Raw genomic sequence first — 72,089 nt, 5'->3', positions numbered from 1 at the left:
TCGTCTCAGGATGTGGGTCTGTCTTGGAACCTTTGAGTACATTTGTGGACAACTTCCTTCAGCTGCTATGCATGCAAACTAGCACATATCTGAGAGACACCACTCACACCATCACAATTTTTGAGGAGCTACCCTTTGACCCTCTTACCCAGATCCTCGTCACTATGGATATTAAGTCTCTTTATTCCAACATCTCTCAAGAATCAGCGATAGAATGCATCCGAGAGTGGCTCACTAGAAACCCACTACAAGACCGGGTTCCCAGTAACTTCATCATAGAACTAATGATGATAGCCCTCCAAAAGAATTTATTTACATTTGACAAACAAATGTACCTCCAGACAAAGAGAACAGCGATGGGGGCTGCATTTGCCCCGAGTTTGGCCATACAATACATGGCCAAATATGAGGAAGACTATGTGTTATCCACAATCAATCATTGGAGGCAACAAGTGGGATATTGGTATAGGTATATAGATGATGTCATTTTCATCTGGACAGGTGAATTGAGTCACCTCTTACTTTTTTGGGAATGGTTGCATTCCTGCAATGCGGATATACAATTTACCATTGAACATAGCAAATCCAAGGTCCCCTTTCTGGACCTGACCATCCAACATCTCAATGGCAAACTAGTATGCGATCTTCATCGCAAATCTATGGAAAGAAATATGCTATTACATCATACAAGCAACCACCCTGTTAATACTAAACAGAATTTGCCCTATGGGCAATTCTTGCGGATACAGAGAAACTGCACTTTGAAACAGGATTTCCTCAAACACTCCAAAATGTTGTCACATAGATTGCAGAAAAGAGGTTATCCTAAGAAACTTCTGGATTACTCTGCCAGAAGAGGACTCAACACCAACAGAGAATCTCTCCTGCAGCCAAGAACCACACTGACTGATCCCGAGGATGACCGCCTCATTTGTGTGGTCACACATGGCCAAGAAACAGCGAAAATTAAGACAATTATTCAGAAGTACTGGCACATTGCCAAACAGAACCTACCAGAGGACCTACCGCCTAAATTTGCATACAAGAGGGCTAAAAACCTTAAAGATCATCTAGTAGAATCCCTCTTCCAAGCAGAATCTTTTCATGCAGGACAAAGAACGTTACGCCAAATACAAGGGCACCACCCCTGTTCCAATTGCGTGGCATGTCCATTCACTAAGAAAATGCAAACCTTAAAGATTGGCCAGAGGGAATGGACACTTAAAGACTTTACCAATTGCAAGAGTTCCCACGTTATCTATTGCATTGAATGCCCATGCGGTTTAAGATACGTAGGACAAACAATGAGATCGGTACATCTAACGATCTCTGAACACAGATCCAAGATCCGGTGCAAAACACTGACAGCACCTTTGGTGGCACACTTTGTTGAGGCTAAACACTCCCCCAATGATATCATGTGGTGGGTATTAGAGAAGTTGAAGGGTGGAGCCGATCTAACACACAGCTTGCTACACAAGGAATCCAGATGGATTCATTGATTAGACTCTTACCACCAGGGACTGAATGAAATTTTTCAACCAGTGGTACACTGAGTCAGCATCAGGTGACCCACATGTATACAGCATGGGCACCACAGCCCAGCACACCACTCGATTACTTGCCTAACAGATTACGCGGTACAACACCCTCTTTCAGTACCACCCAGAGATTGTACACACAAACATGGGATCTCCTCCCCCCTTTCCTCTCATAGCCCCCATCTAGGCTAAACCACCCTCTCCGGTAGTTTGTTTGGAACCATCACCATGCCAGGAGAGTAATTTCCATTGCAATTTCCAGTGCACGGTCAATAGGCACCCACACTGGAGCCCATCATGTTTGGGACACAGTGGGTATAATGACAGCGAGGGCATAAAAACGGCACCTCCCCTCGACATACCGGCTAAATGAGGGAGGCAGTTTTTCATTTTTTTGCTTGAGTTATTGTTCATGCCGCCCTGGTCCTGCACAACATACAGCAGGCCACACACATCCTATTAGACAAACAGAATCACTTTTTATGTATACAAATTATATACACCAGGCACCACGGTGGGATGCCATACAAACATACATGCCATTTTCCTGGATAACCGACTTGGATCCGCAGTTATGATCGAGGACCTCCTCCTAATAGGAAAGCAGCCTCGTCCCCTTGACAACCACTCAAAACAACGCACGCAGCTTGCGCCGCTACGCGACTTCCGGGGTCACGTGGACCTACCACAAAGTAGATCAAAGTTTACATCTCCTTCACTACCAGATTGCCCCTTGCTTGCACTGACGTGGTTTTCTGCAGTATCCAGACACATTCGTGCTGTGACTCGCAGCAATCATCTGCGCCACGCAGAGGACCTGCTTTTTGGATTGCCCTCAACAGTGAAGGTAAGCCCAAGAATCGCAGGGCCCAGCTAAGGATTCCCTGCATGCGCAATGCCCTCACCATTAAGTCCCTCACAATGAGCCCACCGCCATGGACTTTTTCCATATGGCCCCAAGTACCCACTGACACCAGCCAGTACTAATCACCACTTTGCCTAAATCACGTGGGTCTCCTGTCAGGAATTAACATACCAGTCCTGCAGCCCCCAGCACAAATAGCTTCACACTGCTACAATACAGATGGTAACTATCCCTTTACCCATTACAGGGACAGAGACCGTAGGGGACGCAACCAGACCCACCACATCGAATCTGGAGCTCCCACCTCGCATGCCAGCCTATACAGGTAGCTATGCCGGACCAGAATCCACATTTCTACATTCAGTGAATTCACTACCAGATGTTTTAGTAGGTACACAGTTCTGTATTATGTTTTTCAGTTGAAACTAGGAAATATAGAGGCTTCCCACAGCCTCACCACCTCCTGGCACACCTACTAGCATTCTCTGCATTTCTCCATGAAACAAGAATCCCGGAGTAAGACCGAGATAATAATTGGGGCCCCTTCGAGTTTCAATATGGCGCCCCTTTTTTTCTGAGCATGTGCATTACACAACCTGTCCTCACTAAATTGAGGTCTCCACCATTTTGTATTGTACTTACAGGAAGCTCGACCATACATCAAGGGGGACTCACAGGAAGGGCTCTACCCGCAAGTGTACCTCAACTGTTGCAATTAAGAAACGCAGAAGCCACCACACTTCAGTCTAGGGATTACCCTGTGCTCTAGAATGGACACAACCCAAGACTTGGGATTACAGTATCGTCAGGTAAATCCAAAGCCGATGAATCTGAGGCTAGATTTAGATTAGACTGTCAGACATAGCCTGACCAACATTGAGATGGGGAATTATAATGTTTGTTTTTTGCATATTTATACAGGGTCTTCAAACAAGACGCCCTGATGAAGGCGGACAAAAAGGTGTCTCATGACCGCCGAAACGTGAAGAGCTTGGTTGGAGACTGAGCCCCATGTAGGCAAAGAATTCTTTAACCCTTAAGACCCAGATACAGGCTTCATTGGAGCCTCAGGACATTTATTAATCCTTACAAATTCATGCCTTTTCACCAAACAGAATAACTGTCGGGGAGAGACACAGGGATTGTCTCAGGACACCCTTAACTGGGTGCAAACTAGGGAATTGAATTTTAGTTTTCCTATTTTAAATCCACTTTCAATGTGACATATTTAGAAACTTTATCTTTTGTGTTTTATGTTGATCAATGCTTTTGTCATGATGTACCAAGATGAAGTTTGTTTATCACAATGTGTATATTTTTGTATTTTGGAAAGATGTTATTGTTGAGTTAAAACACACTTTATTAAAACACACTTTATTAATGTAAATTAAAGAGCACATGTTGAAAAATGTCTTCTCTCTCCAATATGCTCAATGATCCTAAGACTTCCATAAATAATTGATTTGGAGGATTGAGGTAACACAAGTGTCACCCGTAGAGTAATCACCGAGTGATGACTAGAATTCTTTTTTAGATTTTTTCTTTTCAGGGTGTGATGCATCTATACTTGCAACTTCTATCTTCAGGCCATCCCGTTTCAACAACTAACCTTTTAAAGGTCGCTATATACGATAGCAAGTCTTGGTTTCCTTGACGGAGGGACAAAAGCTCATTATCCAATGCTTGTCCTTGGGTATGTCGAGCAAACAGTTTCTCAATTTCCTGCTGAAAACCTCAGTGGTAGTAGCAGTGCTCAGTAGCAGTGGATCATCCTGACTTACTAATGGTACAGACCAATCTGCAGCACTGCCACTCAGATATGATAAGATATGATAAAACTAAGGCATCCCGTGACTGGGCGTTAGGAAAAGCCCCAGGTCTACAAAGGAAATGAAGACTACATTGGTTCATGAACGTTGCGTACTTCTTTAGATCCCTGCAAACTGTTCTGGTGGAGCTAAAGGAATTGTCCCAGATAGAGTTATTTGTACCGGAATAGAATTATTTGTACTGGCGGAATGCTCCCAGGTAAGGGGGCCTGTCCTGCCTGTGATTGGAGTAATTGTCTACTCAATTCCTCAGTACAATCTTTAGTAACTATAATTTCTCTCCTAAGGGCGTTGGTTTCTTGCCTGGCTGAATGTACTTCGGCACGTAGCTGCCCCAATAACTGAGCTAATTGGTCGGTTTCTGATGTTTCCATGACATCCAGGTGGATAGTTATATGAGACTTCACGTTGTGTTACGCTGACCTGATATCCACGGGGATGCCACTCAGCCCTGCTTTGAAAATTAGCACTCTTGAACCCTCTCCCTTGATAGTGTGTTGGACGTGGATAGCGGCTGCAATACAGGAGAACTGGATATAAGGCTTAAAGGTCTCCCTTGGATTGATTCCCACCTCCCTCAGCCTCGAATTCCTCCCTTAAGTCTAGACTCTCTCCTCACCTTAATATTAGGTATGGTGTGCTCTCTGTCCTGCGTCTCTGTGCAGGGGCGCGTTGGAGGTGTGGGCGTTCAGCGACCTAGTTGCTTCACTGGTGCATTGCCCCGTGTTCGGCCTGCTGTAACTCTGATTTGCTTGATGAGGTAGGTACTACTATTTTACAGTCTTATCTTCCCCTTTTCCTCTTTTGCCTTTTTGTTGTTATTAATGTCTCTTGTTTCTTTCCCTCAGATGAGTTGGAGAGTTTTGGCGTTACCGTGCTGTATAAGTTGAGAATCCCAGCATAGTAAGTGAATGTGCGGTGCGCGGCTATTTCTTGCCTTTTCTTTTGCTAAGCTGCGCCTGCGCCGCTTTCTTTGCAGGTCGTTATGATGTTTCGGGCCACTGTGATGTTCTGAGATCAAGGAGAGACTGCACCTGGTAAGTGGTTTTCGGTGTCCTTGCGTGGCTGTGAGAGAGCGCTCACTAATAATGTCTCTCTTTGTCTTTTTCAGGTTGCTGCAGCGTTCTGAAGATGGATGCGGTGCGGGATGAAGAATCCCCGGATCGCGTGTATTCAGGTGAGCAGCTGGTGGTAGTTTGAAGATGGAAGATTCAAGACCAAAGACAGGCTGCCACTTACAGGTAAGCGCTGAATAATCGTGTTCTTCTTCTTCCAGATACAGGATTCAGCATGTGGCAGGATGCAAGAAACACTGGAGATCAGAACTGGACACGGTGAGCGTTACACTGCTAACTGCAGACTAACGTGAAGCATGTGCTGCTGTTTGGGTTTGGCTTATATAGCCCAGGTAAAGTAGTTCCAGGTAGTTCCAGGTAAAGTAGTTCCAGGCCCGGCCACACCCGAAACGCTAGACCGCATAGCTCAATTCTTTGGAACTGAGCAATGTGAGTGCTTCCATGTTAACTGAAGTCCCAATCCAAATGTTGTCCTTCACATAACAGTATGAGCCTGGCGCCAGAGAGTCCCTGATGGTGTTTTGTGGCCCTTGAGGCCACAATGGAAGCCTGTAACCTTGCCCCAGCCGAAAGGCTGGTTTCGCCATGATGACCAGGGGCTTGAATCATGACAATTTAACTTACACTGATCCAGAATATAAATGTGATTATTGATACTTGGATTTAACCCTGAATAATGTATATTTTCTCTTTATGTCGCCCCCCGTTTTTATCCACTTTCTGGTTACAATTTATCAATTCTTATTGTTACAGGTATATGAATTTTAGCAGCACTGGAGAAGATCAAATAATTGGTGTTGAATATGACAATCAATGGGCGAAAATTGTGTAGGTTTGGTTTAAGAGAAGCTGTGTTGATCATAAACATGTGATCTAATGATTTGAGAATTGTTACTTGTATTACTAAGGTATTTGACCAGAATGACCCATACATTTTCTGATGCATATGAAATAAGAACCAGTGTTCACTGAATAGACAATACCGATGGGAATATTTCTCTTTTTCATACTTATTAATATCATCCAAGGTAGCCTATAATTCTTGTTGACTCAACATCAATGACAGCTTCTGTTTCAAAGAAATTATCTCTGTATCTAATTTCTATACTGTGCTTACTAGTTCCTCAATAGATAATATAATTAGATCTAAAGAGCACTTGTTCAATATCTGTCTAAAGAAATGAACTGTAAACATCAGGAGTTGGAAAATAAATAATTGAATATGCATTATAAAGAGATTGATTCATTACATTCATCAGACAAATGGCAAATACCACATGCTCAAAGTTGTTTCAAAAAGATCATTTGTAGAAATCACCAACATTACCAGATATTCAGAACAGACTAAGCACATTCAGCAGAATGAAATAAAGAACTGGAAAATTGTTGAGATTAACCTAAACGTATGTAACTGTTCAGAGGTAACAACAGAACAGAAATACATTGGGGGTATTATACAGAGGGGCACAGCTGTAGCACATGGCGGGTAGGAGGGGGCGGGTGGTGTCTAGCGAGTCAAATGGCATGTGGAGCGACATGATGTTCTTGATGTTGAAAAGGAGAGACTCCTAGAAGAAATTAGTTTTGAGTTATTTTCTGAGTTGTAGGAGAGTGGGGGTGTGTCTGGTGCTGATGGGGAGGAGGTTCCATAGTCTTGGGACATTGGCAGAGAAGGCTTGTTTTCTGGTCCTTTCCTTTTTGCAGCAATGGATTTCTAGTCTGCATGTTTCATTGGCTTCTGGTGGTGCGCTGTACACTGGAAATGCTGAGTTTCTCTGCAAGGTATCTGGGTGACTTGAGGGCGACTGCCTTATAGATGATGCAGCAAGACTTGAAGGTGATTCGTGTGTGCAGTGGGAACCAGTGAAGGTTGTTGAGGGTCAGGTGATGTGGCCGCATCTGCATAGACCCTTGATGATGCATGTGGCCGTGTGTAGTACACTTCTCAGGGGCACAAGGGAGGATGACGGGAGTTCTTCGAGGAGTGCATTGCCCCCATACAGGTGGGGTAGGACCAGTGCTTGAACGGTGGATCTAAAGCTGCCCAGAGGGAGGAAGGGCTTGAATTTCCACAGGCGGGAAAGTTGATACCAACCTGTCTGGTAGCATTCTTAACTATGTGTGTCTTGAAGGAGAGGTGGTTGTCAATGTGGAACCCCAGGGACTTGGTGCAGGAGGCGAGCTTGGGTGTGAAGACCTCAGAGTTCATGGTTGATGACTCGGTCTGTATGTCTGGGTGTTCAGTGTTGGTGGTGAGGAATAGCAATTTGGTCTTGGAGGGGTTGAGCTTCAAGTATTCACTGGACATTCAAGACTGGATCAGCGAGAGGAAGGTTTTGAGCCTATGGATGCCCTTGATGGAGTTGATCTTGAGGTATAGCTGTCTGTCGTCAGCATATTGGTGGATGTTGTGTGTGTCTAGGAGGGCTCCCAGTGACTCCATGTATGGATTGAGGATTGCTAGGAGAGGATGGAACCCTGAGGGACTCCATAGGTGATGGGTAGCATTGGCGATCTAAAGGAGTCCATCTGAACAAACGTCTGGTTGTTGACGAGGTAGGACTTGAACCAGCATCAATTATTAGAAAAACACATAGGGCCTCATTACGAGATGCCCACTAAAAACAGAGGGCCTCATTACACGGAAGGCGGTAATGGTTAACGGCCACCGTTAATGGTAACGGTGGCCGTTGACCATTACCGCCTTACAACGAGGTCCCTTAGCGGGTTGGTGTTTTAACGCCTGCTTTTTGCAGGCGTTAAAAACCAACCCGCTAAGGGACCTCGGAGCTAATTACGGCACCGCAAAATTGCGGTGCCGTAATTAGCGCCTTCCCCATTCCCATAGAGCCCTATGGGGCAGAAATGGGAATGGGGAAGGGCAATGGCAGAAGGGGGATTTACCGCCCCACCAACCTTGGAATGGGGCGGTAAATCCCCTTTCCGCCAAGGCGGTGCCGGTAATTTACCGGCATGGTCCAAGGTGCTAATAGCACCCTGGACCACCACCTTCCGTGTAATGAGGCCAAGAGTCATTAACGGCATGGCGGTATTAGCGCGTGCGTGCACCCTTGACGCCACTAATAGCTGATTACGAGTGCGCGAGTACATGCAAACCCCCATGCCGGTGATGGCTACACTACCATGCCGCTATAGGCCCTCCAACCCCCCGATAGCGACATCACGGGACCCGCCGATACCGCCTCCACCAAGGAGCAACCTCTTAATAACGACCCGGTAATAACAACATGCTAATACCGGGCTCGTAATACCGGACTCGGAAGTAACCTCTTTGCATCGGAACGGGAAATGCGCCAGAGGCCATCTTTAAAAACACAATCCATTGCAATCCTCTCAATCCAGCAGTGCTACAGAGGAGAGAGCGGGGCCATAGCATCCTGCATGTCGAAGGCTACCCGCAAAACTACCCCCCCCGCCTGCTCAAGAAGCAATTCTCTGATGAGGAGCTAAACATGCTGGCTGATACCCTTGCAGCCCATGCAGATGAGGTTTTTATAATAACCTCAAAAGGGAGGTCCAGCTGAGGAAGAAAGAAATCTGGGAGGAGGTTGGCGCAAGGTGTCAGCGGTTGGCACCCCCCCGCCCGCACAGTCAAATACTGTAAAAAAAGGTGGGACGACCTCCGTCACAGGGTCCGGAACATCCTGTCCAGCAATCGCAGGGAGGCCAGTGAAACTGATGCGCTGGGAGGAAACCTGCAGCACGACCATCCAAATGGAGTCCATAGAGGGCTTTGGCGAAATGGAGACGGGTGCTGCGACATCGGGAGATGGAGGTGAGTGACCCTGGAAAACCCAGTAGGCCAAACCATGACGTAGTACAACTGATGTGAAAGTGAGCCAAGCCAAGCCAATGCATGGCCCATCATACACACATATACAGAATCATGTCCAGATGGAGGCCCAAACCCTGCCACAATGAAATGCATGCTGTGTGCCAATCCCATTACCAACAGACACCCAAAACACAGGGACGATTTGCATGTCATTCATCACACAAACTTCAATACAATGGCATGCCACCTGGTATGCATCAGTGCTGAATGGAGACACCACAGCTTATGCCAATATGCCCCCCCTTGAAACTACCCTGTGTGACACACCTATAAGATTGCAATGCATGAGAAATGAAATACTGTACAGCACCAACTCATGCATCTTGCATGTAACACCATCACTGATGCCCTGCATCTCTTCTTCCCCTACAGGCACTGATGCAGAAGGTGAAAGTTAGGACCCTGCCCCAAGGCCATCTACATCCAGGGCCAGACCACATGGCACTGGCCATTCCATCTCCGGGCCAGCACTGCGACCCACAGTGCAACCCAGGGCATGTGCACAGGCCAGGTAGGCTCATTAGGAAACCACAGCAGCGGGTGAGACTGCGACTACTGAGCTGCCAACAACAGCTGAAGGGGAGGCTGATGGCACCCAGTCCACTGCCACACATTCAGTGGTGAGGCAGCAGCCACAGCCCCACTCAGCGATGTGGACGTTGAAGTGGAGGAGTATGAGGACCTTGATGGCACAATCCATGTGGAATGTCCCCACACCCAAAGCCCCCTGTCTACCCCCCAACACACCACTGAGGGCACATTGTCCAGCCTCATGCTGGATTCTGCGGTTCAACTGCGCAGTCCAGATCTCACAACCACCCCAGAGGCCAGCCCTGCAATGGCCCACCCAGCCGTAGCACCCTCTACCTCCACAGCCCCCACTGACATGGAGGCATGCCTGTCAAGGGTTGAGGCCCGGCAGTACTCGATGATCGAGCTGGTGCGCGAATATGTGGCTGAAGGCGAGGAAACACACCGAGAAATATATGAGGCCAATGCTGTGACCATTGCCGACATAGATTCAAGTGCAATCATGATCCGTGACAGTTTGGGAGCCGTCACACAGGTCCCTAACCAGCATGCTCCAACAAATGCAGTGCCAACAACCTGCACCGGCGGTGCAAATCCCATCCGAATCCACCCCATCGTCCACACCTGCAAACTCCGCTCCATCAAGCCCTCCAGAAATTCTGCCCCGGGACACAAAAAATGTCTGGAAATAGTGTGGGATGACAATGGGTGAGAGGGGAGGTGGTGTTGGTGGTGTCGAGGGTATTAAGGGGGTGTTTATTGGGGGGTACGGTTGTTTATTGGGAGTATGGGGTGTTTGGGTGTTTTAGGGGGAGGTGGGAGGGCGTGCGAGTGGTTGAGGAAGGAAGCACTCTGTTGTAATTTTCATTAATACACCAGTTGTGTTCTAAATCATTTAATGCCTGGACATTGTTCATTTAGTGTGTATTCATACTATTCATGACAGTGCACAGTGCCCAACTCCCCACACACCCTGTGTCCATGTCCACACGGTCCCAGTTCTCAGTGTAGTACTGACACATAACCATCAACATCCCTGTGGTTCAGAAGTAATCGTCAATCAGTGATTGCCGTACAGCTTGGCCATCTTGTGCATCACGTACTGGCAGGGGTGCTGCATCTCCTCTATCATCATCCTCATCATCCTCACCCGGTGCATGCATGTCAATGTCAGGTGGCAGTGGTACATTTCTCCGGATGCACATGTGCAGCATGACACAGACCATGGTGATCTTTGCCACCTTCTCAGGGCCATAAAGGAGTGCTCCACCAGACCTGCTTAGGCAGCAGAACCGTGCCTTCAACAGGCCAAAGGTCTGCTAAATCACACCACGTGTACGGGTATGAACCTGATTGTACTCCTCTTTGTGCCTGTTATGCGGGTTCTGCACAGGTTAAGTAGCCACGGCTTCAAAGGATAGCCTCCATCACCTGCATGGGAGCACAAAGATGTATATGTGAGTCAATCTGAGATGACACCTTTCAGATTAACGCATGCAAATCTGTACCTAATCACACTAGCGGCTTTGGCACAGTTGTAATCATGATTCCTCATGCATCGGTTGACATAACCATGGCGGCCTGCTTGTGCGTCTGGCATGTTGTCATTGATGTGCGGCATTGGTCTTATGTATGGCATTGTTGTGTCATGTTCCGTTGGGACGTTCAGGACAACAGTGTTTAGCTCTGAGTGCATTGTCCACTCACCCCCCACTCCCACCCAGGTGGAGTATGCATCCCCCCATCCCACCCAGGTGGAGTATGCATCCCCCCACCTCACAACCTCAGTGCACTGCCATGGCCCAGTCAGGCAATTTACCAAGCAGCCAGGCACGTCGTCCAGCATGTCGCTCCATGTTGCAGGCTAGAGTGGAGTTCCGCATCCCCCCATCCCACCCAGGTGGAGTATGCATTCCCCCCAATCCCACCCAGGTGGAGTATGCATCCTCCCACCTCACAACCCTAATGCACTGCCAGGGCCCAGTCAGGCAATTTACCAAGCAGCCAGGCATGTCGTCCAGCATGTCGCTCCATGTAGAAGGGTAGCGTGGAGTTCCGCAACACCATGGCATCATGTGTGGATCCGGGATATCGGGCACAACAATGTGTGATGATCTTGCTGGAGTCACATACTTTCTGCACATTGATGGAGTGGTATTGCTTGCGATTGCGGTACACTGCCTCTATGGCATGAGGAACAACCAGTTCAACATGGGTGCAGTCGAGGGCACTGATGCAATAGGGCATGCCTGCCAGTGTGTGGAAGCCTACTTTCGTGTCTGCAAGCTCCTGGGCAGTCCATGGTAGGGATATGTGGGTGATAGTGTGCTTCAGGAGGGCATCCAGCACTTGGGTCAGCATGCGTGAAAAGAGAGGTTGTGATATGCCATGCAGCTGGCCCACTGTGTGCTGGTAGGTGCCTGTGGCCAGGAAGTGGAGCACAGTCACTACCTTCAGTAGAGGGGGGATGGCAGTGCGGATTTCTATCAGGCTGACGATGTCGTCATGTATCATGTCCACTATGTGGGTGATGGTATTCTGGTCCAACCGGTACAGTGTGTGGATCTGCTCACGGGTTAGATTGAACAGACGGTTCTGATGCGTGGGATTGGTGGCTGCCTACGCGGTACCACTGGCGGCACTGGTGGGACTTGCTGGGCCTGTCTCACCCTCCTTCTCCTCCTGCGTCTCTATGGGGTTGTATTTTTGGACGAGGGGAAAAACTATTGGATAGAAACGATAAAAGGAACAATTCTGAGAATCCTATTAGGAGGAGTGGAAGCACTAGAAGAGGAACTGGGGGTTTTAGCACTCAGATCTCTGTGGCTTATCGCCAGGTATAAACTATGGTACACTATTACGCTAGCAGGGGCGGACACTCTTCTGTCCCTGATTGCTAAAAAACCCTCCGCTGAGAAAAACTACTTTATGGCAAGACTTTGGGATACTGTTGAGGAGCATTTGGTTGTGATTGACATGCCTTGGGAAGATCTGTTGCATGACCCACAAGCCTTGCCTGGCCTGAAAAGGAAAATAACAATTTGGAATGTTGACAAGAGTCTATCTAGCTTACACTTGAAAAAGATGTATAAGGACTATGCTGGTCAGAGTTTTACCACAAATCTCCTTTGCTCATACCTGCTTAAGCCCATTAATGTTCACTTCAGGCACTTTATTAGCTATATCCGATTTGATATCCTTCCCACTAATGAGCATCTGGGCAGATAGAGAGGGACCTCACCGGCTGAAAGGTTATGTAGGATGCGTAAGGAAATAACATTGTCCTCACTAGCTGCCCCGAGCTGGCTAGGCACTACTATAAAGAGTAGGCATTGAAGGGTAAGAAGTCTTTGGGCCTCATTACAAGTAGCCCGGTAAAAACGGGTTCATTACCGGCATGCCGGTAAGAGCGGGTCCGTGCTCGCATGAACCGGCCAATAGCGGGTGATTACGAGTGCGCGAGCACGCGCAAACCCCCATGCCAGTAATGGCAATACCGGCATGCTGCTAAAGGCCCTCAAACCCCCTATAGCGGCATCGTGGGACCAGCCGATACCGGCACTGCCTCGGAGCACCCCCTAAATACCGGCACAGTAATACCACCATGCTAATACCGGGTTCACAAAACCGGACCCGGAAATTACGTCATCACGCAGGAACTGTAAATGGGCCGGCGGCCATCTTTAAAAACACAATCCATTGCCATCCTCCCTAACCACCAGTCCTTTCGTGTCGTGCTGCAACAGAAAAGCCTGAGGATGTCCAAGGCCACCTGGAAGACAAACCCCCGGAAGCGGAAACAGCGTTTCTCTGACGCTGAGCTCAACATGCTGGTGGACACTCTGGCCCAGCATGCAGACATTATCAAGTCAAATGACATGAAGCATGCTGCCCAGATGAGGAAAAAGCCAATTTGGCAGGAGGTTGCCCAGAGTGTGTCGGCCGTGGGGACCACCCCACGTACAGTGCGGGACTGCCGCAAGAGGTGGGACGACCTCCGCTTGAGGGTGAGGAACATCCTGGCAGCCAACAGGAGGGCGGCCATGGCGACAGGCAGGGGGCCACACTCACCAGCAAAGTTGATGCCCTGGGAGGAGACTGCCAGCTCATTCATTGATCCTGAGTCCATAGAGGGATTCGGAGGGATGGAGATATGCGCCGCATCATCCCCAGAAGGAGGTGAGTGACCCTGCACATCCCTGTAGGGGAAACCATGACAAAGCACAAGTGACGTGGAAGTGAGACTAGGCAAGCCAATGCATGTCCCAGAACCACATCAACATATCCAGTCAAGAATGCGTGCCACACCCTGCCACACACAAATGCATGCTGAGTGCCAATCACAATACCAACACACAGGCAACATAACACGACCGTGCCCATGTAACCCAACACACAGACCCCATATCAATGGCATGCCACCTGCCATGCATTGATAGCCTACATGCCCCCTCAGAACACCAATTGCCACATCCCTGTAATAAATGGATGCATGAATGTATGAATATATCGCAGCGCAATAGTATGTCGCTGGCATGTGACACCATCACTGATAACCTGCATCTCTTCTAACCCCAGGCACTGATGAGGAAGATGCCAGTCCGGAGAGGAGCACAAGGGCATCAACATCACGCCATGGGACAAGGGCCACCGCCACCACCACCCCCCAGCCAGAGAAAGAGGCCAGACCAACAGGCAATGTGCCAGACCGGGTTGAAACCCAGGCAAAAAGCACCTGCTGCCAGTGTGGGCCACACACATCAAGACCAGCAGCAGCCACCCACAACAGTGGGAGGGGTTTCCGTTCCTGCACCACCAACCACCGCGGACGTTGTGGATGCAAATGTGCACACCGAGGGCATCACAGTTGTGTCCACTACACCCACCTCAAGCCCCCCGACCATCCCCCCACCCCATATGGAAGCCGATAGCAGTGACAATCCCTGCCTCCACGACTCCGACCTCACAGATTCCGACATGTGCCTCTTCAAGGAGGACAGCACCCTGGATGTGGGCCCCACGCATGCACCATCCACCACTCTGGATACCACCACCCCAGCCACCACCACCTCGGCTACCACCACCCCGGTCACCACCACTCCAGCCACCAGTACTCCAGCTACCACCAACACCTTTGAGGCTCGCCTGTCGAGGGTGGAGGCACGACAGGAGTCAATGCTTGATCTCATGCAGCAGTTTATTGCCGATGGGGAGGACACCAGGAGGGCCATTGCTACTGCCATTGGGGAGCCCACTGTTAAGCGGATACCTGTGCAATTCCCTCTGGGACCACTGCAAAAGATTTAGGCCTACAGGTGTTTGGCAGTAAACCCACTTGGTAGCAGTCTGTACCACACAGATTCACTTGGTAGCTGTGGCTGAGCAGTCAGACTTCCCTCAAGAAGAGTTAGGCAGTATGTGGAGTAAACAAAATAGGGCAATCTACACAGTAGAACAAGCAGACACGGAACAGAGCTTGAGTGTAAAGATATATAGTTATTTATTTTTAAAAACACATCTATGAAAAACACACTGGCACTAATACGGCAAACAACTTCAATTACAATTACTATAAGTATCTCACTCCTCTAACAGTATTTCGACAAGTCTAGGTTCAACGGCACAACTTATTTGCAGAAAGAGGTGAATGCTTTAACCTAGATGGCACTCTAATATTCGTTAGAACGGGAGAGACATGGCAGGGTATGAAACCAACTCGGTACCAACTCTTTTACGAAGCAAATGCAAGGCAAGTAAGGCAGGGTCTACTGTGGATCACAAAGTTCAGAGGCCAGGCCCACTCGGAGAGAGGCAAGGCGATATGTCCCAAAAAGTATCACAGTGGAAATGCACTTCGAGTCTTTGTAGCAAATTGTCACCGCAAGGTTGGACCAGTTTAGAACAAAAAGTTAAGAAGGTCTGAAGGCGACCCAATGGAAATTCAAGGATTAAGACACCTCACGCTAACCGTCACAAGGGAAGCCAGGCAGACACGGTACCTTGTATGTGGAGAGACAGCTCCGGCGGGGGCAGTTGTTCCTGGTGGTGGATGCAAGTCAGGGCTTTGCCAAGAGATGAGATGGTCTCGTCGTCGAAGGAAAGTTGAAGATCATTGCACCACCAGGGAAGAGACCACCCGCGGAGTGCTCCGTCACAAGGCACCACCTTTTGGTCACGGTACGGGCTAGTGGCTATCCGGTTGCCGGGGTGCTCAGCACAGGCAATTCGACCACTACGCCCTGGAAGCGAAGAAAAAGCAAAGGGACTGGTTGTTCCCACCAGTCAGGGGAAGAAGACTCTCCAGCCGGGAGATCTCCTCTGTCGTTGGGAAGTGGTGAGACGGTTCAGCAGGGCTCCACCGGAGGTGTCCTCGTTGCAGGTCGGCTCAGCTTTACCCTCGTCGGATTCTTAGGTCCTGTGGCGACTTCTGAAGATCCAGTCCCAAAAGCCCTGCTTTTATGCAGGAAACCCCCATTCATTCATCCTAGCTGTCAATCAAAACACGCTAAGTGGTGAGCGGGGTGGCTTACCACTTGGGCCAATCACACCAGAGTGCGACTTGAGTTGGCAAGGCAATTCAGTCCAGGGTGCCTAAACCCCCTCCCACATCCCCTGTGGTACCCAGACAGAATGGCACCACTTTGCAGGGCTTCTGTGCAGAAGCCCGCCAAAAGTAGAACAAAGGGCTCAACCTTTGGTTCGGACTTACAGAGGCGAACACAGACGCCATTTTAAAAACCGAGTTCTGGCAGAAAATACCAACCGGTAGATTTATTTAAGACAAATAAACCGGCGGTATGTTAGAGACTAACAGGAAAAAGTATGAGCCTCCAACAATGGGAAGAATCCCATAGAATTATATTCGGGGTCGAATATAACAAGTAGTTTACACTGCAACCAGCCAAAACTTGACGAGGGGGGGCGGGACAGTGCCCCCTCGAATAACAGACCCCGGGGTAATCGAATTACCCCTATTAGTATGTCCACAATAGGATGGTTTGTACTAGTTCTGTTAGTAAATTTAGGTCTAGTAAAGCCAATGGTGACTTTACATGCCCTGGGAGACAGTATTCAGTCCCAGGGTATGGAGTCTATGGTGGGGATCCTCTAGGACGCCCCAGTGTTACGGCACGGAGGGTGCAGTGTAACATACATAGTAAAACACGAGACCCTATGCAGTAAAAGACCCCATAGCCCATAGAACACATTGACATTCAAAGGAATTAACCACATTCATGTCCAAGAGCGGGAGAGAAAAGAGTCTCACTCTTGGCAGGATGGACAAAAACAAACTCCAGAAATCCAGCAAAGCTGCTGGGGGACTCGCTAGGTTCGGAAATTCAGCCTAAACAGAGAATTCTCCCTAACACCCACAGCGGCCATTGCTGCAAACACTGCTTCCGTTAACGCATCTGCACTCCTCATGAGGGACTGTCTGGGGGCAGTAACGCAAGTGCTAACGTCCACCCTGCTCCATATGCAGCCGCCACGCCTTGGAGCAGGCGTGGAACCTGCCTCGGACACGTCCTCTGCTACAACACCTTCAGCCTCAGCCCCCACAAGCCCTGTGCGGATGACCCGGAGGAGTGCACGGCACTCGGAGATACCCCGGATAACAAAAAGGCCAAGAAGTAGTGTGGCCAGACAATGGGCGTTGGACACATGGTTGTTGGTGAATGGAACAATCATTAGAGTACATTTGGGGACATTTGGGGTTTGTAGGGTGGGTTAGGGAGTTCACTGGGGGTTATTGGGGTTTGTAAGGTGGGTTAGGGAGTTCACTTGGGGTTATTGAGGTTTGTAGGGTGGGATAGGGAGTTCACTGGGGGTTATTGGGGTTTATAGGGTGGGTTAGGGAGTTCACTGAGGGTTGGGGGGGAGTGTTCACATTGTTGACTGTTTGAAAAATACATCCTTTGTGTGCCAAAAATTCAATGGCTGGACATTTTTCATTTTGTGCATGTTCATTTAATGTGTGATGGTGTTCAGTGGCCAACTCCCAACTATACAAGTGTGCATGTCCACATTGAGCCAGTGTGTCACTGACACATGTCTATCATAGTCCCTGGCCCTCATTACGATACCGGCGCTAAACCATGGCGCTATTAGCACCATGGTTGGTGCCGGTATCGTAACGTGTCCGCCATGGTGAAATGGGGAAATACCGCCCGATTCCAAGGTTGCCGGGGCAGTATTTCCCCATTTCCCCATGGCCCTTCCCCATTCCCATTTTTGCCCCGTAGGGCATAATGGGAATGGTGAAGGCGCTAAGTACGGTAACTGAAATTGCGGTATCATACTTACCGCGAAGGTCCCTTTGCGGGTCCCTACTTTAACAGCTGGTCTAGACCAGCCGTTAAGGGCGGGTCCCGCAAAGGGACCTCGTAATTAGGCGCTAATGGGTTAACGGCGTCGCAGCCTTTTACGGCGCCGTTAACCCATTAGCGCCAGGGTCGTAATGAGGCCCCCTGTGTTTCAGAAGTATTCGTGAATTAGTGCTTGGCGTACAGCATGGCCATCCCGTGCATCACGTACTGGCAGAGGACCTACTTCACCTCCGTCTCCATCCTCATCATCCTCACCCGGGCCATGCATGTCAATGTCAGGTGGCAGTGGTACATTTCTCCGGACGCACATGTTGTGCAGAATGACACAGGCCATGGTGATCTTTGCCACCTTCTCAGTCCTATATAGGAGTGCCCCCTCAGACATGCTGAGGTAGCGGAACCGCACCTTCAACAGGCCAAAGGTCTGCTCAATCACAACACGGGTACGGGTGTGCACACGATTGTACTCCTCTTCATGGCTGTTCAGCGGGTTCCGCACAGGGTTAAGTAGCCACGGCCTCAAGGGATATCCTCCATCACCTGCAAGCAGATACAAATAGGTGTGTGTCACTCTGAACTGCCACCTTCAAGGAGCACAGTCATGGCGGCAGCTATTTGGTGTGGGCATGCACATGTCCCTGTACGCATGCAAAAATGTGGTCAGGAGTGTTTAGCTCTGCATGCATTCTCCAATCACCGGCAATTGCCACCCAGGTGGAGTATGCCCCCCCTTTCCCACCCAGGTGGAGTATGCGCCCCCTTTCCCACCCAGGTGGAGTATGCCCCCCCTTATGCATCCCTACACATCAGTACCCCGAAGCACTGCCATGGGACAGTTGTGCAACTCACCAAGCAGCCAGGCACATGGTCCAGCATGTCGCTCCATGTGACGGGGTAGCGTGGTGTTGCGCAGTACCATGGCATCATGTGTTTATCCGGGAAATCGGGCGCAGCAATGTGTGATGATCTTGCTGGAGTCACATACCATTTGCACATTGATGGAGGCGGTATTGCTTGCGATTGCGGTACACCACCTCTATGGCATGGGGGACTACCAATTCCACATGGGTGCAGTCGAGGACACCAACACAATTGGGCATGCCTGCCAGTGCATGGAAGCCTACTTTGGTGTCGGCTATCTCCTGGGCAGTCCGTGGTAGGGATATGTGGCTGCTTGTGTGCTCCAGGAGGGCATCCAACACTTTGTTCAACATGCGTGAAAATAGTGGCTGTGAAATGCCATGCAGCTGGCCCACTGTGTGTTGGTAGGTGCCTGTGGCCAGGAAGTGGAGCACAGACACCACCTTTAGTAGCGGGGGGATGGTGTCCCCACATCCCCAACCACATGCATGGCCCCTGAGCATGGGTGGGAAAAGGGCACATGGTGAGGCATAATTCTTAACCTAGAATCCAAACCCTGAAGAGTGCAAACAGGCGTGGCACATTCCAGGTGACAATTGATGATGACAAAGGGACAATCATCTATCCCAACGTTACCATCCTGAGACTGTCTTTGGAAGTGCTACTTTGTGTGCATCCCTTAAAACTTAACCCAACGCATCCTGGTGTGCCCAAAAGACACACATGGAAGATGCAGTATGTCAACAACCCCATGCAAATATACACAACCAAATGCCGGCATGTCACCTGAACTCTCCCAAACTCCATGTCACCCGGTTGACACACCATGCCAAGCAACGTAAAAAGTGACACATAAATGGCCAATACAGTACTGTTTGAAAGCGCTCAACCAGAAATGAAACTAGTACAGAAATAACTCACTCTCACACATCAAAACATTCATGTACACAGGAACATCAATTGGCCAGTAAAACATGCCACAAAGAATTCAACAGTGAATATGCCTGATAGTCAGCAGTCAGAATACCAGAAGAGCCTCAATGTGCCCTAACTACCCGTAGCATCCTCCTATTAGTAGTGTGGCCATGGCAACTAAAGGGGACAGGGCAGCGCACACAGCAGGAAGGCCAACAATTTAGACTGGCAAGCCAATACATGAAGATGAAACATGAAGTAATGATGGATCACAATTCTGACGAAAATAAGGAATGCCAACCATGTACTGGGCAAACAATCATGAATCCCACTAGGGGTGCATACACAGGTCTGACTTGAGACTGTCCACAGATGAAACAGAACCCCAATGCCTCTGTGTAAGATACTTACATTCGCTGCACTCCTTGCAAGCCCATGGAAAGGAGAAGCAGGAGTCGCATGTGTGTCTGGACCCTAAGGCACAAACAAGGAGTGTGTAAAAACTAGGCACCTTGAAAAAACAAGGTACAACCAAGGGCACACACAATAACTAATCAGTTTTAAATTTCAATTGACCAAATAAGTCAGCAATGTTTACCAAGTTTTTTGTTTATATTGATTTCACATATTAAACAAATTTACACGGTATACAATGTCTGTCAACAAAAAATAATAATACCATATGACTTCACATAAATATATTTATGTCATCTTATTATGTATCTCTACAAGACTTTCAAAAGAAAAAGGAAAAACTTTAGAAAGACCACAAAATATTTGTTTCACTATTCACTTTCACAAGTAAATTCAAATTCATGGGTGATGATCCTCTTCCCCATTTGCTGTCCAAACAATCTGATAGGTTGATGTCTTATGTACCTATCTTTTACTACACGTTTCGGGCTTGAAGTTGCCCTTCTTCAGTTAAGGATTATTTGGGTTGTCTTTTAAAGTTTATAAAGTGTTCAAACTCTTATTACTTAGTAAAGAAATTCATCAATCTTCATCCACACTCCCTTAGTTCTGAAAAACTCCTGGCCAGTACATCACCCGTATCTGAGTGCAAACCTGTGGCTAAGTAAGGCCACTCTTTATTCTTATGTGTTGCTCCGTTCTCTTCAGAGACCTGAAAAGAGACGTATCTTAGTTATCACTCTGCTGGGTTTCTTTAGCTTATAGAGCATGGAGTTTGTGTAGGAACAGGCACAAATATATGTGCTGGGTCCCACTACAAACTCCTCCATTAGAATCGTTCTGATTTTTCACTTCTTGCAATTCTATACTCACTTGGAATTATGCCTGTGTCAGCTCTAAGCATATTAATATGAGCAGGATCCTGTTTAACGTTGGAATCTGAAATGAGATACATAGTTCTCATTTAGTATGCAATTGGGTGTTTATCCAATATATATTTGTAGTCACCTTACAATTGTTTATGTCATACCTGGAAAATCCGATTGAGTGTGGACCCCTCCAGGACGACTTTTTCGTTCGTAGTGCATCAACTGTTGTGATTCCCGTGTTGTCTGAACTGGAGCTACTTTATGAGACTTTCCCCACCACGGGACTCCATCTAGCAAGAAATGGTAAATGCGTAACTTAGCTTTAGTGGTTAGAGTATGTAACTATTCTCTGACTGCAAAATAGGTCTGCCCATATCCCCTTACCTTTCATTCACTGCGTGGCTCGTAATGTCTCGCAAAGGTTCCAATTTGAAAACCGCTTTGAATTCGACTTGTGTTAACCACTATGTCAGTGCTCCTCTGTCGCCTCTAATCTACGTACTTAGAGAACTCCTCTCTCATACACGATCTGCTCTTACGGTCGCGCATAACTGCCGGTATTCACTAGGTGCATATACAATGAGTTTCCCCATAGAAGTAATGTGCCCGACAGCCCTGTTCTCTAAGTACGTAGACATTTACGAGCTGCGCAGTGAATGAAAGGTAAGGGGATATGGGCGGACGTATTTTGCAGTCAGAGAATAGTTACATACTCTAACCACTAAAGCTAAATTACGCATTTACCATTCACCACTCACCGGACATCACCTCATAATTTGGCAGGTCTCCCACGACTTGGGTCTGCTCCACATCAATCAGATCACTGACGATCTCCTCATGTGGAGTGAGTTCATCGTCCTCTGGCTGTGTCCCACCTCCAGTCATGGAGCAGATGTATAGGCGGCACCCAGCATATCCTTTGCTCTGCGTCAGAGGTCATTCCAACGCTTCACTACATCAGGAGCATTTATTTGATCTGTGACGCGCTGCCAGTGGGCCATACGCTGAGAAGGCGTATGTGTGCTCCTTGGCCATACAAGCATGTCACGTTCATGCTCCAACACGTAGTCCACGTGGATTTTGAGTTCCTCATCACAGAAGCTCCTCTTCCTCGACATGTGGGTCTCCTGTGCTGTGCCTCGGGTTTGAGCCAGTCCTGCTACTGCACTCTTTTGCTTCTTACAAGGTCGTGCAGAGCTGGAGTGGCTGGGACCACTTGGGTCAGTAGGGGCTGGAGTGCTGGTGGACTGGGCCATGGCATCAGCCACTGATGGTATGACAGTAGGCTGGCTTGCAGGTATCTGTACCTGTGTGCTGATGCCAGTACCTTGCACCGCACATCTCTTGGCCTTAGGGCCAAGGACATCTGCCCCTGAGTCCCTCCGGGCAGGGACCACTACATTCCTGGCTGGGTGACCCTGAGCCTGGGTGGGGTAGCCAAAGCTGCCCCTGGAGCTGCCACACCCTGGCTGCTGTGGACGGTAGATGACACTGCTGGTCCAGGACCCCTGGCGCTGGTGCCACTACCTTGCACCGCATGTCTCTTGGTTTTAGGGAGATGGAAATCTGCCCCTGAGTCACTCTGGTCCTGGGCATGGACCACTACAGTCCTGGCTGGGTGACCACAAGCCTGGGTGGTGGTAGCCACACCTGCCGCTGCAGCTTCCACACCCTGGCTGCTGTAGACGGCAGATGACACTGATGGTCCAGGACCCCGAGTGCTGGGGACATCAGCAATAGCTGCATCTCCCTGACCCTGTTGGGTGGGAGGCATAGCTCTCCCTGCACCGGCCTGGGCACCTCAGACACCTGTGAGGCCTCTCCCACCTCGCCCAACTTGGCCACCTCGGCCAGCTGCCCTACCTCTACCACCTTGGCCCACTCAGTCACCTCTGCCACCTGGGCCAGCTCAGCCACCTTTGCCTCCCTTCCCACTTGTTGCCCTCCCAGACACGACACTGATGTATTTTATTGTCATGATGCCTACCCCCAGGCATCCGGACCAAGCCCATCAGCCCCAGGAGCAGGCATCTAGACATTTAATAAAACCTCAGCAGAACCCCCGGCTAGGGGCTATCTGGGTTCAGTCCTGGTGCCTTAGGCGCCAGGCTCATAGTAGGAATCAGTACTGGCACCTAAGGCGCCAGGCTCATAGTCATTACTTACCTCAGGCAGACCATGCTGCAAATGACTCCAATCCAACATGAAGCCTGAAAGGGACTATTTTTCTACAGGGACTATTTTTTACTCGGGTGTGGTTCTAGGGACTTCTTACCTAGGACTACTTTTGAGGCTATTTAAACCACACCCGACCAGCAACACACGCTTCGCAATATTCTGCATCCAGCAGCGTAACACTCACCATGCCTGCAGCCTGCATCCAGTCTTCTGCCACGCCCGCCTCGAATCCGGAGCCCCTAAAACAAAGAGGAAAGAAAGGGACAAGGTTAGAAAACAAACCTGTTTCTATTCCACACCTGATTCTGGATCCATCTTGTCTCCGACCTGTAAAGAACATCCTTTCTGCACACGCCGCACCTCCAGCTGCAGCGCTGCGCCATACTCACCAGTCTTCACAGCATCCTTCGGGTCGGCGCTGCCTCCATCATTTCTTCACCGAACTTCGGCACCTAGGAGACAAAAGAAAACCACAAGGTGAGCCGAGGGAACCAACAAATATAATTCTTACCACCATAGACTTACCTGATTTACCACCAGAGGCATCCTTTTGTGACTCTCCATATTTTCACAGGCCGCATCTGTAAAGAGACAAAACAAATACGTTTTCCTTGTGCAACATTTACCGGACAGCGCCGGGTAATACAGACTCTTACCTGAGCGCCACCAGCTGCCACAAGCGCATCTTTTCACGAGCCAGCTGCAAGACAAGAAAGTAAGGGGGGAACAAGAGTGAACATCGGACATATTGAACTCTATGAACTTAATACTTACTGGTCCTCACCAGGAACCTCAGAGTCAATACTCTCCCGAACTCTCCCGAGCCTTCAAACCAGTGAAGTAACTGGAATTGACGCGCCCCTGCAAATCCACGCAGGATGGAAAGCTCATATTTCAAGAATATAAGGTGAGATTGCTGTGAGGACATTTCAGAGGTGATTAGTTGGGGAGGATTGTGGGGGTGCCATCACTTGAATCCACAATTGGCTAAATCCATCTCTCCACTTGCAGGAGAATATTTCTACGGGTTAAGCAGACAAGATTAGGAGGGCAGATCCAGTCAGTCATCGCTGCACTACGCATCATGTAGGCGGAGACCGCAGCTGTCCGGGTCCGACCGACGCCCCTGTGGGAGCCAGGTGAGCATAACATTTATACATCCATATGTATCCATATGATGTATTAGCGCAATGGGAGGTGCAACTATCAATTGTCCTGGGCAATTTCAGTGAGAGGGCAGGATACGTGATGCAAAACGTACCACTGTGCTCCATATAGGCTCAATATTACCCCTGGGGGAAAAAAACAGGTCGCATAACGCACAGGCACCCCAAAAACAAAAATAAATGTTCATGTGACCCCTCTGTAACCCACGTGTGAAGTAGAAACTTTACACAGTATGCTGTGGCACCCAGCAACACAAAAAATGCATACGCGAGGAACACGTAGGGTACTATGACCTCGAAAATGGGGTATGCGGCATGCAGGAGCAACCACAGTATGGGAAATAGCATACCCGACTCACCGTCTGCCTATTCGGAAAAAAAATTACACGTGCGTGTTCGCAGAGGCAACTCCCCCTCCAAATTAAGAAGTAGTGGACAATTTGCATCTGACCCCAAAATACTCTGAAGTCCGTACGTCATGAAATGCACGTACATTGCGGTGTTGTCCTACGCACATGGTGGGCATATGTTTGATAAATGTCTAGGAGTTTGCAAGGCTGAGCTTCGCAAGTTTGATGTTATGTGGGAGCAATATCTGGGGCTATTCTAACTGCTCTGCTTTGGAGACAGTCCAAAATAGAATTTTGTAAGAATAAGTAGGTCACCCCCAAAGCACCCCCAATTGCAGGTGTCACCTAGAGTTAGGAATTTCAAGTATTGAAAAATACAGGTGAAATGTGGGTTTGCTTGCTATTCTTTTTTTTTAAATTTGAATAATTTTCCTTTATTGAAACATATTATACAGTAATAAAGTCAAAGTTATATAAACATAATGCAGTAATCCATTGGTAAAACTATTATAAGACGATAATAAGGACAGATTCTAAAGAACATGTGAAAGAATACAGTATATGCTTATTTTGCTTATACATTTCTATTACAATGTAGTATTGTGATTGAACACAGAGAAGAAATATATAACCAAATATGTGAACAACTTATCATGGAAAGATCTCTGCATTACAATAGTTTATGTAGGGGGGAGACAAACACGAGACAAACAGGAGGAACATCTTAGGGTTTTCAGCAAGCAAGAGGACGAGGCTGCCCAAGGGGGTGGTGGCAAGAACAATCACCCAGGGTCACCAGGAACCGGGGGAGAGGGTAGTACGAACAAAACGCTCCCCCCCCACAATAAGACAGAAAAAAGGAGAATCCTTGGTAGTAAATTTATCAGAAGTAGTATAAAATGCCGAAAAACTAAGAGTACTTAGGAATGTGAAATGTAACCATAGGAGTATGAAGGAAGGTGAAGCATAACCTTAATAAAAAGCAGCAGCTATACGGACACAACAAATCCTTCAGGTACAATGGCCATAAGACTTTTATAAATATGTTGCCATAGAGAAAAATCAAAAATCATAAAAGTAATAGAGGCTTATTACTTAACAGGCTAACAAACAAGACGATGACAATCCACATGAGATATTGGATCGATTCGACATAGGAAGATAGGTGATCAAGAAGCACCTGCCGACAAAAATATAGTGTATCATGTATGCCTTTAGAAGGGTGACTTACAGTGTTCCCTTTCTATTTTTCTCCAACCAGGGCACATGAAAGCCAACCTCCCCCAAAAAAATGTGGAAAACCTGAACACCACCCAGGAAGCCTCTCAAGCCAAATAACAGGGCACATAGACAATAATGAAAAACTGTCTTTTATTAACAAATGAACAAATGAAATACTCTGACATAGACAGGGTGTATACTTGTCCTGAAGAAGGTGGATACAAAGAATATAGCTGCCGAAACCGGTCGACAGAAGGATCTTTTTGTTTTGGGGTGATGACCCAACCCCCCGATACCCACTCAAAGTGAGTTGTGGACTTGGTCGAATAACATCACAAATCATATTTTAATGAGTGAAAAAAATCATGATTGTCTGTTACGTGAAGAAAAACTTAATTGACACCAATTAAGTAATTTTTATCAATAAGACACCACTGAGCAGGCGATACGAATAAACACATAATCGACCTACTTAGAATGTGCACTTCCTTTTAACATTCTTAGGAAAGCACTAGAGGGGATAGGGTCAGCCTCTTGCATGTCCCCCCTCCCTAGATAGGCTTAGCACCAGCGCTCCCTAGGGACATTGACTTGTACATCTAAGGGGAAGTTGGAGGCCACATACAGGGAAATCTAGTTAGCTACAGGGACTTAGAGCACCAGGAATAACTTTGCAATTAATATGGCTCTGTCAACAATGTGTTAACAAATTGTGGGTAAGACAGAATGGAATCACCCAGATACTCCAAACTGTATAGATAAAGAAGGATCCTTGTCAGGTTTGGGGAAGAGTATGAGTAAGGCATCTAAACAGGATCCAGATGAGGCCTTTTTGGAAATAAAGTAAGAGAATAGATTTTGAAGCTTGGGGATGAGAGATTGAGACAGGCTATCAAAGAATGCAGTGGAAAGACCATCTGGGCCTGGAGCCTTCCCTTTACCTATGCCTTTGATTGCTTTGGAGATTTCTGGAAGAGTGATTTTGTTGTCTAAGTGGGATAGATCCAATTGAGGGTATGAGGATCTGTTGATATTATCAAAAAAGGATGTGATGTTATTATGGGGAATTGAGTTCTCAGGAGTGTATAGGTTTGCATACAAAATTTTTGAAGCAATTTAGTATATCTTTAGAGTGGTGATATACAGTGTCTGATGAGTCTTTGATATAGGAAATAAAACATTTCTCTTTTTTGTTTTCAAATAAGAGGCAAGTGCTTTCCCAGCTTTAGTGGATGTTTGATAGATTTTTGTTTTATATGTAAGAATAGTCCCTGTAGCAAGATTAATGATCTCCTTATTAATTAGGAAGCGTATGGCCAAAACCTGACGAAGGTTAGTATGATTGGAGTTGTTGTAATAATGTTGTTTTGCAGAGGTAAGGTGAGAGTAAAGGTCATCTAAATGCCTTTTGGGTAGAGCTTTCTTTTTTCCTGAGTAAGCCATAATGTAACCTCTTAAAGCCGCCTTAAAAGCATCCCAATTATTCACAGCTGATGTATCACAGTCTTGATTATCAGTATAGAACTGTTGGACAAAAGATTTGACAGGTAGGATAAATTGAGGATCTTGTAAGTGAAAGTTATTTAGTTTCCAACGAGATGATGGTTTATGCACGTCTGAAAGACTGAAGGAGGTACATACTGGGATATGATCAGATATAATGATATTTTCTATTTTAGAATCAATGATGGAACCAGTAAGGGTTTTGGAAGAGAAAATGTAATCTAGGCGGGAGAGAGTATTATGTGGGGAAGAGTGGAAAGTGTATTCAAGCTGGGTACGATGGGATAATCTCCATGTGTCAATGAGGCCAGTTTCAGATAAACATCCCAAAAAGGATTTGTGTGATTTGTTGTTTTTAAATATGCAATTAGATTTTCTGTCAAGAAAAGGATCCAGGACCTGATTCATATCCCCACACAGCCGGTCAAGTGGCACAGCGTGTAGAGCGCTCGCTTTGACACCCGTGCAGAGCCTGCTAACGCAGGTTCGAATCCAGGCAGGGCCAAACTCAGCCTTTCATCCTTCCGAGGTCGATAAATGAGCACCACACACCGTGGGTAATAATAAGCAGCGCTCAGATACCTGAGGGTTCGTAGCGCTATATAAATGCCAAATTATTATTATTATTATTATTATTATTATTATAATTAAATTGGAAACATTATTTTGAAGTATCAATTGTTTTGTGGAAGCCCAGAAATGGGGATCCGGATTAGTGGGACCATAAATATTCAAAATGGTAACATGTGTACAATCTATCTGTAGTTTGACCCAAACCCATCCCCCATCAGTGTCGGCACCATGGTCAAGAACTTTGAAGTGTAATTTCTTGCTTATTAAAATTGCTACACCATTTTCGTTAGCGACAGCAGGACTCGAAATGATTTCCTTAACCCAACGTGACTTCAGCTTCAATGCTTCCCTGTTGGGAAGATGTGTTTCTTGTATACAGGCAATGGAAGGGTTGAATTTGTTAAGATGAGAAATAACCTTACATCTCTTGATAGGGTTATTACAACCTTTGATGCTCCATGTGACACGCTTGAAGATCATTGTAACATTTCAAACATTATGATAACATAACCTAAGACCATGTAAATGATGAACTTTAGTGTCAGATAACAACATAGTGAATCGTGACTATTCGTAAGGAGACACAAGAGGGTGATACATAAGGTTAAGGGAGGGGAGGTAGGGGGTCTGATCCTGAGAATGAGAGGTAAGGTATAAGACATTAAAACAACAATTACGATCAGATTGGATAAGGGAGACAACAGGTATGTGAAATACCAGGGAAGGGTGACGCCCTGTGATTCATCTAAAAGAAAAAAAAAACAAGCGACTCAGGATGGAAGATGGATGTTGCAGGGACACCCGTCCCACATATTACGATAAGATGATAAACATGGCATTACGTATACAATAGGAAAGCTTATGCAAAAGGAATGCAATTATGTAATGGGTGAAGTAGAGGTGCTGGGCGGAGAAGATGTGTCCATGCCTTCGGATTTGATGGAACGTATGAAAGCTCTAAGGTCAGCTGGTTCGTCAAACATGTTTGTATGGCCTTCATGTGTCACTTTGAATAAGCATGGGTGGTATAGACCATACCGGATATTTAGTTGTTTTAAGGCTGGGCGGAAGGATAGAAATATTTTCCTTTTGCTGGGCTGTGCATTTAGAAACATCTTACGAGATGTATATCTTATTGCCTTTCCAAATGAGGGATTTTCTTTCCTTAACAGCAGACAAGATGAGCTGAAGTTGGGAATATTCCAGAAGATAGAAAATCAGTGTTCTAGACGATGTTTTCGGAGCAGTCGAGATGGGTGCTTTTCCAATTCTATGAGCACGTTTTATGTTAGTTATTAAATCAGAAGGTAAGTGAAGCAGGGCTGAGAGAAATTTTTGTAAAAAAACAATGTTTTTTTTTCCCTCTGAGCCCACCGGCAGACCTGATATGCGAAGATTGTTATGTCGGCTATGATTTTCTAAATCTTCATTTTGTCTTTGGAGGTCTTTCATTGACTTTTCTAGAGAAACCTCCTCTACTAGACCAACTCTTCTCTCCACTTCATCCATTCTATTTTCAAACCCTTTCATCTATCATTTAGTTGTTGTAGTTTTTGATTCATGGTCTTGAGAAGGGTTTAAGTGATCTTATTTCTGATAAAAGGGCATCAATGGCAGGATCGGATAAACCCAGCGGAGGTGGTGAGTCACTCTTGGGTTTCTTTAGGTTAGATGCTGATAAATAAGGTTCTTTAGTAGTAGTCATATTTTTTGTTGGCAGCCATATTGTTAGCTGATATATGTTGTGGTATAGAGATGTTCAGAGTATTTGACTAGTAGAGTAAATATTGAAGAACTTGAAGGTGCTTATATTATCATTAGCACATGCCACACATCCGTGATGTTGTTAACTGAAGGAAGGATAGTGGAAGAGACTTCATATATTAATAACTACAGCTCTTTAGACATAAGATTCCTCGGTTTACAATTATTACATCCATATTATTTTTGAAGTGTAATTCCTATTAAAGGAGGTTAAATGCAAACACTAGAGAATAATAAGGCACAAACCAAGGAGTGTTTCAAGAGAGGCTACTAGACATTTGGTATTGGGACAGCTTCCAACTTGGCACAGATTATCAGTTGAATAGGGGATTGTGTGGTTTATTTAGTAATTCTTTTTGTCTCTTTTTATTTATTTGTTTATTTAATTATTCCCCTCTTCTCTCCTTCCCTGTTTCCCTTATCACAGCAGTCTTCAAGTGTGTGTCTTCAAGTAGAGGCTGTATGTCAATGAATAATCTTTTTATTAAGTGAAGTATTCAAATATCTGATGAAAATGCACCAAACAAGACAGATGACAGAGAGGGCGAAAGATTGTCTGTTTATATGATGGCTTGATAAAACTGTTGTATTATATTTGTAAAAAGTACTTTAGGAAAATAACAAATGTCCTATTAGAACCTTCACAACTTATTCGTGATGTTTTATGGTAAGTATATAGCTGAAAACAGCTGTTCTCCAAACGTTGTGCAAGATATTGTATTAATAAAAAAAAATGTTCCTGTACTTTTTTAAGCTGTTAGTGTCTTTAAACATACTCTTTGTCCTTTTTGTTTTGTTGTATTCCCTTCCTTGTTAGCAGAGAGGTGGCAGTGTTGGAAGGGGAGAGCCAAGCAGGACACACCCGGCACTTTGAAGTGTGCGCGTCGCCGTCGTTCTCCTCACGGAGGGTGGGCCCCTGCAGCAGTTGTCACCTCAGACGAACCGCCAGAGCACACAGAGCTCTGTGAGAGGGGCTGCACAGCGTCGGGAAGGCCGCCCGAGCAAAGAGCAGGAGTCGCCGATGGAATTATGAGCTAAGGTAAGTACCGAATGTGATGTTTTATATAAATATTGCCAGTTTTATGAAAGTATGGGACGGAGCGGCAGCGCTACGTTCACATCCTCTGTGGCGTCAGACCACGCCCCCCTGCTATTCTTTTTTTTTTGGAGTTTCCCAATGCCTCTCAGAAAAACCAAACTTATTGGAGGTGGTGGGCGAAATTGTGGGGTCCCCTGCATCCAATAAATATGTATTGTACAGGGAGGGGCATAAACATTTGACTATTTGGGGAATTCCATACATTGATTCCTCTCATTACTAGTCCTTGTCTTATTTGAAAACCACTGTCAAGCAAAGAGCTGTAAGGATGGATCGAGAGCAGAGTCTGAGGACAGTGTGCACACTCTCCTCGCCAAACCTTTATGCTGGTTTCTACATCACCCCGGTTTGTGGTGGAAAAATATGTTTTATTAAATCAGCCAAATGCAGGAGATTGGTGCTAATGTCCAGACTAAAATTGCTTCCTTGAAAGGATGGAAGAATGTGGGATAAGTCTGTGACAGAGAGGAAATGCCATTGCAATGCTGGAGTGGTTGAGGTTTTGACCCATTTTGTACTGTTTTGCACATATTATTGTGATTTACTTAAGAATGTTTAAACCCATTATTTAAGGATTATAATATCAAGTTTAATCGGGATGCACTCTTTTTTAATAATTAATTGTAATGACACCTTGTAGTGCAATAACACCTCCTTTTTGTATAGTTTGCATGCCTTTGTATCAAAAACCCTTTTAAGGCGGACCATTACTCTGCATAATGTGTACTCCATTTAACATGTGTGGTTTGTTGAATTGTGAGTTTGTTTTTGTTGTTGTTTAAGCACTAATGGAGAAAAACGAATCTAGTAAATAACTATATCTTATTGAAGACATCTGTAACAAAGGTTTAACATATCGTGCCCTCACCACATTGTACAATGGACAAATAAAGAGAAAGTGCAAGAAATCTTCTTTGAGGTCAATGCAAACAGGGCAGAAATCTGTACTACTCAAGTGCCATGCTAACTGGCGACCCTGTAAGGGGAATGTGCCTAATCAACATTTTATATAAAGGTATCGGGCATAAAAGGCAGAAATTATGTCTAAACATTTTTCATAGCCAAAATTCTGTTTAGTGATCCAATACTGGGTTGCTTGTTTGGATTTATATCAGGCAATAGTTTCCCTGTTCGGGAGCACAGATTAATTCCTATTTGCAAGAGGGTTGCTTGTTTGGATTTATATCAGGCAATAGTTTCCCTGTTCGGGAGCACAGATTAATTCCTATTTGCAAGAGGGTTGCTTGTTTGGATTTATATCAGGCAATAGTTTCCCTGTTCGGGAGCACAGATTAATTCCTATTTGCAAGAGTTCGTTTTGTATCAGAGGTTATCTGCTGAGGGTTATGCAACATGTAATTAAGATCCAGTTGAATCAACACAGTTCTAACGTGTTTACACCATTTTAGCTCCGTCCCTCCACTTTGAGACAGGAGATCGGTCTTCACCTCTGAATTGACTTAATTGGGGAGAAGTCCATAACCACATCCAATATAGAACTGAAGTGATGGCAACTACATCAGACATGATCTGCTTGATAAAGGTATTTTTGATCAAGACCACCAAAAGAGCACCATTTCCTTCTGCCCCGCACATTCGAAGACGTTTTCCACGTAACTACTAGTTCCTCTTGTTTGTAATAAAAAGATGGCACATTGAGTTGCAGTCACTGAATTGAATCTCCTCCTGCTTCCAGAAAATTCTACAGGGGTCATTATATAATCCACCTAAATTGCATGGGAGGGGATTATGTCTGCTTGCAATTGATATGATATGTCATTTATAACGCACCTGTACACAAGTGTTTTTAAGCGTGACAAGACGAGGGGGCGACAGGAGGAGGACAAAACAATGATATTACTAGGCCTTGTGTCATTCAAATCGTGCAAGTGTGGGGATGAGGTAGGGCGATAAGTGCCAGGGGGGGAGGGAGAAGTGCAGGAGGGTGAACATACATGCAATCTGCTTTCATTCAATTTTTCACATTTATAAAATGGTAAAACATACATGAAATCACCTTCACTTTTCCCTTTTCCAATCCATTTTGGAAAAAATGTATTCCTGGTACCAGGTGGAAAAGTCAGGTTGAATACATAGGAATGCTTTGGTTTTTCACCAACTTGAAAATACATGTTGGCATAAAACCATGGGGCTCTTTGAAGGCAGAGCAAGAGAGCATGACAGGTATGTAAATACTGCATCAGCTTCAGTTTGCATGAAAATCCCCGGGACAGTTAAAGTAAAGCATGAAGACCACAGACCTTGCTTTATGCTTTATTTTAATAATCCATGGATTTTGAAAATGTTGGGAAATTATTTTTCTATCAATCTCGTTTTTTCTCCTGTATTTAAAAAAAAATGTAGCTCTGAGTTGCAGCCACAAAATATGATCTTGTATTGCCTAAAAGAAAATCTAAGTTGTTTTCTTTGCGACGTGCCTTTTGTTTTGTCACACAATAATGGTGCACTGAGTTACAGCCATGGAATGTAATTTCTTCCAGCCTTCAAGGAGTCTAACCCTTTTTCTCTGCAACTCATATTTTCTATTGTCTTTTGTTCATCACAGAAAGATGATGCTCTGACTTAGTTCTTGATAATGCTCTCCTTCTCTCACCAAATAATGCTAAGGCTTTTTTCTATGCAACTAGTATTTCCACTTGTTCAATATAAAAGGATGTTGCACTGAGTTACAGTCACTAAATTTCAGAAAACAACTCGAAATTGTTCTGCATATATCTGTCTTTTCTATGTAAACACAACAGTTTTTGTAGTCAATACCCTATTGTAACATGAACATTTTGATTTATATAAAAAAAAATATTTTATATCTTTTCATCCTGAATATATTGTATAGGTACCATAGTAATCATTTCCGTGGTTCTTTTCTGTTGTTTAGTTTTGGGCACGATAATAGTCGGTCGACCCTTCTTGGCAACATATATATCATTTGAACAATTTGTTTGAATACTATATACAGACATTACATTTTGGTCCTGATGAAGGCGATTATATTAGAAGGCCAAAACGTTGTATACATTTGTTAGAAAGCCGATGCAGTGTACACGTCGACAATGTTTCTGAATCCCATGCTTAAATTAGAAAATTAATTGGTCGCTATGATTCTTGGTCATATGATGCACAGCACACTTTAGATCAGTCTCCTACATTTCTAAAATTACATTATCCTTTTTCTGCATCCCATGATTAAATGAGAAATTAACTGGTTGGTATGGTACCTGGACGTGTGATGTATGATACACGTTTGATCAGTCCCCTGAATTTAAATAAAAAATGAATGGGCTGCTATTAGCCATGTCATATGCACAATGCACGTTTTGAATGTCATAGAATTCTTTGGATAGTGATTTTTCAAATTAATGAATTGTTCGATCAATGTATAACCTAAACATTTTTGCATCTTGTTTTGTTGCCATCATTTGCTTTCATCCTTTGTAAGTTTGCATTGGTGATATTATTGTATGTTGATGCTGATCAAAGTGAATTGAATACACATCTTTGTTTATATAAATCATTAAATCATTAAATGTTTATGTTACACTAAGGTATTGGCTAGGTACCACAAAACACTTGTATTTACAGAGAAAAGACCGATATATATAGAATAATTTCAAGTAATTTTACTCCACAAATAATATCTCCTGGCTTTCATCACAAAACGATTGTGCACTGCACCCAATCAGTATTATCTCCTTCTGGCTCTTGGAAAGGTGAACACTGCTAAAGGGTAAAGATCACTCAGAAGAGAGGCCAATCAAATGTTGTACACTCAAGATATATTAAGAATAGACAGACATTTTAATTTAACAAAGATAATATTTTATAAGGAGGGGTCAACAGCATGGTTAGCAGTATAAATAATCAGGTGTAAAAAATAGACACCACCCAGATTACAGAAAGTGACCCTATTTTTAAAAAAACTGGGACATATTTGAAACCCGTTGCACCATTCCAAGTGCACTTTGGCATGCTATAAACACCTGGGCAAAAAGATACATTTTTTATGAGTTTTTTTTTTTTTTACCAGGGCAAACTTTGCCCTGTTGCAATAATGCAGTGAACATTTTTTTTTGGCCCAGGAGCAATTTCTGCCATTGTGCTTATACCACGCCAAACTGCACATTTCATTAGTGTTCTAATATGTCCCAGTGTTTTTAAAAATAGAGAAAACTTTGCCCTAGTGATAACACCATGCAACTTTGCACTTGCACTAGTGCTACATTTCTGTAATCTTGCCCCATATACACTTATATACAACAGAATAGTTAGGAGTGTTTCAAAGAAGATGTTACAGCAGGAAAGTGTGGCTAAAAAGCAATTATTAGCAACAGTCACATAGGCCTTAGGTGGCATGAGGAAAACCAGCAAAAGGTCAAGCCATGACTGCAATGGTCCATTGCTAGCCCATGGACAAGAGTTCAATCATAGTCACAGGTTTTCAATTAGATATAGAAATGTTCAAATAATATGAATATTCCACCCATGGGCTAGAAAAGGCACGTGTGGTTATAGTGTCAAATGCTATAGGTTGGTACATATGGATTCTACAAGGCAGCCACCTTTCTAGAGAGACTGAGGAGATCCCAAATGAGATTCTTATACCCAGGCTTCACCGTCAATGTTAAGGCAAGAAGGGGAAGGGTGGGGGCAAGGACAAAAAAAGAGGTATGTAACCACGCTTCTCAGACCCCTACAAATTAGGAAAACAACTCCAAGTAACTTATGCGAACATGGGGATGACTGCTTTCACCATTGGTCACTGCAATCTGGGTATAGGTGTCATGGGTGTAGAGTGTAAGTTCTGGTGTCGGGTGTGGGTCCGCAAGGCATTTGTTCTAGTCTCAGCTTGCAGATTCACAGTTCTGGATACCAGCAGGAGCTGGACTACAGACTTCTCTACAATGAAGGACCTCTGCTTGAGGACCCACAACAAAGAAGGCCCATGACAGTGATGCAGTCTTGGTGACCCAGCAAGGATGTGCAGGTAAAAGGTGAATGAGGGAAAAGGGCTTCAGCTACTGCAAGGTTTCTCTACTTTGTGCCAGATGCTAGTGCCCCTCATTAAAGTTATTCAACAAACTGAACAGCACTGGAGACTTCACTGGTGCCTGCTCAGAGGAGTCCTCAATCCGGGTGTTGCAGACCAGTGAAGGGCCCTTAGTTTCCCTGGGGCTTTAGGAGGACATCTAATCTGGAGCAGGACAGTTGACCAGTTTCCTCAATGGTTTAAGAGGGAGAGACACCGTGGAAGACTTCCCCTGATTGGAAGAGGACAGAGATTTGCCTTATGGGAGTTTCCGTTAGCAATGATTGTGGCAACAGCAACTTCCAGCATTTCTCTATGTCATCTCATACTTCAGTTTCCAAGTTCCAGTGGTCAATTGACGAATGGCCCCAAAGCATCCCTAGATATATTAAATGCTGGGCTGCGGGGTAACACTGGCCCATCTATCAGTACAAATGCACCAAACAAACACTGAGCGCGTATCCAGTCCTAGATAGCCAGCTCAGTGGCAGTCATGACAGCAGCCCAGGTGGGGTGGGTATTAGGGTGTTTGCACCCTAAACCAATCCTTAACAGTTGATTTATTTATTTATTTATTTATTTATATAGCGCTTTATACCAAGGCGCTGTAGAGTGGAACAACAAAATACAAAATAACAACAACATTTAACAATGAGAGCAAAATGTACATCATGAATCATTCAACAAAGCAGTGCAATGAGCAATTAACTTAGGTGGGGGGGTGGAAAGGGGAGAGGGAAGAGGTGGGGGGGAGTAGGAGATGGACAGGGCGAGGGAGAATGGAAGGGGAAAAGAGAGGAGTAGGAGAGGGGAGAGAGGAATCAGATGAGGGTAAAAAGAGGGGGTGTGGGGGGAAGTGAAGAGGGCAGAGGAGAAGCTTTCAAGGAGGAGAATGGAGGAGGAGGGATTTAAGGGAAGTGCGAAATGAGGTGAAGGTTGTGGTAGAGCGGATTGTAAGAGGGAGCGAGTTCCAATGCAGGGGTGCAAGGAGTTGGAATGAGCGGAAACGGGAGGAAGCGCAAGGGGAAGGAGGAACAGTGAGAAGGAAATGGTCAGCGGAGCGAAGTGAGCGGGAGGGGGAGTAGAAGGAGAGGAGGGAGGAGAGATAAGGAGGAGCAAGACCATGGAGGGATTTGAAGACCAGGAAGAGAAAGTAGAACTTTAGTTGTGAGTGGAAAGGTAGCCAGCCAAGGTGAGAGAGTGAGGAAGAGATGGAGTCACGGGAGGTAAGGAGACAAAGGGTACGGACAGCAGAGTGGTATATGGATTTTAGAGGGGTAAGCTGAGATGCAGGAAGTCCAAAGATTAGAGAGGAGCAGTAGAAGAGGTGGGAAAAGATGAGAGGAAATTAGGAGTTTGGTGGCGTGGACTGTGAGGGAGGGACGGATTTTGCGTATATTGTAGAGGTGGTATCGGCAGGAGTGGGAGGTGAGTGAAATGTGTTGTGAGAAGGTGAGAGAGGAGTCAAAGAGAACGCCTAGATTACAAGCTTGGGGGGAGATAGGGAGATTGAAGGGAGGAAAGTGAATGAAAGGAGGAGGGCAGGGAGGGGGAAGAGAGTTAGAGGGGAAGAAAAGGACTTTGGTTTTATCGGTGTTAAGAGAGAGAAAGTGGGAGGACATCCAGTTCTTGATAGCAGTGAGACAGGAGGAGAGTTTAAGGTGGAGGTCAGACGAGAAGGAGGAGAAAGAAAGAAAGAGTTGAGTATCGTCAGCATAAAAGTGGTGAGAAATGCCAAACGAAGAGATGACAGGGGCAATAAGAGAGGTGTAAATAGAGAAAAGGAAAGGACCAAGTACAGAGCCTTGAGGAACACCGTAGTTAAGAGGGAAGGAAGGAGAGGACTGGCCTCCCCACGATACAGCAAAGGAACGGGAGGAGAAGTAGGAGGATAGCCATTTTAGAACAGGGCCGTTAAAGCCAAAGGAGGAAAGAGTATGAAGCAGGAGTGGGTTATCGACAGCGTCAAAGTTCCAAGCACTCAGCTGTATTTTCTGAGTTCTGAACAAAGCCCCCGAAGAGCCGTGACAATATATGATCATTTCCTTCCCTTGAAGTGGAGAAACTCATCAGTCTGAAAATACAGAGTTTAAACAGCAAGGGTACTGTTTGTATCTCTGCTAATGTTAAAAAGACCCATTTACAGTAAAATATATACAATTTAAAATTAACTGCCACCAGCCTGACAGGGGTACACTACAATTATTGTGATAAAATACACTGTACAGAAAATGAAAGTGAGAACAGGTTCCCCTTTGCACTATACACACAGGGAAGAAGTGCCACACAACAAGGTAAACTGCGGAAGGGTACTGCGGAAGGGTACTTGCACTGTAGTGGTCGCCATGGGGGCTGACCAGACCTGTTTATAAGTGAGTGACCATGGAAAGTGGGGTGGAACAAGCACCTTGCTTTCCAAAAAGGGTCAGGAAAACCAAAAGAGCCAGAAGATATGCTGGAGGTCTCAAAGAATGAGGCTTAAAAGCAGCAAAACTGAACATATTTTGTAAACAAGACATAACGTCCTGCCTGAACCCCAGATACCGTTTTGGAAAGCCTTATTGTAACAAAACACCAAATGTCCAGGTGATTAGGAATCTGGACAAATATTTCCTCCAGGTTTTATTAAACACTTGGAGATGGGTATATAAACTAATGACTATGATGAGATATCTGTGCACTTCACAAAAGTATAAAGGTATATTCTTGTCAGATATGGTAAAATGATGAGCAAATGCAGGTGGAAATTGACAATTTGCCAATTGCATTAATAACTGAAACTACCTATCTGGGCTTTTTGATGATAGCTCGTCCAAGCAGGACAATAACTTTAAAAAGAGTGGAAAGAATAGTGGATCAGCTGGTCTATCAAAGGAGGAAAACCTATAATAAATATTGTAGATTCTCAATTGTCCCCCTGATTAGATTTTACACTGCAAGGTTATTCCTAAAATTCTGTATGGAACCGTGAATGATCAATCTCCTTATTGCCCTGGGAGCGGCTGGAAGGCAGAATCTGGAAAAGAGTATTCAACCTGCCCTCCTCAGTTCCAATATCATCAGTGGGTTTTGAATTAGGTTTGTCATCTCTGCAAGGATGGTTCAATTGGTGAGCAGTATCTCTGTATGCTAAACTAAGTTCACTGCTCATCTCATCGCTCTATGAGAATTTGTCCTTTATGTTAAAGGGAAACATATCTCCTTTTTTGAAATATTTAATAATGGAGGGTGAATCACTTTGGGTTAGATGTGATAAAATGAGACGGATCTCATAGAGAATACTGTTCAAGTAAAGACATGTTTAGAGCAAATGACAGGATTGAAACAATAACTATAACTAGATCCTATAAACTGCATTCTACTTTTATCTGGATAAGGCATTACAATCTCTGCCGAGATGTTTATTGCAGTTTCCCTGTGATTTCACTTGTGAACAATTCTTTAGATTCCAGTTAAACCTTATAAATACAGAGGAAATTCTCTTTGTGAGAACTAAAAACCAAGAGTTTATAAAAAGGAAACTGTGATTACTGTAAGAATCTCGAGGCAGTACACACTTTAAAACATGTGATGGTGGAATCTCCGGGCTTTTGTGATATGAACAAAATTCTTAGGTGGTTTCTTTGAAATAAGCTATAATCATGTGTTAGAATATGTATGACAATGCCTACATTCTGGTCATGAAACTTTTTTAACGATGGAAGTTATGTTGATGGAGCTCAGCTTCTTAAACAGGAAATATATATGACTTTTGTAATGTGTGATTATCTTAAAATATATCTAATGAGGTATGACATGTAATTATTGTTTTATATGTGAATAATATTTGTGTAGTATTTATTCTTATCAATCGCTTTAGTGGAATCATGTGTGAAAGGTCATAATATGATCAATGCCCAATAAAATTTGTTTAAAAATATATATTTATTCTTCTGAGTTGTCTGGATAAGTGGATAACGTAATGACTTACCTTAATGAAATAAACGCAAATACCATCAAGTTTGCACCATGAGAAGAAGAGATAAGGACAGGCTTGAAAAAAGACACATACATAGAAAAGTCGAGAAAAGAAACACTGACCTGCAAATGTGTCATTTCTTTCTAATAAGCTGCATGTCAACCTGCCAACTCCACGCTCCACCTAGGCCATAAGGCGACCATCAAATGGAATCTCCTCAGAAACGATTTACCAGAGGACTGGTTATGTGAAGAAGGCACTGAGAGGCCACAAAATAAGGAAATAGCTCCTCCTGCTGGTCAAATCAAAGAAACACTAAACAGACATCTGACGGTGGTAGAAAAAGACAGCTGGCCTCCCAATGAGCTATAGCACTATTATTGGCTTTCCGGCCTAATGTGCCATTTTAGCAAGCCTCCCTCCCCCCCGTACTCCTGCAACCTAAATCTGATGCACAGGACACGACTTTCAGAATCCCAACAACGTATTAGTTTCTATGATTAAAAAGCCAAGACGCGAAAGATATGGTTAAGCAGCTCATAGCCAATTGTCTCAGACACTGATCTACAAAAGAATAAAAGCAGTGGCATATTCAAAGCAGATCACCCCTTTTCACTACAAATAAATGTCTAGTATGTCATCCATCTTCACTCTGTTGAATGAGGAAGAGAATGCCAGTGATCACTGCCTCCAAACGCCTTCACCATCAGTATTGATGTAAATTGGATATTATATGCCAACATGACCTTCAAAGAAGAAACCAGAAACCATCAATCCCTCACAGAAAAGAACTTGCATGCCCTCGGTGGGACCATGTATGACCTTCCTAGGGACAAATATGCCCTTTCCACTTTCTGAAAATGTATGTGCAAAAAAGGCCTAGAAATGCACTCTGCTACTTTTTGCTTTAAAAAAAAAATCTCAATGCGAGTAGTCAAAAGGGATGATTGCATGGCTTAACTACAGTCATAGCTGTAGAATTATCACCCCTTGACTCAGAACCACCCCAATATTCAAAGGCAGATAAGCAAGCAACACTTTCCTGAAAACATTGGCTAACAATTTGTTGTCACCGGGCCATTCTCAGTCCTTCTCTTTATAAAGCAACAATGTCATTTTGGCTCATGTTTAGGGTCCGGTCACTTTTAAGGAAAACGCACCATGGTCTAGAAACCATGAAATGCTTTGTTTCGGATTTCTGCTGTTCAGTTGTGCCATATTGAAGCACTTTTGGCCCTAAATGTGTTTTCTTGTGTTCAAGATCCTCTCATAAATAAAGCCACACCAAATGTGATTTTTATATCTTTGCATATGTTGTACACTTTATGGCAACATATTTCCTAGTGTAACTTTCTCCCAAGCTTTTTCTGTTCTTGTCTAATAGCTGCAAAATTTTCCAAAACTGTTTGCTAGTCTAATTCTTTCTTTGGCACTTTTAATATCAATCTCATTATTATGTATTGGTTTCACGAAGGGGCAGCAAATACTATGACCCGGAAATCACTGTTTCTTTTTTATTTTGTTTTTATTAGAAACAATACTGCACCAAACTTTCTTTAAATAGGGCTCCCATAGTGAATGATTATGCCAGACATGATTTGTATGCACAGTTCCCTTATTAATAATGTTTCCTCACCCTTATTTTTGACTCCATAGATGCCAAAAGGACATTCCTCAATTGGCAACAATGTTCTGGCTAGCTAGCACCTATTTCACTCGCCCTTGAAAAGCGTTAAGGGCATTTTTCAAACCAAAGTTTATATTACGCTCACCTGGACCCCACAGGGGTGTCGATCGGACCCGGACAGCTGCGATCTCCTTCAACGTGATGCGTAGTGCAGAGATGACTATCTGGACTGGCCCGCCTAGTCTTGTCTGCTGGACCCGAAGAAGTATTTTCCTGCAAGTGGAGACAGGGATTAACCACCTGTGGGTTTTAGTGATGGCCTCCCAACTGTTCTCGCTCTCCCCCACTAATCACCTCCGATATCCCCTTAGTAACCTCACCTTATGTTCGTAAAAGATGAGCTCTCCATCTTGCGTGTCTTGCAGGGGCGCGTAGATACCAGTTACTTCACTGGTTTGAAGGCGTTGGGAGAGTTCCGGTAAGTATTGACTCTGAAGTCCCTGGCGGGATTGGTAAGTATCAAGTTCAAAGAGTTCAATGTGCCAGATGTTCACTCTTGTCCCCTTCCTTCCTTAAATTGCAACTGAGTTCGTGAGAAGAAGGTCTCATAGCTGCTGCTGTCGTTCAGGTAAGAGTCTGTGTTACCCAACGCTGTCCGGTAACAATTGCATGCGTTAACGTGTTGTTTTTCTCCCTCTTTACAGATGCGGCATATGAAAATGTGGAGAGTTATGGAGTAATACAGCCGGTGGTAAGTCTATGGTGGTAAGAGGTTGTATTTGTTGATTCCCTTGGCTCACCTTGTTTTTTCTTGTGTCCCCTAGGTGCCAGATTACAGCGAAGAAATGATGGAGACAGTGCCAGATCGAAAGATGCTGTGTGAACTGGTGAGTATAGCGCCGTGCTGGAGCTGGCGAAGCGACGCGTGCAGGACTGATGTACTTTCCAGCTCCGGAGATGAAATGGTTCCGGAATTAGGTGAGGAATTTGAAATAAGTTCGTTTTCTAACCTTGTCCTTTTCTTCTTCTTCTAGGAGCTCCGGATTCGAGGCGGGCGTGGCAGAAGACTGGATGCTGGCTGCAGGCACGCGGGCGTGGCAGAAGACTGGATGCTGGCTGCAGGCACGGTGAGCGTCACGCTGCTGGATGCAGAATAACGCGAAGCATGTGCTGCTGTTCGGGTGTGGTTTAAATAGCCTCCAAAGTAGTTCCAGGTAAGAAGTTCCCTAGAGCCACGCCCGAGTAAAAAATAATCCCTGTAACAAAATAGTCCCATCCAGGCCTCATGTAGGCTTGGACTCTTTTGCAGCATGGTCTGCATCAGGTAAGTAAAGTCTATGAGCCCGGCGCCTATGGCGCCAGGACTGATTTCTATGATGAGCCTGGCACCTAAGGTGCCAGGACTGAACCCAGACAGCCCCTAGCTGGGGCTGCTGAGGTTTAAACAAATGTCTGGATGCCTGCTCCCGGAGCTGAGGGCCTTGGTCCTGATGCCCGGGGGTAGGCATCATGACAGCACTCCCCCCCCGAAGGCCCCTCCTAAAGTTGTTCTTCCCCCTGGCCCCGGTTTGTCTGGGAAGTTCTGATGGAATCTTTTCACCAACCGAGGTGCATGAACGTGGTCGCTAGGCTCCCATGATCTTTCTTGTGGTCTGTAGCTCTTCCAATCGATCAAATAAAAACGTTTTGATTTAATCATCTTGGAGTCCAGGATATTGTTTACCTCTAATTCAGGTTCTCCATCTATCAAGATGGGGTCAGGTGGTTTGGTTAATCTTGTCCCTGGTTGAACTGGTTTTAGAAGTGAAACATGAAAGACAGGATGAATTTTCATATTAGAGGGTAATTCCAATTTGACGGCCACCGGGTTGATAATGGCCTTAATGGTGTAAGGTCCCAAATATCTAGGATTAAAAGTCTGAGTTCCCTTCAGAGGTATATGTTTTGTAGCCAGCCAAACTTGATCCCCAATCTGGTATTGTGGAGTTTCACTTCTATGTTGATGAGCATTTTTCTTGTATTTCTCTTTTGCTTGTTTCAAATGTTCTGTGGCTTCCTTAAAGGCTTGTGTAATAGTAGAGTGCAAATGACTAACTGCAGGCATTTCTAAGTGCTGAGGCGAATCGAGTTCTGAGGTACGAGGGTGATGTCCATATATGGTATAAAAAGGGTTTTGTCCGGTTCCTGAATGTACAGAGTTATTGTATGCGTACTCGGAAATCCATAAAATATCTTTCCAATTGCTTTCGTTCTGGTGTAGCATGCAGCGTAGGTACTGTTCAAGGGTCTGGTTGGTCCTTTCCGTCTGACTCTGGGGATGGTGACTTGTTGATAGCCTCACGTCGATTTGTGCCAGTTGACAACATTTCTTCCAAAAATGCTAGATAAATTGACTACCTCGGTCAGAAACCAATACGGAAGGGAATCCGTGTAATCGAACAATGTTTTCGAGGAACTCCTTGGCCAGAATCAAAGCAGAAGGTAACCCCTTCAAAGGAATAAAGTGGGCCATCTTGGAAAAAAGATCCACAATAACTAGGATGGTGTTAAATCCATTACATGGAGGTAGATCTGTAATAAAGTCTAAAGACAAGGTGTGCCATGGTGTAGGTGCAATATCCAAAGGTTGTAAAAGGCCAGCAGGTTTTTTCTTCTGGCTTTTGTTTTGGGCGCAAATGCCACAAGACATCACAAATGACTTTACATCTTTTCGCCAAGTGGGCCACCAGAACTGTCTCTTAATTTTCGCTTCAGTTTTTGCGATACCTGGGTGCCCTTCCATCAGGGTGTCATGGTAATTGGAGATGACTAGTTCTTATATTTCCTTGTGGGGTAGAAATAGTCGTCCTTGATAGTAAGGTAGGTCATTGACGACTGAGTAGTCCGGGCCTTTCTTTACCCAGTCCTGCAGGGTTGCTGGATCGAAGAGTTGTTGGATTTTTGAATGAATATCTTCTAGTGTCTGTAGAGTAGTTATGCCAAGAATTTGTTGCTCTGGAATTATTGGCACCGGTTCCATGTTTGTATATGCTTCTCCCATCCCTATTCGGGATAAGGCATCTGCTTTGCCATTTTTGCAGCCTGGTCTATAAGTGATCACGAAATCGAATTCGGCAAAGAACAATGCCCATTGAAGTTGTCGCGATGATTGGGCTTTGGCTATTTTTAAATACTGCAGGTTCCGGTGATCAGAGATTACGGTAATAGTATGCCTGGCACCAAGACGATAGTGCCGCCAAGCCTTAAAGGAGGATTTGATGGCTAATAGCTCTTTATCGGTAACCGCATAGTTTAACTCAGGTGCTGAGAACTTTCTGGACCTAAACGCTACTGGGTGAAGTTGACCGGTTTCAGGATCCTTCTGGGACAGGACAGCTCCCATGGCTAAACTGGATGCATCAGTTTCTACTATGTATGGAAGCTCAGGGCGTGGATGCTTTAAGACAGGTGCTGATGTGAATTTCGCTTTCAGCTCTTGGAAGGCCTTTTCAGCCTCTTCGGTCCACAAGAAGCGTTTGTTTTTTTCGCAAAAGTGCTGTGATGGGGTGTACAACATGGGAGAAGTCGAATGAATCTGCGGTAGAAATTAGCAAATCCGAGCATGCTTTGTACCCCTTTGACTGAACTGGTTGATGGCCACTTGAGAATTGCGTCCACCTTTCGAGAGTCCATTCGGACTCCTTTTGGAGTCAGGATAAATCCAAGAAATTCAACTTCCGTAGCATGAAAAACACATTTTTCCAATTTTGCATATAACTTGTGCTGGCGTAGTTTCTCAAGGACTGCACGCACGTGCTTAACATGGTCTGATTCTGAGGAGGAGTACACTAGAATATCATCTATGTATACGACGACACAGACGTCAATGAGTTCATGAAGGACATCGTTCATAAAATACTGGAAGGCTGCTGGTGCATTGCACAACCCGACGGGCATCACCTGATATTCGAATAATCCGTACTCGGTGCGAAAGGCAGTCTTCCATTTGTCGCCTTTCTTGACACGTACCAGATGATATGCCCCTCGGAGATCTAACTTAGTGTAGATACAAGCATCCATTACTTGGTCTAGTAATTCGGGGATCAGAGGCAATGGGTATCGTTTTTTTACCGTAATCTGATTTAATGCGCGGTAATCTATGCACGTTCTAAGGTCACCTTCCTTTTTTGGCACGAAGAATAAAGCTGAGGATGCAGGAGACTTGGAAGGACGAATAAAGCCATTGGCAAGGTATTGGTCCAAGTATTGCCGTAGGTGACGATTTTCATGTTCCGTGAGGGCATAGATTCTACTGCATGGGGGTTGTGCACCGGGTAGGAGGTCGATTTGACAATCGTATGATCTGTGAGGAGGTAATGTACTGGCCTGTTCTTTTTGAAAAACATCCTGAAATTCTTGGTATTCCTGAGGTAAGTGCACAATTGGGTTAACGACTGTAGCCAGGCCTTTGTTCAAAGTTTTCTCCGGGTAACAGGTGTGTGCACAATCCGGGAAGGTTATTCTCTTCTCTCGCCCATCTATACAAGGATTATGTGTTTCCAACCATGGCATCCCCAGTATTATCTGGAACTGTGGGGCTTTGATTAGATCAAACACAATAGTCTCTCGATGCCCATCTTGACTCAACAGTGTCATCTCTGTAGTGGAATGAGTTACGGGCCCCGAGGCAATCTCAGTTCCATCAACTGTGGTGATGACATCAAAAGTGGTCTTTTTGCAAAGAGGTAGATTCATCCTTGACACCAATTCGTGGTCCATATAGTTTCCTACTGCCCCGCTATCTATGTATGCCCTTACTGCGTGCATACGTGATGGCTGCCTGGGATCAAGTAGGACCATTGGGATGATCAGATGCGAGGTCTGAGTGTCCTTCTTTAAGCTCGGCAAGCGGACCTCTACGCTTGTTGGGCGTGGTCATTTCCCGAATCAGGCTCTATGTGGCTTTTATCAGCAACTCCTACCACCTTATTGGGTGGTTTTGTAGGGCAATCCCATAGAAAATGTCCTGAGGTTCCACAGTACAGACCACAACTGCATCTGTCGTCTTCTTTCTCTTTCCTTTTGAGTTAAGGGTCCTTTATCCCCCCGATCTGCATAGGTTCAGATGCATCTGTTCCTTCGGGGGCAACGTTGGGTTTAACCAATACCCGGTTCTCGAACTTAGCTCGATCAGTCTTTCGGTTCTGAAGTCGGTGGTCTAGCTGGACCACTAAGTCTATACATTCTGTGCAATCCTGAGGTGGGTTCACAACATGAGCCAAGACATCTTTGAGTTCTCTCTGAAGTCCACGATGAAACAATGTAATTAGTTTTTCCTCCGGCCACCCGCTTTCCACCACCAACCTATTAAAGGTTGCAATATAGGTTAGCAGATCCTGGTTACCTTGTCGTAAGGATAAAAGTTCGTTGTCCAGGGCTTGACCCTGTGAGTGTCTGGCGAATAGTTTTTCCATGCTCCTTTGAAAACCCTGAAAATCCCGGAGAAGAGGATCATCCTGGTTGACTAATGGAATGGACCAATCCGCTGCGCTGCCACTAAGATATGACAATACAAAGGCTACTTTGGCTTGGTCATTTGGAAATGCCCCCGGTCTGCATAAAAAGTGCAAGCGGCATTGGGTCATAAACACAGCGAACCTTTTGGGGTCCCCAGCAAAGCGTTCGGGTGGAGCTAACTGAATATTTCCTGGTAAAACCACTTGCACTGGATTGCTTGATGAAACGGTGGTTGGGTTTCCCCCAAATCCAGGTAGGGGCATTTGCCCATCTTGGTTTTGCAGTAGTTGCCTAGCCAGATCATCCATGCGCTCCTTTGAGACAATCAGTTCTCTCCTGAGGGCATTAGTCTCTTGGCGAGCGGCATGTACTTCTGCCCTAAATTCCCCCAATAATTGGGCCAGTTGGTCGGTTTCCGAGGTTTCCATAACACCCGGGTGGGTATTTGTAGAGAGGCTTTGTGTTCTGTTACGCTCACCTGGACCCCACAGGGGTGTCGATCGGACCCGGACAGCTGCAGTCTCCTTCAACGTGATGCGTAGTGCAGAGATGACTGTCTGGACTGGCCCGCCTAGTCTTGTCTGCTGGACCCGAAGAAGTATTTTCCTGCAAGTGGAGACAGGGATTAACCACCTGTGGGTTTTAGTGATGGCCTCCCAACTGTTCTCGCTCTCACCCACTAATCACCTCCGATATCCCCTTAGTAACCTCACCTTATGTTCGTAAAAGATGAGCTCTCCATCCTGCATGTCTTGCAGGGGCGCGTAGATACCAGTTACTTCACTGGTTTGAAGGCGTTGGGAGAGTTCCGGTAAGTATTGACTCTGAAGTCCCTGGCGGGATTGGTAAGTATCAAGTTCAAAGAGTTCAATGTGCCAGATGTTCACTCTTGTCCCCTTCCTTCCTTAAATTGCAACTGAGTTCGTGAGAAGAAGGTCTCATAGCTGCTGCTGTCGTTCAGGTAAGAGTCTGTGTTACCCAACGCTGTCCGGTAACTATTGCATGCGTTAACGTGTTGTTTTTCTCCCTCTTTACAGATGCGGCATCTGAAAATGCGGAAAGTTATGGAATAATACCGCCGGTGGTAAGTCTATGGTGGTAAGAGGTTGTATTTGTTGATTCCCTTGGCTCACCTTGTTTTTTCTTGTGTCCTCTAGGTGCCGGATTACGGCGAAGAAATTATGGAGACAGTGCCAGATCGAAAGATGCTGTGAGAACTGGTGAGTATGGAGCCGTGCTGGAGCTGGCGAAGCGACGCGTGCAGGACTGATGTACTTTCCAGGTCCGGAGATGAAATGGTTCCGGAATTAGCTGAGGAATTTGAAATAAGTTCGTTTTCTAACCTTGTCCTTTTCTTCTTCTTTATTCTAGGAGCTCCGGATTCGAGGCGGGCGTGGCAGAAGACTGGATGCTGGCTGCAGGCACGGTGAGCGGAACGCTGCTGGATGCAGAATAACGCGAAGCATGTGCTGCTGTTCGGGTGTGGTTTAAATAGCATCCAAAGTAGTTCCAGGTAAGAAGTTCCCTAGAGCCACGGCCGAGTAAAAAATAGTCCTTGTAACAAAATAGTCCCATCCAGGCCTCATGTAGGCTTGGACTCTTTTGCAGCATGGTCTGCATCAGGTAAGTAAAGTCTATGAGCCTGGCGCCTATGGTGCCAGGACTGAACCCAGACAGCCCCTAGCCGGGGCTGCTGAGGTTTAAACAAATGTCTGGATACCTGCTACATTACGAAGGCTAGGCCAAATGGTATAGGCCTCAACTGTAGACCTAGAGATAAATTGCCCATCCAAACAATCTCGTAGCCTACAGTGCGTATGCCTCACGCCACTAGGCTGGACACAGGCAGAAGACACGGCCGGGCGTCCATGCATGATAGAATGTGCCTGCGGCCAGACACTTCCGGCCTAGTTCACACATGGCTGTCCAGACTGAAACACCTGGCGTCCCGCAACACCTCTGCCACTGGCTTTTGGCGACCGCCACCCGCGAGGAGTTCGGTATTGCTGGCCTGACATGGACCCTCTCAACAATAGCAATCTATCTCGAACCCTCAACTGTGCCCATCCATGTGTCTGACCTTTCTTCGGCTGCTTGGTCGAGCCTTGCCATCCACCCAAGTCCTGGAGTTGCGGCATGCACACACCCATCTCCTGAACTAGCCCACCGTCCTTTTCCAACCACTTCGACTGCGGTCACCAAGGGCGCTCAACCAACAAAATGCGCCTTGAGGACACAGAGGTGGGGAAGAAGCGCTATATAAAAAGACCAAATGCAACTCAATACAATATAACCCACTAACCCAAAGCTCAAATTTCTGCATCCTTAAATCATATTAAAACCCACACAACCTGTCCTCATCCTCCTCCACCTCTCTTCTGCCTTCAAGACAGTCAACCATACCATCCTGCTCAACCGTCTCTGTGATAACCTGGGTATCACTGATCAGGCACTGGCCCGGCTGACCTCTTTCCTCTCTGATCGACCCTCCAAGGTCCTTCCTATCATCTATTTTTCTCTCTACCTGTGGTGTTCCCCAGGGGCCTAACCTCCCGCCCTGGCTTTTTTAACCAATACCTGGCAACTCTCACCTACTACATTACCATTTTCTGCTCAAATTTCCGGTGCTACGCTGACGACACTCAACTCATTTTCAGGCTGCACTCGGCCACCTCCTCTCCATCTCTCATCTATGATTGCCTAACTGCCATTCAAGATTGGTGTGCCGCCAATGATCTTTGAATGCCAGCAAGACGGAGATCCTCCTCATCGGCACACCTTCACCATCCTTTCCCCTCACTCTCTGGCCGGCATCCCTTGGCCCTCCTCCTACCCCGACCTGCAAGGCTCAGAACCTCAGTGTCATCCTTGTCTCCACACTTTCTTTCTCCACCTACATCTCTGCTGTCTCTAAAAAGTCAAACTTGCTACTGCACCTCCTCAGAGGTACTCTGCCTTTCCTCTCCTTTCCCCAGAAGCTCATGGTTTACCAAGCTCTGGTTCTCTCTAAGTTGGACTATTCTAACAGCCTCTTTCTAAATCTACCTGCCTCTACTCTCCGCCCTCTGCAACTAATCCAGAACAGGACTGCGAGTCTTGTCCTTGGCCTCAAGCCCTGGGATCGAATCCCTCCAGCTCTGAAATCTCTCCATTGTCCACAAGGCTTTCTGGGGCCTGGGTCCAAAATACCTTCAGCTATCCCTCCGCAAATACCTCCCCTCTCGTGCTCTTTGTTCCTCTACCTCTAACTCCCTCAGGGGCAGTCATTTTTCAAAGAAACAAGCTGGGGGGTAGATCTCTGTCTTTGGCTGGGGCCTCCCTCTGGAACAACCTCCCTGCCACTCTAAAACTTGAGGAGAACCATCTTCGGTTCCGGAAGCACCTCAAGACCTTCTTCTTTGCTTCTGCCTTCGCTCTCCCTCTCCCCTGCTGATCTGTTCTCTCTTGGCACCATGCACCTGGCCACCCTCTGTCCTCTTGGCCCAGGTACCTGCTCGCCCTGCCACCCTCCCGTACTGCCTCCGGGCCATCCCTTGCACTGGGGTCTGTATCTGTACCCATACATCCCCCCTTTTTTCTTCCTGCACTTCAGACCTACCCTGTCTGCTGCCTTAATCCCAACACATGCCAATTGCTGGCTCCATTACCACTGTTTGTTGCCTTTATTATTTATTTATTATTATTTATCTGTTTCTCCTTTGCTCCGCACTCTCCACTTCTCCCCCCCTGACATGCACTTTTCACCTCCCCCTCTCACATGCACTTGCGCGTTCTCAATGTCACTGGGCCTAGCAAGATCGTTGTTTTGTTCTCCCCTGTTCCCCTCCCTTGCCTTGTCGTGCTCTGAACCACAGACTTCCCTGAGACCCACAAGAACAGCTTACAAAGATTGCCTCTCTATCCCTAACTTCAATCGCTCCACAATAGGGGGCAACAGCTTCCCGGTGAAAGCAGCTAAATTGTGGCACTCTCTACCTCCCACTCTGAGAATGGACCTTCCCTACCACAACTTCCGGACTAACGTTGTCCTATGGTTGAAAACATAAGATCATTAAACTCAACATGTTGCCAGGTTTTACCGCGAGGAGCACCGCCCCTCCACCCCACTGTTTATTTGTACATACTTTATCTAACTTTTACATGTTTATACTTCCAATGCCAGTAAGTGGTCCGCTTGTTACATATAGTGTACCTATATTTCTATGTATGTATATAATTTTGCTATAATTGTATGTATGTATATAATCTCACTGTTGTAACTAGGTTTCGCATATACATGTAACTGATGCACCCTGTTACCCGAGGGTATGATCGCGCATTATAAATAATAAAACAACAAACAAACAAACTTGTGTACGAGCGCGATAGAAATAAAATATCAATATCAATATCAATATCAACCACTTCTCCCACAGCAAACTGCACGAACTTCACCACACTGCAACAACAAACAAGCAACACATAAGTCACATCAACAGCACACAAGGACTCACATCGACCCGATATTCACACCCAAGCTCAGCTATTGGTAACAACCGAGCTGAAGCCGCCAACAGGACACCACCTTCACACTTTCTTACGCCCTCTTCACCCCACTAACCCACCCCCACCTCCTTGTCTGCAGAACCACCAGAGCGCCTGGGAACCAATTCCGTTGGTGACGGTGTGCTATATAAACACCTTTAACATAACATAACATAATTACTGACTAGTGCAGTCAAGTGTCGCAGACCTGCACTTTGCTACTTCTTTTAGTGCAATCTGCTAGTAACTTGGCAGCCCCTACCCAATAGATGAGCTCTACAGCTCGGGAGGTGGGATTTTCATTGTTCTACATAACAGCATTGATGCTCCTGAGCTCATTTATATATTCAGATCTGCAGTATCTACCCGATATAACTTAAGTGCTCAATGTTGCCTAAGGATTACAAATTCGCTGGGCAAATTCTCTCCTAATGCTGTCCGTTACTTTTTTGAACATCCTACAGATACCCCTTTGTCTTGCATGAATACTATGCACCACGTGCAGTATGTTTCCTGGCAGCACACTGAGATCTCAGCCTTGGTGTACAGAAGTTGGTTATACCCCCCACTCAAACTGAATGTAGTGGAGATAGACCACCTCCACCTCAAATCGAATGTTGATAACTTGTCAGGTTGATCAATGACTTTAAATGTTGCAGAAATCAGAATTATAGTGCTTTGTAGAAAAGCGCTTTAAAGGACGATCTATTTTATGGGGTCAGAATGTCTAGAAATGTCTTGTGCGATCGAAAGTATGTTAAGTAGTACTTGCTTATCATAAATTACTGAAAAACTAGATTCAAATTGTAGCAAGTATCAAATTTTGACCAGGAATAGGGTAATCCACCATTTTGTGATAAGTCAGGCATGGTCAGGCAATTTCTAAGATGGTGGATTTTCTGCTGAATCATTGTGACATTAATAGAGAACCTTTTTATAAAAGTTCATACAGCGCCCACTGGTGGGGAATAGGACAGATAATACCTGTTTAGACTGTGTCTGAGTGGCAGATAGGCCAACAAATCACAAGCAGGAAGAGGGGTTGTTCATTGATCATGCCATTATAGGTCAACGAATCACAGGCAGGAATGGGGGTTGTACTTTTGATCACGCCATCACCTCACCTTCCTAGAGTGTATATAAGGAGAGCCCAGAGATTTTAGGAGAGTTCCAGAGATGTCTTTGCTGTATGATGTGTCCTGCCTGCTGGAAGAAAATAAACGTAATGGCCCTCATTATGACCCTGGCGGTAAGTATCGGCCATTTCCAGCATGGCACAAATAACGTGTCCGTGCTGCCCAGAGACCGCTAAAAGCGGCACATTACGACTTCTCATGCACGAGCATTGCGCCATGCCGGTAATGTAATCTCCGCCATGCCGCTAAAGGCCGTAAAATCCCACTTACCGGCATTGTATGCCGTGCAAATAGCACCTCCGCCACCCTAGCCATCGACATTAGCGGTCACCGCTAATAGCGGTAACTGAAATTAACGGGAACCGCTATTAGCGGCGACCGTAAATAAGCGGATCTGGAAGTAGCGTCACTGCACAGGAACGGGAAAGAGCACGGCGGTCATCTTTAAAAACACAATCCATTGCCATCCTCTGTAACCAGTGGACACCTGACCCCCACAACCTCCACAAACCTTCTACACCACCCATTCCACATCACGATGCCAAAAGTTCTGAAGAAGAGCGGAGATCGGCTGCGGCAGGAGCGCTTTTCAAGGGAGGAGCTAACTATGTTGGCCGAAACCCTCCAAGAGCACGCTGATGTTGTGTTTTCCATGGAGATGACCAGACCGGCGCTGCAGAGAAAAAAGGCCATATGGGCCATGGTAGCCCAGAGGGTCAGTGCCGTCGGCACAACACCGCGCAATGCCAGACAATGCCGAAAAAGGTGGGACGATCTACGTCTCCACGTCAGGAGTATACTGGCGGCCAATCGGAATCTCGGCATGGCGACTGGCGGAGGAGCTGAGTCGCCCATCAAACTACAGCCGTGGGAGGAGATATGTGCCGCCACCATAGGCACGGAGAGCATTGAGGGAGTTGGAGATATGGAGAGAGGAGCCCTGACATCAGGAGACGCAGGTAGGTGCCTTAAGTCCAACTATGCCAATCTCACCACAATGATGTCCAAATGGTTGGGAAGTGCAATGATGCCTAACAGGGTCCACCGGACACCTTAGCACAAGACTGCCTACAGGCAGTGCTCACCTCCACCTTGTACACATGCATAATGCACCCCCTTTCTGTAGCCACCCACATGCCTCCATGCTTCTACCGCCTAAGAGTGAGACAACCTGTATGTCACTGCCTCCAATGTGAACCATCTAGCAATCAAAATGAATGCAGCCATCACAATGCCTGCTCAATGTAGACCCATCACTAACCATCTCCCTCCTTTGGTCCACCACAGGCTCTCATTCAGACAGTGCCAATGAAGACAGATCCCCCCCACTGGCCCCCTGCATTCCCCCTACCTGTCCCCGTGCAGCCAGCATGGGCAATCTCCTGAAAACTCTTGGCCGGCTACTCCCTGTCCAAAAGCAGATGTGCAGGAGGGGAGCAGCATAATGGACACGCCACAACCATCAGCCACAGGCCACAACACCCAAGAGTCAATGCAGGAAATAATTACACGGCAACAGCAACTTGCAGCCCTGTTGATACTGTTAGGGCTGCCATCGAGTCCACTTCTAAGGACATTTGTGCCGAACTGGCCACGGTGCGGCACATACTTTCAGAGCTAGTCCAAACAATGCGGGACATGCGTCCATGTGAGCAACCCAGTTCTTCCTCGGCTGCCAGTTCAACCCGAGCCAGCCCCGTCCGCAGATCGGGCAGGAGCCTGCGGCGTACTGACAGGGGTGCACCGGGTGCCGGGAGAGGTGGGTGCCAATAGGCGCAGCCTCGTGTACTGATGCCACATGATGCACTTGTGCACAGTCATCCACACCATGTTATGGGGAGTAGAGGGGGGAGGGGGGAGTGGGTGTGTTGGGGAGTTGAGGGGGGAGGGGGGAGTGGGTTTGTTGGGGAGTTAAGGGGGGGAGGGGGTGTGTTGGGGAGTTGAGGGGGAAGGGGGAAGTGGTGGTGTTCACTTAGATTTACCTTTTCAATACACTTTTTGGTTATGCACAAATCACATGTGTGGACATTGCTCATTGCGTACGTGTGCTTTATTGGTGAACAGTCTACAGTGTCCATGTCCCTGACACACCCAATGCCCCAAGTGCCATCTCCATGTGACACCCCCATCCATGTGTGCTAGAGGAATTGGTTGATCAGATTCCGACGCATGTCACATCCCTCCTGTGCATCGCTTCCTCCCTGAGGTGCTGCCCCATCCCCACCCTCCTCATCCTCTTCGTCAGGTGGTTGCCATTCCGCGTCAGGGGGCCGGGCACATTCCGTCTGATGCACATATTATGTAGCATCACACATGCCATGACAATCTTTGCCACCTTCTCATGGCGGTACAGGAGTGCCCCACCAGACCTGCTGAGGCAGCGAAACCGTGCCTTCAAGAGGCCAAATATCTGCTCAATCACCACACGGGTTCGTGTATGGGCATGATTATAGTCCTCCACGTGCCTGTTCCCTTGGTTCCGGACTGGGGTAAGGAGCCACCACTTCAAGGGATAGCCTGCATCACCTGCATGTGGGCAACAATGTATGTGTAAGTTAACTCATCATGTTTGACCTCATTAAGTGATACCATGGCATGCATTTGTTTCTTCATCTCAACCCCATTTCCATGCATGGATGGAGTCACACGATGAGACTGCTATGTGTGTATTCCTCTTATGGACTGTTTTGTATGTCATTGATTAGTGTGCGCGGGGGGGGGGTCCAGTTCCTTGTGAGTGCACATGCACTGTGTCAGTCCACGTCCGTTGTTTCTGTGATCTTGTAGATATCCACTTATTTGTATGCTGTCATCCTGGCAGCGTTGATGTCAGCCTCATTATGCTCTCACTACGCACAACAAATGGTGTCATGCAATTTAATTGGGCTTCTGTGTCAGTGTAACGGTGTATTGATGTATTTGACCCTCATGTGACTCCTTTGTACGCAGTAATGGGGGACTGGCCTTTCAGTTCATGGTGTTGTGCTTTGTATTGGCTATAGTCGTTGCTTGTGGCTGCATTTCGTTGTGGGGGATGCATTCGGATTTGGTACAGTGCACATGCAGATGTCTGTGGGATGGTTGGGACACCGCTTCATTCGCATGGTAGGGCTGCTTGCATCTTGCATTATATGGTCAGGTGTCAGGTCCATCTGGGCGGATTTTGGGGTGTGAGCTTCCTCCATTCCCTCTGGCACTCACAGCTAGGTTATGTATGCATCTCCCCCCCCCCATCTCAGCCAGGTGAAGTATGCATCTAAGCCTCAATCACCTACCCACATCACATTTCCATGAGCCTAACATGCAACTCACCGAGAAGCCAGGATCTGTGCCCTGCATGTCGCTCCATGTAGCATGGAATCGTGGAGTTCCTCAGGACCATTGAATCATAGGTTGATCCGGGGAATCGAGCACAACAATGTGTGATGATCTTGTTTGAGTCACATACCATTTGCACGTTGATTGAGTGGTATAGTTTACGGTTGCGGTACACTACCTCCATGGCATGTGGGACCACCAATTCCACATGGGTGCAGTCGATGGCGCCAATGCAACCAGGTATGCCGGCCAGTGAATGGAAACCCACTTTGGTGTTTGAGATCTCCTGGGCAGACCGTGGTAAGGAAATGTGTTTGTGTGCTTGAGGAGGGCATCAAGCACTTGGTTCAACGTACGTGGGAATAATGGTTGTGAAATGCCATGCAGTTGCCCCACTGTGTGTTGGTAGGTGCCCGTGGCCAGGAAGTGGGGCACAGTCATCACCTTCAGTAGGGGTGGGATGGCGGTGCGTTTTTCAATGAGGCTGACTATGTCGTCATGTATCATGTCCACAATGGTGGTGATGGTGTCCCGGTCCAGGCGGTACAGGGTGTGGATCTGCTCAGCGGTTAGGTTGAATGGACTGGCTCTGATGCGTGGGATTGGGGGCTGCCTGCGTGGTGGCACTGGCTGTGCTGGTGGGGCATGCTGGCCCTGCCTTGCCCTCCTTCTCCTCCTGCGTCTCCTCTGTGCTGCCTGTTGTTGTACTTCTTGTAGTTGTTGTTGTAGCACTTCCACTGCAATCAGGTCCTCCAGCCCCAGCATTGCTAGTAGTATTGGATACATTGTGGAGTGTAACTGTGTGTGGGAAGGGGTGGGGTGTGCTCCTTTTGTACTTGCCCAGTCTGTATTGCCTCCACCTGTGCTGATTGTGTGCACCTGTGGCAGCTGGGAACACTGCACATGGCCATTTACGGTTGGTCCGCGATGGCGGTATCAGCACCATGGCGGTAAGGTACTTTACGGCCTTCACGAAGGCGTTATTTCCATGTCCGCGTGACTCGTAATGTTCCCAACTTAGCGCCATGGCGGTATTTATGGCATGGGAGTCGCGTGCCCGTGCCCTTGGCGCTTTTAACGACACCGTTGATTATGGTGCCGCTAATAGCGCTATGTCGGGTCATAATCGGCCCTAGCGGTAAGCGATGCAGGTAATCCTTTACCGGCATCGTTTTTCACTTACCGCCAGGGTTGTAATGAGGGCCCATGTCTTTGAAAATCCTGCTTCAGTTTCCTGATGTGATTCAGAGTGGCTTCCTGACCCAGAGATGCTAATGCCCGTTGTGGGGGTTGATAGGACCGCATTTACATTGGTGTCAGTAATATAGAACTGAATGTTTACATAGTAGATCCCAACATGTTTATGGTGAAATATGCTCCAGGCATTGCCTGGGAGCCATTGCTTTACAATATTCTGACTTGTGAGATAAAGGGCCTCTTTATGAGTTTGGCAGTAGCCATGGAGCTACTAGCTCCATGGCTGCGCCAAACCGGACTCCATTACCGGGTTCCCAGAATGGGGAATTACCGGGCCATTGCGAGTTCGGAGGGCCCGGTAATTCCTCCCTCTTTGAACCCGGGCCCGGACCTTCCCCATTCCCATCTGAGCCCTCATAGGGCTCAATGGGAATGGAGAGGGAGCTAACAACGGGCTGATTATGACCAGCCCATTGTTAGCTCCCAAAAAACCCCTCGGGGACCCGGTAAAGACGCCTGGTTTTACCAGGCGTCTTTACCGGGTCCCGCAAGGGGACCTCGTAATTTCGTGGGACGGGTTCAACGGATCCGCCTCCATTAGCGGAGCCCGTTAACCGGTTCCACGAAAGTTGTAATGAGGCCCACTAAGTTTCTACTAATAGCTCTTTATTTTATCTTGCAAGAGGGGCATTAAGCAAGACTGCTGCCAGGGATTCCTCCTTGAAGACATTCAGGCATCAAGGAACTGATGCCCACTTTCTTTTCAGTGGGCATTGCAGGCTCCCAATTTAATGTCCACCAAGTAGAGTTTAATGTCACTGCCCCTGCACACCTACTGGTACTACAAGAGGGGACAACCTTACTACATGAGGACTTTGAAGGATCCTTTGAGCCATCAGTGCCCATCGCTGCGCTATAGAAAGAGACACTGGCACCACACCATCTTCTGTCTTTCCTTCTGCCTTTCTTCTGGCCTGTGCCACAAGGCGCTATGGCATTAGTCCTTAATTGTACTTCTGGCTTGGTCCAGTTATACTGCATAGAGACTTAACTCTACCTTTCGAATTTCCATAAATCCATCTAAGGGCATTTCTTTTGCTAAAGATTGCCAAGATGCTTGGTGGGGCTGGAGTACTGCCAACCACTTTGTTGCTTCTGGTTGGATGTTTTCAAACTCATAATATATTTGACCCTTATCTCCAGTAAATTTTGGATCATTCTTGGTATCCCTTCTTGCTAGGCACCTGTCACCGATGGGTTAAGTCTTGGTGCACAAAAATGTAGTCTCTCTGCATATCCCTTTGTCTCTAGACCAGTAATAAACCACAGAACACAAGCTAGATCTCTTCCAACTTGATCCAATTCTCTTCTTCCTGGGAAGGGAGAGGCACCTTGTTCTAGCATTTGCCTGCATGCACCTGCTTTGCTTTAACTTGTCTTTTTGCACTCATACTAATATGCACTAATTCTTGATTCATTTCTTCCTTAAAGTTCTAGGTGTGGCCCTTTCTGAACTGCCAGTCATGGAGGCCACCACTTCATAAAGGGTTGGATATCTAAGGATCCACCTTAGGACTAACCAACATTCCACATTTGTTTTGGGCTCAGATTCTGTTCACAGGAGAAACATCTCAGCTACTGGAACCTTTTAATTTGAACCCATTAACCAAACCCATTTAACAGTGTATAATCATTGTGAATTTGATATTGGCCTAGCAATGTATGGTCTACCATTGTGCTGCCAGGCCAAGTGTCCCCACATTTCTTATTTTTATGAAGACATATAGTAGTTTGCGGGTTCTTTTATATATATTTTTTTCATTTATGATTGATTTGGCTTAAATATAGATGTTTTCATGACATTTCATACACTCCCTAGATTAATTCTATTCCACTTATGGAAACTTGGTGTGTGGAACTGGCATCTGGTAAGGATGTAAAAGCACTTGTGTTTCTTATTTTTATTATATGATAACAAGACAAGGGTAATTGCATCCCACAAAGTGTGGTTTGCTAATCAGACCCGCTTTCAGAAAGCTGCATGCCAAACACATCGTGTACACTTGTGCCCTGCTGCATTCAGACTCTGTGTTCTGCAGCTCCTGCTCTCCAGAGACACAAAGCAGGTTCACGGGTTACAAGGTTGTATTTATGTCTGCACCTCAGTTTCAAATCCATAATACATACGCTAAATGTTTGCCTTGTGGCAGGATGATCTTGAAATATAAGCCAAACATTGCTTGTGGTATGGTGGCTCGTAGTTCACATAATTATAAAAGCTAGATCTGATTTGTAGCATATCATTGTCAACCCTCTGAGATCAGCCCAGCTATGAGAGGTGATGTGGATTTCAGGCACCTGACTGACTGCTGTGCAGTGAATAGGACAACAGGCAGAATGCCTGCCACAGTTGACACTCTGGGAGGGTGGGTAACTCCTCCCCGCTGGCCGAGTAGCTCAGAACAGGTGATCTCCTGGTAGCCTGGCTTCATCAAGTCCATTTTATATCAAATACCTTACACTAGAGGGCTGCACACCAAAGTGCCTTTGAAGCGGCAGTCTGAGTAAAAGGTGGATTTAGCACAGTCAGAAAGTACAAGTGGGCTTGAGGGAGGGTTCCTCTATCGTGATTTGGCAGGATTGTCTCTCATTCCTGTCCTTTCCACATCCTGCTGAACAAGGTACTCTGGGTATGACATCAGGAGGTACGGGTCACTTGTCTCAGGAACAGGGATTGGACCGTTTGAAGATGGCTTGCTTTTGCACCCAGTTCCTTTGGCCTTATTCCTATAAAAGATAGGAGCTCCCACTCCTTCTTTGAGTGACTTTTGGAGCTTCATGGACATCAGGACAAACTCATTGGGAACCGGTTTTAGAGCACTCCTTTCCAAAGCCCTGTGCCAGAGGTAAAGACTGGTATTCCAAGGCAAAGAAAAGCTCTGCTCCCTACCCATCCCCAGGGCACATAGGGGGTGACTTTGCTGAAGACAAAGGCCTACCAATCTCTGAGGAAACCTTCCCAGGCTTAGGGAGCTGTGACTGAAAGTGAATCACCTTGGTCTGTAGCTCCCTGCATTGTGACTCACAGCATTCAGAGGGCCAACACAGCCAAATTTATTTTCGTTATCGCTGGAACTACTTTGAACCATGTTTACCACTTTCGATATGCCTTTGGGACCTACCTTTGAACTTCGAACTGCTGTTGCTGCCTCATACTCATAGAACTGGCTTCAAAGGCACACCACGCCAGAACAGCTTTGTCACCTGTCTGGCTCGAGCACCAGCTCCCAGTGTAGACGGCTTTGACATGCTGCATCATGGAGCCAAGTATCAAACTGTCATGACTTTGTATCACAGCTCAACTTGAACTGCTGGAGCATTGTGACCCTCATCGACAGGAACCAGTGGTCCTTATTGTTTTGAACCACGCTTGATTGTCAAACCACGCATCAACATGCATCACTCGATGTTACGGCACGCAGGTCCCTTTGAATTCGACTCGATTTTGACTCACCACCTGATATCAACCGGACTCAGTACTTTCTAACCTATTTTTTCCCACAAGCTTTGCATCTTGTAGCCCGGTTCAACCCGGTTGAACTGTCTAAAAACTGAAATCAAGTACTATTAAAAGTTGCCTAACTCCCTGGTCCATTTTTGTGTACCTAGAGATTGTTTTTTTAAAAATAACATTCTTTTGAGTGACATGACTGCAAATCTTGCATTTTTCAAGCCTAGCTAAAGTATCCAGAGTCCCCACGATTATATATTTTCAGCACTTTCTGTCTTTCTTTACAGGGATGGTTTTTATAGTGTTTTTATGGTAGTTGTGTAATTGATTTGTTTAAAGTATATATATTTTAATAGAATCTTGATTGCATGTTCGTTTATTTTGGAACTATTGTACAATTGCTGTTCCAATTGCTACTGTGTCACATTTACACCCCGCTTAAGAGTATAGCCTTCCTTAGACCCACGTTACCACAAAAGGCGAGGGAGGTATGTGTCTTAACTGTGCTAGTTTAACCCTTATGACTGGGATCACTCTTGGTTTGCAGGAGTGTGAGGACAGAGAAGGTGGTTTTGCCACTACTCATCCTTGTACTCCTGCAGAGCAGAGGTCATCTCGTCACACCTGGACACACTGATTTCTTCCTCTGATGAGGCCAAAGTCTGGAAGCCCAGACTGACACTAAGCGGGCTATCCTGTTTACCCTTATACATTGGGTCTCTGTGATTAGGTGTTCTGTTAAGTCAGGGTCGGGTGATAACAGGCTGGTAATCAGCCACGGCTACTTTTAGGGTGCTCTGTGCCACAGTGTCAATGGCTGATTAGCCTTGTCTTCCTCGGAAGGTGGGCAGTCATAATTTCGAAAAAAAAATGTCGACAGACAAAAATGTCGACAAAAAAATGTCGAAAAAAAAAATGTCGACTTTCGTTTTTTTAAATTATACATTTATTTTAGGGGTTCGGGAGTTAAAAAAAAAGGGAAAATTAAAAAAACATTAAAAAAGGGGGGCTTGGGGGGGAACCCCCCCATTTAAAAAAAAATGCATTGAAAAAAAAAGTCGACATTTTTTTTTTCGACATTTATTTTTCGAAATTTTGACTGTCGACATTTTTGTTGTCGAAATTATCACTATAAACCTCCTCGGAAATCTCAACCTCGCATTCTATGCATCTACTCTTCCTGCTCCCTTTGATATGTGAGGAGGGCGTCAACCACGTTTTGCACAACTGTCAATAACAGCTTTAGCACTGCAATGCAACATTGGGATTTACAACAGGTGCATGAAGTGCATTTACTCGAATGTTACATGACACATTATCTGGCACCTATTTATATCCTCTATCCTGATTCAATTTAAGAGTACACTAAATGGGTTCCAGCGGTTGGAAATCACACGGCGCATGCCCGGTGATGCGACCAATCGGAAAATAGTTCCTCTGTTCCCAGTTAGCACTGCAATGGAGGTGCCATTCCCAAGATGATGGGAAGTGGCTACTCCGCCAACGTGCCCTTACTCAGCACTGGCATGCATCCGTGGTTATCACGGTCGCTCTCCACTTTATGGCACTTCCTGTGCAGACTCTCTTCTCAAAATGCAGAACTGTATTATATCACGTCCTTCGTGCCGCGCCGTCTCAGTACACAATACCGCTCCTCTTTACTCAATATCACCTATAATGGACAGCAACGAATTTTGTCAGGGATATGTTAGTTTCTTTCAAATGGGAACATGGCAAATCTATCAACGGACAGTGCCATCATTGATTTAAGTCTAATCACATAAGAAGAATTATTCTTTTCAGTTCCCCCTCTCACTTCCAGGCAACCTTTACATTGATTGTACAAGTACCATGCGGGCCAAGGTGTATGTATTTAATTTACTGTCAGTGCTGGTCATTGAAGCATTGCGCTATGCAGCATTTATGAACAAAGCCATGCATCCAGTGCACATAGAGTACTGTACAGGGCAGTGTTTTTCTCTATATAACCTTTTTTTTTTCCAGTGTACTGGTCCACACACCATAGAGGGCCATCTTTCAGCATTTGCAACCAGGTCATTCCACCATAATTCTCAATCTAAGTTGTCTCACATGTTGCACCAGCATGACACAGCAAAAGGATGTGAAGTCAACATAAAAGAGACCGAGTTTCTTTCTTTTAGTACCCTCTGCCCTTGTGTGATGCTGCTGTAGGCTGCTGCTGTAGGCTATGGGCCCTCCGCACATGTTATCTACAGTGTACCTATTGTTTTTCAAGACTGTGAGTGTGGCCGCATTGTGTTGCATCAGCCTTATTTTATTGAATCTCATCTGACCTTTCCAAATGCATTTCCTGTGTTCTTGATCCATGCACTTGTCTTCCCAGAGTAACTATCTACTGTGCTTAGACCTGAGGAACCGGAAGTGTGGACTACTGCACAATGCATCTCTTCTCTCCCCCTTTCCATCTTGCTCCGCCAGCTTCCCCTTCACTTGCTGATTGTTGTTGCTTATCTGAAAACGGAATGCTAACAAATTCCGCAAAATACAAACCATAATCTAGCATTAAATATGTTGTGCCTGCTTGCATCTAACTTGATCAATCTCCTAACAATCTCCTCAGGGCTGTAACTCTCTCTTTTCCACCTCCTCTTTGACATAATTGTCTTTATCTCTGTGAAATGGGTTTGAGTTCACCGTGTCATGGGCTCCTTACATGTGTCCCAAAACTGTCAATGCTTGGATAGGCTACCACTCTCTGAGTTAGCCCACCTTATTGACATGATGTGCAACCTACTGGTAGCATTGATTTCTCCATTGAACGTGAGGTTACCATGATGCACCATTCTTGCACCTGCTCGCCAAACCTGTATTTAGTGGGTCTTAAAGGGGTATGCCCAAGTGTGCGTACTTGTACTTCATTAGCTGGCCAAAGGAGAACATGCTATGGACTCTCCACATGTAAGATGCTATTATTGCTCCAACAATAATGTTAGGTCCACTTTTGATGCAGGGTTTATGGGGAGTACAGGGACATTGCACTGACTAGTGTCTCCTGGATGTCTCTGATGCAAGTGACGTGAGCCTCTATAGGCTGTAGCTCTGCCTGTGTCAGGGAGTACTGCTGTAACTTGGTATTGGGTCGATGAATGCAATTCGTGGATAGGTCTTTGGGTCATACATTTGTCCTATTCATTCTGGAACTTGTTCTTTCTTCATGTATAAAAGGGGGCCCCAGAAAACTGTGAATTATGCTTCCAATTTTCTGGGGCGTGGAGGGAGATAAGTGCAGGGGCTATAGGCACCACATATGTATTCTTGGCAGGCACCACATCTCGGCGGGGGAGAATCTCTGTGTACTGTAGCTCTAACGCAACCTGATTCTCTCTACTATTCTGTATTCTCACTGGTGGCGAGTGTCGTTCTGGGAAACCAGGACCAGAGGCTCCTGGGAGTCTCTGTTAAACTATGTGAGGAGTACCTTGGTGTACTGTGGCTCTCACTATGTTATGGGTGGGATAATACTGTGGGTGGCAGCAGCGTCAAGATAGAGAGTGCCTGATCTGGATTACCTCCCCTTCCAAGGCTCATTAATCAGATCCAAAACCTACAGAACCAGCATGAGGAGAAATATAGCCAGACGCATATTGTAACACGTGCCCCCGTAGAGCGGGTATTTGGACTTCCTAAGGCCAGGTTCCAAAGCCTGCCCATACAAGGATTACTCTGCAGTATAGCCCTAACATTGTTGTCAAGATTGCTACCCAGTGCTGTATCTTGTGCAGCAAAGAGATCAGGTGTTAGTTGTTCATGCCTGGATCAGCAGAAGGCAGTGACCTGGAGGAAGAGAAGGAGGTGGGTTCTTTGGCCGGCATGTTGCACACATGAGAAAACTCATCAATTAGGGCCTTTGGAACAAATGTATTCCAAGAGCCATCATGGCTATGCCCACACATGACAAGAAGCCAAGATGGTTTATTTTATCCAATTACACACCCATCGCTCATTGTTTTAAAATTAATAACCATGAACACCAGTATTTGTGTTTTTAAAATGTATTAACCTAACATATCAGAGTGGTCTGCCACACAATGATTGCGCCACACATAAGTTTTAAAAAAAAAACCTTCCTTTATGTTTTGCAGATTTAGTCATAGACAGCAATCCTTAACACGTGTTTCGGCTGCTCAACAGCCATTTTCAAAACAAAAAGGGCAGTAGCTCAAAACAGTCATATTCTGTGTACAATGTTATTGCACACATTCATATGTTGCACCCCAAAGGAAAAGAGAAAGAGTGGAGGGTTTGGTTTCAAAATTATTGCACATAAGTCAAGAAATAATCAAAAAATATAATAATTCAAATCAGGGAAGTCATACCCAAACAATAAAAGATAATATTGTCATCCAGTAAGAACAAACATAGAACAAAAACAGGAGAAAAAGATAGAAAATAAAAAAAAACAGAGAAACAAAGAAAAGACGTTTTAGCATAATTTGCCATATTTTAAAGGGTAAATCACTTTTTGCATTATTTATTCCTATAGTTCACAAAATTAACCTCTTTCCTACTTCCCATTCCACCGTATTCCATAGGTTGTCGATTTACATTTAATAACCACTACATTGTTAATGCAGGTTTGTAGCATTTCACATTTGACACTCTCTTCATACTGCAATACTGAGAATGAATAAATAGTCTTACCCATCTTTTTTCACACAATGTTCCCAGGTAAATCCCTGTGGTCAAAAGCAATATTGGATAGATTTCAGTCTGACTGCACGTTCATCACAGTAGACATTTACATGTATTAACTATATCTTCCTTTTTCATGTGCTATTAGTGTACCTCTCACTTTCAATTCAGACCACCATGACGTGAATAGTAATGGGTCCCGTTTTATATGTAAACATGCTTAAAAGAAATAAGTGACGTGATAATGCCTCACATATAGGCAATCCCTCAGTCATTAAGATTTATGTCAGCGATATGTGCTCTGCATTATTTATCAGACTGCAAAAGAGTCCATGCATCCCTCCGTGTTACATTTAGTGCCGCAATGCGGGCGTAGAAAAACGTCTTCTTTCCCCGGCTCAAAGACCCACAGTGTCCGCTTACCATGACTGCTTCTGATCCAGATCCCTCGCGTCGGCCTTGCACAACAATGAGCCTTCGCGCGGGTCTTCAATATGTTTATATAGTGTTGCCATAGTTACTGACACAATCCCTTCTAAGTTTCTACTCGCTTTTTCGAGGCGGCCATATTGGAGTTGTTGCGAATTACGAGACCATGCATTACAGTCACATTGGTAATTCCTACTAGTGGCAATGTATACACATGCCTAACCCATATATATAACAGTATATTGCAATTTAGTATTTTGAATAATTTTCTTAAATTGGAATTTCTTTTTAAGTTCTTTTTGGTGTAACCGTATTATTTAAATACCTACTTCATATAAAAGTCAGTAACCATATATCTTCCTTTCATTCAAGAAAGCTCACTTTTACAAAGTGGCCATAATGGAGTGGTTCGAAGTTCGAGACCATACATTACAATCACATTTGTGAATTCTGGTAGTGGCAATATATAAACAGGTCTCACCCTTGTTATATACCAGTATATTACATTGTAACATTTTCCATAACCGTTTGGATAAGAAAATAACTTTTTTTGGTGTAACCGTATTATTTAGATATCTACTTCATATAATAGCCAGTAACCATGTTAAATCTTTCATACATTCATGTTTACCCCTTCACAGGTAATATTTTAATATGTGTTGGTGCCAGATGTACCATGCTAAACCTCCATTAAGTTTATATTATGACCAGTTTGTGGGCAGGTTTCCCCCAAAAAGTGCATTTGCCCATTGTATAGATTCGGCTTTCAGATTACCAATCACTCTTTTTCTACACATGTTGATTTGACCAATAGGATTCATCAATATACAGTTAGCCCTTCTCATTTTCCATCTAAAAAACATGAATACATTGTTACACGTTTTGCTTTTCATTCATCAGTTCATAGCAAATTTCCCATTTCATTGTCCTGATTCAAACCAAATTCTTTTGTCATGAATTTACAAATCAGTCTTGCTTCCATCTGCCTGAGTTTTTCCTCCAAGTTTCCCTCTCTTCTTCCTAATTGTACCAAGTCCAATAAACTTCAGAGCCTTTTTATCGTCCATCTGATGTTTAAGATGCCAGTGTTGGGCTCGTGGTAGTGATGCGTCCTGGCTTCCAATTGTTGAAAAGTGCTCCCTTATGCGTATCCTTGTTTCCCTGATCGTGCTCCCAATGTAAATCTTTTTACAGGGACATATTATCGCATAGACAATATATTTGCAGCGACAATTGATGTTCTCCCTAATTTTCATACTTGTTCCTCTTGAATCCACAAATTCAGTTGTCACCTCATGTGCAAATTGGCACATGGTACATGTACCACATTTACGGAAACCTGACACCCTTGTATCCAGCCATGTTTTAGTGGGTTCAGGATTCACATCTGGGAGAAGTGAAGGGCTCAGAGTCATTTTCAGTGTTTTAGCCTTACGATATGTCATTTTGGGTTTATCGCCGATGTATCCCGTTAGATGAGGGTCAAGTTGCAAAAGATGCCAATTTGTGTTTACAGTTTTCCTCAGTACTGAAGTATTAGAACTGAATGCCGTAATGAAATGACCTAACATAACTGCAACTTCCACTACCACCCAATCCCCAAAACAACCTCTCCTTAAATCTAACAACAGACCATCCACTAAGTGCAACAGCATCCGCCTACCCTAGGCTCAACAACACCCCTCTTCTAAACCATACAACACCCCTGCCCATAAGCCAAACAACATTTCCTCTTCCATTGAGGTCAACAATACCCTCCACTCCCCTAAGCCAAACAATTCACACACATATACTCATGTGGACCCACAACACAGCTACTGTCTCTGACACCTTTTTCCTTGGCCACATGGAGCTGTGAGGGTAGACCAGCAGTCTGCAAGGACTTTTGAGCGTGTCTGGTGGGGTTTGTGTCCTCTGTGGTGGACACTGAATGAGTGGGCGTGGAAGTGTTCATTCCAGCTGGCTATTGAGCCATATCCAGGATGCCAGATTGAAGGGAGCAGAATGTTGCCATACCCTCCAGGCCTTTATCATTCACTAGGTTTGGAGAATGACTACTGCTGCCACAGGCTCCTACCCAGGGCTCTGCAATGCTTTGATTGATTCTGCCCCATCTTCTTCCCCGACCTCTGAGTCAACTTCTACATGCTGAAGAGTTCCTTCAAAATCTGGGAAGTCAGCTGCTTCTGGATGTCATGCCTCAGCTCGATTGCCCATAGCCTGTCCAACACTGCCTCGGGTTGGGAATAAGGTGAGAGGCCCCAACAGCCCTTGTGTGTCCCTCCAATCTCTCCAGGTGGTGGTATAGTGCCAGGACAGGGGTGTGTTTGGCAGACACCCATCTAAATACCCTCAATTGTGATGAGCGTGGGGGTTCTGCCCACTAAATGTTCCTGGACACCTCTAACTGCACCCTCATTCACAATCCTCCCCACTGGTGCAGGCTCTGCAGGCCAGTGCAGATGACCATAGAGAAAGTGATAGTCAGGGGTGGAAGAGGTCAAATGTCCCCTGTTATGGGGTTCCTTCAGTGTAGCTGTTCCGGAGGAGATGAAATCACTGACGGGCCCATAGGTCAGCGCTCACCCTCTAGAACTTGTAAGACAAGATAGCTGCACCATGTGAGGAAGGGGGTGCAGGATTCACTTACTCCAACACGACTCAATAATGAGGACTCAGTAAGTTGGCAATGGGAAGTCCGTTTAATGACAAGTACATCAAACAGAGAAACAAATGGAAATCAGCATCATTGCGATCACCCGTCTCGCTCCGACTGCCTCGAACTTCAGTCGAACAGTCATTGTTATAGGCTAAGCTCGTCATCACTGACGTCTAATTCTATAAAAAATCATCATGCAATATAATTGGTTGGAAAGGTAACTTAAGTATAGGTGTTATATCTGTATATGATAATAGGGCATGCGGATTGGATAACTCTTATCGGGTGGGCGTCTACGCCCATCCCTCTACATCACGCGTGATAGACCTCACTACAACTACGACGTCTTATTGGTTACAGTATCTATAGGACTGCAGATAACTTGGTCCATTGTGATTGGGCAGGTTACACCCCTAGACATAAATGTCCACTTTTAATTAGCAGCATGCAGAATGGACACCCCTGTGCCTGGTGTCCCAAGTTTCACCCTGCCTCCCTTCCATCAATCAGTGTTTTAGGGCGATGTGTCAATTAGTTGGCTAAGGATGGCCTCAAAACTGTAGTCTCTTATCAGAAAAAGTTATGACATCCTCGGGTCCTGGATGACATCTGGCGATGGTACTTCTTCGCACCTGGCTGGTCACGTGTTAGTACACCATGAATCTGCTTCAGTTTCCAGGTTTTAGTGCATTTAATTATGTTTAAGCCTCGCCACCTGCATGGGCCCCCCTTATCTTGACCTTCATGAGGCAGGCTGGTATGCTCTGAAGTTTGAGTCTTATTAGCTGACGCTCTCCTCCCTTTCTCTGGTTGACCTCGATTTCCTAGGCATGAGCCGCTCTTTGTTGAGTTTCGATTCCGCTCCTTCTCTTGCCTTTGGCTGGGTTACGAAACTAGGCCTGTCAGGCCTCTGGCAGCCTGGCTACATTTCTGCTTTCATAAAATGGAGTCGCACTTGTATAATGTGCCTTATTGAGGTAGATATATGGTTGGCGCTTGCCGCTCTATCTTCTACTAAGCATTGCAAGCAGTATCGATTTCTTAGCATCTTGCGTTTCAAGCCTATTTACACACGTTTAACAGGTCGGTTGCTTCCATCTTGTCTCGTAGCACCATTTCCTTACGTTTTACATTGTCTCTTCTCTGTGTCCATTCCATTTATTTTCGTAGTTACTCGCACTGGCGTGCTTGTCTTCGATAGCCGCTTTTGTTCATTCACGAGTCTGTTCAGGCCCTTGTGTCATTTCCACTGGCCTTTCATTAAGGCTTTCGGGGTCACTTCGTGGACCATGTGTAGGTACTCCTTATTTCATATCAGCGGCTGGTACAGCTGTCTGATAGGGTACCGTGCTGCCCAGGGTTGTCTGGTTATGGGTGCTTCAACCGGTATGGATCTTCTGATGTATACTGGGCAGAGTCCCAGTGCAGCTCTTTGTAGGTTCATTTGCTCTTCATACGTCACATACCTGGGCGAGTACGCTCCTGGTACCTCGAAATGAGGGGAAGGGGTGCAGGCCATGTCCGGGACCTCCTCTACACTCCCCTCTCTGGTCGGTTCATCGACCACATCTGCACCCTCCTTTGCATTAATTTCTTTTGATTCTTCGGTGTCATGCTCATCGTCTTCAGCGTTTGTACATGATGGTGTGAATGTGTGAGCCTTTGGTGTCCATATTTTTATCACTCCCTTCAAACTTCCTGCTGTTTTCACATGTTCGTCTTTGTTCCATGTCATTAGCTGACATTGTCCATTTGGGCTGCAGTAGATCCATTTGTCTTCATACCTTCTTCGTTTCTTATGGTATGTGAATCTTGTTCCCTCTGGCGCAAATTTGCTGGTCTTCACAAAGTCTCTTATTTCTTCGTCAGTCAGGTCTCTGGGCTTCCACCCTGGCTCGACATAAACCATTATTTTCATCCCTATGGATTTCTTCGCAGTTTTCTGGCACTGTGTAATGATTATCTTGATAACACAGAATCCTAGCAATACCATTGCTAGTAGAGCTCCCAGAAACTTGAATATATCTGCCATCCATTGTGGGACCAACGAGAATAGGTCTCCAAACCAGCTGTCATCGTCCACTTCATCACTTTCATCGATCATCTGGTTTTTCAGGCTTGTCAACATGCTTATGGCCTCTGTTCTTCCAGATTTGAGCCTCTTCTGCAGTCTTCCCTTGAACGTTCAGTCTCGGGTTAACTTCCCATCTTGTCCCTGATCCTTTGATGCCAGGGTTCTCATACCTGATCAAATGATTTCTGGTCTGCGCTCGGTTTCTTGTTTTAATGTCCTGGACGTAGCCATCTTCATCCGGGTAATCCTTTTCGTTGGCCCATATCAACGAGGCATCCTTTCCCATAAATTGTCCTCAGGTGTTACACATTGTTACATGTGACATACAGTGTGCTGTAGGGACATCAATTTCTACAGCCACAAAGATCTTGGATTTTCCCATGCTGTATGGTAGGAGAGCACAGACGAAGCATTCTCCATCTGACTGCCTTCGTCCGACTTCGTTCATGTGCTGGTACCATATGTTGTTTCCGAGATGGGCTGTGCTGTCCAGGTAATCATTAAGTTCATTGTTACCTTCGTGTGGGCTTCTCTTGATTTTCCTCTCTGGGTGTCTCGGTGGAGCAGGCTGCCTCGACTGCATCGCTGTGGTAGGAGAAGGTTTTGTGTTTCTCTTCCTCTCCTCTTGTTGTTTTTCATTGTGGTTCACTGGCCGCCATTGGCTCAACATCTCCTCAATGTGAGGCTGAGTCATAGATCTGGTGTTTGTTTACAGTGCTCGAGCTGGCGTGTTTGTCATTATAGTCTCTGCAGTTCTATGTTGCAGCTCCTTGTGCAGTTTCTTTGCTCTGACTATGAAAGGGAACAAATAGTCTATCAGCATTTGTGTTTTCTTTGTGAATTCCTTCGTGGCTACTTCTGTCCTTTTGAGGGATTTTGCTATGCCCTCTCTCTCTAGTGGTTCACTTGGCTCCTCTTGGGTACTTCCACTGTTTTCTGGAACTGATTGTTCGGTAGGCAGTCTCCCCTTCTTTGCTGCCTTTGTTGGAGGCCCTGTAGCCATTGGCACTTGCCCTTGTCTGTGTGCATCCTGTGTGTGGGTGCGTGCAGTGGTCAGTGCAGCGTTTTCATTCATTCCGTGCTGACCCTGTCTCCAGCTTTTCTCTTCATTTGTTACCTCAAATGTGTCTAAATCATTGCTCATTACATTTAAATTTAGTTCACTACTTTTATCATCAGGTCTTCTTGGGACTGGAATGACTATACAGGGCCTGGGTGCTTTCGTAGGCCCCAGATGTTCATTATCTGGTGGGTGCACTGAGAATGGGACACTTTGTGCACCAATAAAGAAAGCAGTTCTGATTGTTAACGACAGAAAAACAATAATAATAACTATACATACACACATAATCGTTCGGAACGACAATTTGCAGCATTTTCTTCCAGGGACGTGGGGGCGCCCTTCTGTTGGGGGTAAAATCAAGTTACTGTTCTGGGCCCCCATTTCGAATGAGTTCATTGTCAGTTATTTATTCCTTCTCTTGCTCTGGTCTCGTAGTTCGAG

The 72,089-nt window shown here is 45.7% G+C and overlaps 1 protein-coding gene across 2 annotated transcripts; it reads right to left on the bottom strand.

Annotated features, from left to right (window-relative positions):
• Positions 1 to 18,155: 18,155 nt before the first annotated feature.
• Positions 18,156 to 65,915, bottom strand: LOC138520613 (putative nuclease HARBI1). Of its 2 annotated transcripts, XM_069632935.1 has the most exons (4): positions 65,847 to 65,908; positions 65,433 to 65,467; positions 20,213 to 20,275; positions 18,156 to 18,565 (listed from the first exon to the last, which is right to left on the bottom strand). In XM_069632935.1, the coding sequence occupies exons 2-4, from the start codon at positions 65,434 to 65,436 to the stop codon at positions 18,174 to 18,176; spliced, it is 459 nt and encodes a 152-aa protein (XP_069489036.1). In that variant the 5' UTR covers positions 65,437 to 65,467; positions 65,847 to 65,908; the 3' UTR covers positions 18,156 to 18,173. The 2 variants fall into 2 exon arrangements, 1 of the variants encoding a protein (XP_069489036.1); XR_011282812.1 differs by lacking the exons at positions 18,156 to 18,565; positions 20,213 to 20,275 and adding an exon at positions 64,808 to 64,966 and having other exon boundaries at positions 65,847 to 65,915.
• Between the last annotated feature and the right edge of the window lie 6,174 nt (positions 65,916 to 72,089).

This window comes from Ambystoma mexicanum, chromosome 13, assembly GCF_040938575.1.
Source record: "Ambystoma mexicanum isolate Mex_15411 chromosome 13, UKY_AmexF1_1, whole genome shotgun sequence".
Classification (NCBI taxonomy): Eukaryota; Metazoa; Chordata; class Amphibia; order Caudata; family Ambystomatidae; genus Ambystoma; species Ambystoma mexicanum.
This window is presented reverse-complemented; position numbering and strand designations above follow the sequence as displayed.

Bases quoted from the DNA above. Each gene is read 5' to 3' on its own strand.
- LOC138520613 (XM_069632935.1), bottom strand. The intron at 18,566-20,212 runs GTAAGTATCTTA...ATCTGCTTGCAG, and splicing joins TTGCAAGGAGTGCAGCGAAT to GTGATGGAGGATATCCCTTG.